Source organism: Chenopodium quinoa, unplaced genomic scaffold (genome assembly GCF_001683475.1).
Source record: "Chenopodium quinoa cultivar QQ74 unplaced genomic scaffold, ASM168347v1, whole genome shotgun sequence".
Taxonomy (NCBI): Eukaryota; Viridiplantae; Streptophyta; class Magnoliopsida; order Caryophyllales; family Amaranthaceae; genus Chenopodium; species Chenopodium quinoa.
The window spans coordinates 5,234-77,322 of NW_018744066.1; the positions used below are offsets into that span (position 1 = coordinate 5,234).

General features: G+C 35.9%; 5 protein-coding genes and 1 pseudogene across 5 annotated transcripts; 4 read left to right on the forward strand and 2 right to left on the reverse strand.

Annotated features, from left to right (window-relative positions):
- Positions 1 to 15,089: 15,089 nt before the first annotated feature.
- LOC110690831 lies at positions 15,090 to 21,179 on the reverse strand (annotated as a pseudogene).
- Positions 21,180 to 23,120: 1,941 nt separating this feature from the next.
- Positions 23,121 to 26,873, forward strand: LOC110690830 (leucine-rich repeat receptor protein kinase MSP1-like). The gene has a single exon (XM_021867712.1). It carries the CDS (start codon positions 23,121 to 23,123, stop codon positions 26,871 to 26,873), a length of 3,753 nt encoding a protein of 1,250 aa, XP_021723404.1.
- Positions 26,874 to 33,384: 6,511 nt separating this feature from the next.
- On the forward strand, positions 33,385 to 40,691 carry LOC110690832 (NADPH--cytochrome P450 reductase-like). The gene is made up of 18 exons (XM_021867713.1): positions 33,385 to 34,191; positions 34,485 to 34,544; positions 34,714 to 34,790; positions 34,877 to 34,934; positions 35,398 to 35,481; positions 35,695 to 35,731; positions 36,501 to 36,570; positions 36,646 to 36,837; positions 36,926 to 37,018; positions 37,183 to 37,408; positions 37,491 to 37,574; positions 37,661 to 37,812; positions 38,143 to 38,239; positions 38,657 to 38,806; positions 38,897 to 38,974; positions 39,063 to 39,185; positions 39,296 to 39,409; positions 40,237 to 40,691. Exons 1-18 carry the CDS (start codon positions 33,844 to 33,846, stop codon positions 40,315 to 40,317), a joined length of 2,124 nt encoding a protein of 707 aa, XP_021723405.1. The 5' UTR covers positions 33,385 to 33,843; the 3' UTR covers positions 40,318 to 40,691.
- Positions 40,692 to 45,917: 5,226 nt separating this feature from the next.
- On the forward strand, positions 45,918 to 49,739 carry LOC110690833 (auxin-responsive protein IAA33-like). Its single transcript, XM_021867714.1, has 2 exons — positions 45,918 to 47,001; positions 49,513 to 49,739. The coding sequence occupies exons 1-2, from the start codon at positions 46,466 to 46,468 to the stop codon at positions 49,592 to 49,594; spliced, it is 618 nt and encodes a 205-aa protein (XP_021723406.1). The 5' UTR covers positions 45,918 to 46,465; the 3' UTR covers positions 49,595 to 49,739.
- Positions 49,740 to 58,369: 8,630 nt separating this feature from the next.
- Positions 58,370 to 60,377, reverse strand: LOC110690834. The gene is made up of 3 exons (XM_021867715.1): positions 59,187 to 60,377; positions 58,949 to 59,035; positions 58,370 to 58,654 (listed from the first exon to the last, which is right to left on the reverse strand). Exons 1-3 carry the CDS (start codon positions 59,763 to 59,765, stop codon positions 58,652 to 58,654), a joined length of 669 nt encoding a protein of 222 aa, XP_021723407.1. The 5' UTR covers positions 59,766 to 60,377; the 3' UTR covers positions 58,370 to 58,651.
- Positions 60,378 to 70,660: 10,283 nt separating this feature from the next.
- LOC110691059 lies at positions 70,661 to 71,509 on the forward strand. The gene has a single exon (XM_021867995.1). It carries the CDS (start codon positions 70,661 to 70,663, stop codon positions 71,507 to 71,509), a length of 849 nt encoding a protein of 282 aa, XP_021723687.1.
- The last annotated feature ends 580 nt before the right edge of the window (positions 71,510 to 72,089 follow it).

Below are 72,089 nucleotides of genomic sequence, written 5' to 3' on the forward strand. Positions count from 1 at the left end.
TCCTTCTCCGCTCCATTATTGAAATGCGTGGGTCCAGCGGATGCCGACTATATTCTCCGAGAGATTCACCTCGGCATCTGCGGAAACCACATAGGAGGGAGAACCTTAGCCCACAAAGCTCTCAGGGCAGGGTATTTTTGGCCTACAATGATCTCGGATGCAAAGAACATGGTCAGAAAATGCGAGAAATGCCAAAAATTTGCACCGGTAATCCATCGGCCATGCCTAGATCTCCAGCCAATTCTTAATCCTCTTCCATTTGCACAATGGGGGTTGGATATTCTGGGACCCTTTCCCGAGGCCCCATACAAAAGAAAGTGGCTGATAGTCGGAATCGACTATTTCAGCAAATGGATTGAAGCGGAAGCTGCTTCAAGCATATCTGAGCAAACTGTCAGACAGTTCATCTGGCAGAACATAATAACTCGGTTCGGCATCCCAAAAGTTTTTGTGTTCGACCACGGCAGACAGTTTGACAACCTGCCCTTGCGCCGATACACTGATCAATTCGGGATAAAATTGGCTTACTCCGCGGTTTTCCATCCTCAGAGTAATGGCCAAGCCGAAGCCGCAAATAAACAGATCCTTAACGCTCTCAGAAAAAGAGTAGAGGATCAAAAGTCCAAGTGGGTAGAGGAACTTCCGGGAACCCTCTGGTCACTCCGGACAACCGAGAAGGAGGCAACGGGGCATTCACCTTTTCAGCTGGTGTATGGATCCGAAGCAGTGCTTCCAGTGGAAGTGGGCTCAGAAAGCCTACGAGTGAATCTCTTCTCAGCCGAGGAAAATGAGCAGCTCATGAAAGAGTCCCTCGACTTCCTTGACGAGATTAGAGATCTAGCCCGAGAAAGGATGGCTGCACACAAGCTCAGAATGAGCAAGTCCTACAACCGAAGAGTCTATCAACGACCTCTCAGAGTTGGGGATTTAGTTTTGAGGAATGCTGCAGCTGTTCAAAAAAGTCGCATTCATGGCAAACTCTCAGCATCTTGGGAGGGACCTTATGAAATTTATCAAGAGCTTCAGCCCGGTACCTTCAGACTCAAACAAATGGATGGCACCGAGCTGAAAAACCATTGGAATGCCGATGTGCTCAAAAAATACTATGTGTAAATCCTTCGGATAGTACAATCTATGTAAGTACACTGATTTTGTTTATAAAAAGGCCATCGAGCCAGTATTCATTCAGATTGCGTGTATTCTTTAAGTCTTTATGCTTTCTACGGTTTTTCAAAAATTCAAGGTTTCATTCGGCGCTGTCCGGGGTATTGCATAATGATGCCTTGTACCTCGGCAAGCCGTAAAACCTGCCAAAAAAAGATACAAGCCCGAAGTATTGCATAGTGATGCCTTGTACTTCGGAGAATCTGTTCCTTTGGGCAAAAAGGCCATAGACTTATCCGAAACATAGCCTAAAAAATAGGAACTGATAAAGCCCCGAAGTATTGCATAGTGATGCCTTGTACTTCGGATGAATCAGTTCCGGGTGGTAGTTGCAACTCTGAAGTATTGCATGATGATGCCTCGTACTTCAGATAAACTGCTGCCCCGGCATGGTGTTTCGGATAGTTGTTCCCTTGGATGAATTGAAGAAAGTGTCACAAGAGTACCATCTCTAGAGTGAAAACTCTCAGGTGGGAAATCAGTACTTTAAAAACAGATGTAGAAAATAAAGCAAAGTGTTCAAAGATCCTCGGCTTAGCCGAGAAAAATTATCAGCCATTCCAGAATTCAGAAGACCTCATCTTCAGATTTCTGGGGGGGCAGAGGGAAATAGAGAAATGGCACAACTGATCTAATACCCTTCAGCTCAGCCGAAGTTTGATACTTATGTCAGTTTTTTCACAAGTTGAAAACATCCGAGTACAAACGGCAAAAAGAAGTCTCAGCAGAAATGATTCTCGCTAGCCGAAGTTCTGCACTTAGCAAATATTTGAAAGATCATTCAAAGAAAGCAGTAAAGTGCGAAGACTGGTAAAGCGAAGAAAAAAAAAAATACACAAGAAAGCTGAGAAAGTGAACTTCTTTGAAATAAAAATGTTGAATTACAAAAATAGTCGGCAGCCGCCCACAAGCGGAAAGTAACAGCTGCCGAAATACGTACAGGCAAAATAAAAATATAATAAGCTGTTGTACGATAAGGCAAGCTGAAGCAAAAAAAAACAAAAGGCAAAAATTCAGAAAGCGGCAAGTCTAAAGTTGAGCGCATGATGAACCGCAAGATTCTGAAGACGACTGCCCGAGTTCCTATGCTTCAGCCTGAGGATCAGACTGATCAGCTTCATTGGGCCCAATGGTGGTCTCAGCTCCAGCAGCAGAAGAAGCAGGCTTTGCACTTTGCCGAGCCTCCCTTTCCCTCTGCTCAGCCTCCAACTCCATCCTCTCAGCTTCTTCCTCGGCTTCCTCAGCCTTAAGGATTTCAGCTTCGATTGGAGTGGCATACTTCATGCGAGGGTCTTCGGGATCTTGGACCCATTCAGCACATTTGGACCAGTCCAGCTTCGGCTCAGCATGAAGGCAGACCCTTCGGCACACTCTGAACCCGTTTCTAAAACCCATTTCATACTCTTCTTGGGTATAGATACGGACTTTGAGTAGAGCCTCAGCATCGGCCAACTTCTTCTTCGTCTCCTCCAAGTCTTCCTCGGATCTCTTCAGCTCATCGACGAGCTTGGAGGAGGAGCCTTTCAGCTCGGTAAACTCTTGCTGAACCTGGGAAGCCTCGGCCTGAACTTGGACCATTTCTTCCTTCTTGGCAGTGAGCTGATCCTCAGCCTCTTGTAGCTTAGCTCTTTGAGCTTCAGCAGCAGCAGCAGCCCTTGAGAGTTGGACATCCCTAGCTTGGAGCATCTCTTCAGCAGCCATTCTGCTGGCTTCAAGAGATTCTAGCTGATGCTGCACTTCAGCCTGTGCAGCAGCTCCTTCTTGGATTCGGCTCTCGATAGCAGCCTTGAACTTGGAGATGTCCATCCCCAGGTGCTCTTGGAGGAATTTTTCCCCTTCCATCAGTGGGGGAAAAACTTCCTTCTCCATAGCGTCGCAGAAGGTCTGGAGGGCTTCAGCAGCCTTTTTCTCGTACTCCTCAGCCTTCTGCTGCTTCTCTTCAGCTGCTGCCTGCTTCAGCTTAGCAAGCTTTAGCTCTTCCTCGGCTACCCTTTGATCGTGCTCGGCAGCGTCCACCCTATCTTGTAGGGAATCTATCAGCTCTACAGTGAGAGTCTGATTGTGCACGAACTGAAAACAGGGGCACAAGTTAAAAAAGTAAAAAATAATAGCTGAAAGGTTGAGTTCAGAAAGAAATCAAGGCAAGGAGAATTACCTGCATCATCAGCAGTTGGTTGGACCTGGCAGGGTCAGGAACTGATCTGCTGGATTCGCCCATCCCAGCAGTGGCCTTCAGCGACCAAATCCTTGCCCTATCTACTTCGGACAGGCCAGCAAAATCGCCGAAGTAGGCTGCAGCACCTTCTCGGTTCTGACCCCATATGAGGTCCCAGATGTGGTCTGGGACTGGAATTCGGGGGGCCGAGAAACCCATTTCTCCAGACTGCAGCGTCTGGAAGGAAGGGAAGGATGACGATGGAGCCTCTTTAGCTTTGGGTGGCTCAACGTCCTCCTCCTTCTCAGAAGAGTCAATTATTGTGACCTCTTCTTCTTCAGGTGTGAGGACGAAGGCCCCAACCTCTCTGGCAATGTCCGCCGTGAAACCCTCAGCACTGGGCATCACGGCGTCTCCATCCTTGTCCTCGGCGGCACTCTCTCGAGCTTCTTCCAGAACCTCTCCCTTAGGTTTGGGAGTTCTCTGATCCACCTCCATCTCGGGGGGTGGCGGAGAGGCCCTTGGGGGTGATTGAGGCGGTGGCCGGGGAACCCTCGGCGATCCATTGCCTTCCTCGGGTTCCCTTATTTCAACGCCGATGGTCATCGGCCTCCGCTGAAAGTCATGCGGGCCGATGATGGCCATTCTTCGGCGCCTCTTCTGAAGCGGCTGCTCGTCCATACCCGAGTCTGAAGACTCTTCTTGTACTTGGTCTTCGGGACGAACAGGGGCTTTCCCTTCCCTGTGTCTGCTGCTCTCTTCAGACTGTAAAGGGCAGGCAGGGGGAAGAATGTGAGTAAAAAAAAAAAAAAAAGAAGAAGAAAAGAAAAAAGTTGTCTGAAAGCTCACCGAGGTTTTCAGCAAAGCCTCGTCTTCTTCAGCTGCTCTAGCTGCAGCTTCGGCTTCAGCAGCTCTGGAGGACCCTTCTCCTCCTTCACAAGCCTCAAGTACTCGTGCAACCTCTTCGGCTGTGCGGGCAGCTTCAGCTTCCTCGTTCAGCAGCTGAAACCAAGGGTCTCTCTTCTTCCACCAAGGCTTCTGCCTCTGATACAGAGCAACAGCCTCAATTTGGAAGTGGGAAGAGTCCAGATGAACTTCCCTATGCCTCGGCTCAGTGATAGACGGGGCCCGTTCAGTTACAACTCGCTCTCGGTTAACACCAAGACGAGCGTAGTTAATACCAACGTTGGTCTCGTCCCGCTCTGAAAAAAGGAAAGGGAAAAAGTTTAGCTCAGATATGTTGGCACAGCATAAAAAAGCAAAGCGAGAGAAGAAAAAGAGGTAGTTAAAAGCCTCGGCCCCAGCCGAAGAAGCTTACCATCCTTAAACTTTCGGCTGAGGCCAACAGCTGCTAGCATATTCTCTTGGAAAACGTAATGCGTATCGGGGAGCCAAGTCTCCGGGATATGCTGCATTCGACCACTCCCCCCCGGGTTCGGCAGCTTGCCGAAGATATGTTGCTGATCCAGGTTCGGATCCGCCCCGCTATCTTCGGGAGGACCTAAACTTCCCATATCAGGATCCGGCTCGGCAAGATACCGGGGAGCGCTGAAAACGTAAGGGTGGCTCGGCTCCGTGGGTGCCCTAACCCAAATCCATTGACCTCTCCAGTCCTTGTCTGAAGAGTCGTTCGGCCACATGGTTAGGAACGGGGGCCGAGACTCAATCCGATACCACCCAGAGCCATGGCATCCGTGCCCACTTTGAATGTTTGGCACTAGCCGATGGAGCCTTTTGAAGCAATGCAGGTTCGGCACGTACCTGAAGAATTTGCAGACCCATAAGTACGTCATTACCCTTCGGATGCTGGTGGGGGTCAGCTGGCACAGGGAAATGTTGTAATGGATCAGCAAGTCTCGGACGAATACGTCCAAAGGGAACCTCAGCCCGTACTGGAGTTGTCTTGTGTACACCCCCACATACCCCGGGGGTGGACGGTGGATTCTATCGGAGGCCGTGGGCATTCGGCACCAATACCCATCGGCTTCAAGGATGCCGTAATGCAACTCAATTTGCTCGGCAAACCGGTACTGATCAGCATTCTCCACCCACCATGAGTAGGGGCGGTTCTTTATCATGGCCGAAGCTACTTCGGCATCCTCCCACTCTGAAAACCCTGGGAGGATATCCCAAAGGACAGCGGGAACTTCATCATCCCGTCCTGAAGCGCTCACCCCCTCAGCCCTCTGAGGAGGAGCCGAAGAAATGGGAGTCGCCCTAACCCCTTCAGCAGGGTCAGACTCTGTCCTTCGTCCATTCCAGGTCCCAATCCTGTCCCTGGGATCGGGGATTAGCCTTGCTCTTCTTGGAGCACGGGCTCCACCTCTAACTCCCCTCACCATTGACGAATTTCGAAGGAAAAAGTCGAAAAAGGGGAAAGAGTGCAAAGTCGAAGAAAAATGAAATAAAATCAAAGGAATTTACCTTGATCTGAAGCAAAAGTCGCCGATTTACGAATTGGTAGTGACAAGTCTCAGCTTCTAAGCTTAATGCTCGGGGAATTTGCGAAGTTTTGATGCGGGCTCTTGAGCGTTCTTGAGAATTCTGGGTTTGTGTTGATGAATGAGTGGGGAGAGAAGACGCGCCTCTATTTATATCTCCAGAAATGGGAATTCAAGGAGTCTGCGTTTCAATTTCTCTCAAGCACCCCACTAAGTAACCGTTAAACACACGACCTTGCAGTTAAATCGCCCACTACCCGTCCAACTTCCGCAATTATCCACATTAACTGTTGTTATCTCATTAATCATGGGTTAATTACGGTTTAAATTCACATTTTTGGATTAACAAATCATTCACTTCCCTCCTTTTCTGATTAAATCAAACCCGACCCGTCATCCTTCCAAATCGGGTCTGGGGGGCAAGTTGTTTGGGTCCAATTTAGTCCAATTGGGCCTGGTCACTGAATGATCCAATTAAAAGCCCAAGGTTAAGGTTCAACTCTCCAAATGTGCTAAAGTCAAAAATCAACATCCTCAAAGCCATGTCAAGGTCAGTCAACGGCCCAATCAGCTTGGCCCAGCCCAACTGACTTCCGGGCCCAATCCGCCTCCTTCATTAGCCAAGGTATAAAAGCCAACAATTTGGTCAATTCTTGGTAAGACAATAAAGCCTCAAGCAACTAAACTCTTGCACAGCTTTCTCTCTCTAATATACTGACTTAAGCATCGGAGGGGCCTTCCTCGGCGTCCCCCCCGAGGCTAGTTTACGTGTATTTGTTGTGCAGGAAACCCTCGGCTCCTGCGTCGTTCGGACCGAGACCAAGTTCCCTCAAGATAAAAGGATCTTCCGAGATTCGATTGTTTTCATCCGAAACAAACAATAATGTTTATTTTACTCCTGTTTAAGTGTGTCAAAATAAAAGTTACAATGTATAATGGCATCATGGTATTCAACTTATGTTATGTGCTTGTATATCATTACATGACACCAAGTCTAATGTCGTATGGACAAGCGGAGTAGACAAGTATGTAGTTGAGCCACCTAGCAAAATCTACTTTTGAAATGCGGTTTCTTTTAAATTGATAAGCAAAATTACGCGTGCAAATCAATTTACATTATAGTTGAAAAAAGAGCTAAATAAAATTCTCAACAAGCTTATGAGTGACAAGATCGAATGAAGAAAGAGAACTTGATAAGAATTGGCCCCTCGATTTCACGCTTTAATCGGTCGGCATTGTATGCTAGCTTAGACACATTGAGAGTGAAGGAAGAAAACAAAGAAAACTCCATCCCAAAGAGCAACTAGTACGATTGATTGCATTAGCTTGAAGTCATGCTTATCTACAAAATATATATATATATATATATATATATATATATATATATATATATATATATATATATATATAAGTAAATTGTATTCGTAACGTGTGTATATATATATAGTGTGTAGATGTCAACTTAACTTTTCGATAAAACCAAATAAGATAATAGAAATTGGTGACAAATGACTAATGTGCAATTCAAAAGTTAATTTTGCTAATTTAAACTTGTAAATTAAAACCAATATGATGACTTAAATATGTTATAAGGTCCCATTAAGGGGATTTGTTAAACATCGCCCACAAATTACTACATAAAGCCCACAAATTCACTTGGTTTCCCTAAATTGCCCTTGACCTTAAAAAAAACACTCACACTCTCATCACTCACACTCTCATCACTCACACTCTCATTGCTCATCTTCTTTCAACCTCTCTAAAAAAAAAAAAATTCAAAATAACGACAATGTCGAGGCGGCAAGGCAAGGAAGTGGCGGCGGCGGCGGCGGAGGGAAGGATGTCCCAAGGTGGAAAGGTATATTTTGTTTAAAAAAAAAAAAGGGGAAAACCGCCGTGAACGCGGTGGGGCGCCCTGGCTGGACGCCCAGCCGGCGGTGGTGGCGCCAGATGCAGACGCCGCCACCAGTTGGCTGGCGCCTGGGCTGGACGCCACCGCCACGGTTGTGGCGTTTAGTCTAAGCGCCGCAGCCGTGGCTGTGGCGTCCAGCCCAAACGCCAGCCAACTGGTGGCGGCGTCTGCATCTGGCGCCACCACCGCCGGCTGGGCGTCCAGCCAGGGCGCCCCCCCCCCTTTTTTTTTTAATTTTTTTAAAAAAATTGTTTTTAAATTTTTTTTTTTTTTTTTTTTTTGTAATATAATTTTGAATTGTTTTTATATTTTGTTGTTTATTTTTATAAATTTTTTCAATTTCGTTGTATTTTTTCTACGTTTATATTTTGTTTACTATTATTTGTTTGTTTTTAGTGTATTTGATTTGCGATGATGATTATTTATCGTATAAATTTTTGTATGTTTATATATTTTAAAATTTTGTGTAGGGTCGTCATGGTGGGGGGAAGAATATAGAGCTTCTTAGTAGAAGTTATTCAGTGGAGAGGTCGGGGCATAGACATGTCAGATCCCGTGGTATTTCGGCCTCAGTTCGTAGAGAACGGATCCACCGTCGGGATGAGGATGACGATGACGATGATGATGCTGAGGAGGGTGACCAGGAGGAGGAGCAGGAGGAGGGCGCAGATGAGGATGAGGATGTGGACGATGGCAGTGGACCGTATGATGATTACGGTCCATTCAGTCAGAGGGTTGATGACATGTACGAGACGCATATGGTGGAGGTGCGTAAGGGTAGGGGTGGTAGGTTTGTTAGTAGATCTGGCATATCATCTGCGTCCACTGTCTCTGGGGCAAGCAGGAAACGGTCGAGGGCGGGTAATGATTCTTGGGTTGTTAGGAGTGAGGTGCCCGGTGGGCCTGTTGACGGGAGTGTGATTCCTAGCTTTCTAGGACACATAGCTGCCCGTATTTGGGAGGACCAGGAGAGGCCTTCAGTTACGGGGTTGTTGAAATGTCATACCCGGGAAAAGACTTGTAGTTTTTTGCGTACATGGGCTGAGGCCTGGCCGGCGGAGAGCGAGATGTTCGAGCGACTGGAGGGCACTGGGGTGAAGCACGTTCCTGCCACCATGCACGATAAGATTGACAGTACGCTGATCACGGCTTTCATTGAGCGATGGCAGCCGGATACAAACTCTTTTCACCTTCTGTTCGGTGAGATGACGATCATGTTACATGACGTCGAGGCCATTCTGGGGATTCGTGTTGAGGGTAAACGACTTTGTGCTGTGGCTGATGCGGATCAGGCAGATTCGCTGGCGGAGTTGTTGGCGGTGGACAGGGCTGCACTGTACACCGAGGCGCTAGGTGTTTGGGAACACGGAGGTGTGAAGATCGCATCTGTGTTGCAGCGGTGTTTGTACCCGAGTGCACGTAGGACGCCCGACGCACAGCTGAGTGCTTATGTTTTTCTACTCCTCGGATGTACCTTGTTTCCGGATAAGAGCGGCGGAAACAAGCTCAGGCCACGCGACATCGTAGAGGCGTGTGACCCCGACAGTGTAGGCCAGTTTTCCTGGGGATCGGCTACGTTGGCGTATTTGTATCGCCAACTAGGATTTGCGAGTCGGGCTGACGCGGCAGGTATCACTGGGTGTCTGACTCTATTGCAGACTTGGATATACGAGTATTTTCCTGCATTGCGACCACATCGTGACCCAGTTCCTATTGATGAGGGGATGCCGCGTGCTTGTGCGTGGAGTCCCCGCTCAGAGAAGAAGTCCGTTGACCGCCTCCGATCGATACGGTTATTGCTGGACAGGCTGTCCCCCTTAGAGGTAACGTTTATTTATAGAGTCTACATTTTATTATTTTCACATATTATATTCATGTTATTATATTTTATATGTTGTAATTGTACAGGAGAACTGGATGCCTTTCGGCCCGAACCCTAGTGTTAGGGTACCCAGGACCCTGTACACGGGACTCATTCAGTATCGTGACATCGTCGAAGCGTACATGCCCCAGCGTTGTCTTCGCCAACTTGGATTTGTCCAAGTTGTCCCTCCTCCCCCGGCGTGCCCGATGAAGGCGGTCCGACCTGCATCGTCGAGGGAGTACGTCGTGGAATGGTCGGATATCATGACCGGGACGTGGGACCAGTTTCCGATGGTGGCTCGATTATGGACAGCGGAGTTGCAGCGGCCGCCCTCTGGGGTTACTCCCATGTGTGACCATTACTACATGGAATGGTTCAACCGGTATTCGCACCCGAGGTTGATCGCTGATCTCGACCACAGCGATGATGATTATGTGCCACCGCCTACTGCCACGGAAGCGGTATGTCTTTTATTATATTTATCGTTGTCTTTTAATTAAGTTTTATTTGTTGTTATTGTATTTCATCTTCTGTTTTTTGTTGTATGCAGTGGATGGGAAAGATAATGCAAGACGTTCAGAAACTCTCTCTTGAGAAGGACAGCATGAGTGCAACAGGGAGAGCTGTTGTTGATAGTCTGGAACAAACCCTTGCGCAGTGGGAGTCGTCGTCGAGGAGGGATTACTGATGGTTATTGTATTTTATTTATAGAACATTATGTTGGACATTATGTTGTAAAATTGTAACATTTTAGATTGTTCTTTTAGCTTCCAACTTAAACATATTATCAGTGCTGTTTTTAAATTTTGATATAACCGTTCGTGGATCCGCGCAACTTACCCATGCAACATATAGAATGCAGTAAGCAATACAATATAAAATATTAATGTTCTCATTAAAAGAGCAACGTACAAATAAGATTACAAATAAAGAATGTAAACAAGAAAAACTAAAATGCAGCTAGGGTGTTCCATTCGTGGATCCGGTCATTATATAGCGCATCCCAACCCTCTACGCTCGCTGTGCGAATGTTGTACCACCGAGGTATAATCGGTGGCACCGGAAAATCGGTTGACATGTCTAGTCGGATGAAATGTCTGTATGACGACCCAAGAAACGCAATAGCTAGCTCTCTGACCGGTGTGGTGACAGTCTCACGCGACCGCCAAGGGAGAACCGTGGTACAAGGATAATAAGCTTGACTATGCACTCCCAGGCCGAAATGCATGACTGCGCATTTGTAAATGTTTGCAACGGCAAACAGATCTAGGGGCGCGTCAAAATAATGATTTTCGCCGCAAGGTCCACCTCCCCACCGGATACGTCGGAGAGCGCCATCCAAGTCATCCTCGTACACATGACGATAAACATTTCGGTTAGAGGCAATTTCGCTGTACATCAACTCAAACGCACTCCTGTTCCGCCGCTGTCGACCTCGAGGACGGTCAACTCCTTCGGGTTCCTCATAATCTAAGTTAGACGGGTGGAACATGTCATGAAGCACATGAGTAGCGTCACGAATAATAGAAGGATGGCTGGAGGACACTCGGTCGTACATCGAACGGAACTGCTCCAACTCTTCCTGTTCACGGTCGGCCGTTTGATTGTCTGCATGCTCACCAATAACAAGCGTCCTCCAGAATGAATGGACCTGATCAACATGTAACGACGCCCTTTCTTCTGTAATAACGCGATGAATGGTGCATGCGCAAGGTAATCCATGAGTTACTAAAATAGTACACCCACACCGAGTATACACTTCGTCAGCCAAGTCCCTCACCCTGTTCAGCTCAGTGAGAATCAACCCCAAGCAGTAGTGCGACACACGACCATGGAGAATCTTAAATATAAAATGGCTATACATCGTACCATGTCGTCGTCTGGAGTCCTCTAGAGAGTTCCTGATGTCGTTCTTCTGAGTTTCAATTGACTTGTTCAGTCTAGCGAACAGTGTATCCAAAGCAGCGGTCGATGAATCAATCCAGTCCTTGGTAGCTCTATGAGCGCTCTCAACTCTACATGTTGTAGTGTTCCCAAAATGAAGTACCTGGTTTGTCCAATATTTGACAAACTTTTCCCTATGAGGGACCCATTGATGCATCACATAGTCCACCAGTGCCGGACACCACTGGTACGAATCCCTGAAGTTAGCCAATGCTCGCTCATACGCTTCCTCTGTGGTAGCCTGTAGGATCTTCCGCCACTTACCATTCACCAATCTCTCTGCCATTTCCAAATTCTTCTTGAAAAGGTTGTAGGCTTTCACTTTCACGCAGTTGTTGATGTGCCATGTGCACAATAAGTGGTTCGATTCGGGAAACAGCTCTGCTATGGGGGCAAAGAGACCTCCCTCACAGTCGCTGACGATGGCTGCTGGATGAACATTAGGCCCGATGTAGTTTCTCAGCTTCTCCAAAACCCAATAATAACTTGGAGCCGTCTCATCCCTGATGATTGCATGACCAATCAGAAAGTTCTGGTTCGTTGGAGCCATCCCAACCATCTCAACCAGAGGGAACTTGTACTTGTTTGTCTTGTACGTTGAGTCGATCAAAATCACAAATGGCCAAGACTTGATCATATCAGCACAATCAGGATGCACAAGGAAAAGATGAGTCACCTCCGCTGTATCTTCATCAGAATCAAACCAGAACAGGTAACCACGTGATTGTGCCTGGTGTAGCAGCTGCTGTATAGGGTTCCTTCCCTCTGACCGTTCAAACCTGAGTTGCTGTCTGACGTTGTAGATGTGTCTTCGGTTTGGATGGTCTTCTGGAAATTTCTCTAACACAGATGTTAATATTTTAGCAGGCTTCACTTGAGCATCACTCATTTCTTTCACAACTAGTTTCGCAGCAGGACTTAAGCCGCTCAGTTGTCGATGACCCTCTTCATATACTATCATCTCATGGTTGTGATACCCCCATTTAGAGTAACCTATCACTTCCCAACCGTCACGACTCCGTAGTTGTCGAACCTTTACTCTGAACTCACACCCACAACCTTTCCGCTTTGTGTCAAACCGAGTGGCTGTACGAAAATCTCTTTCTTCTCTTTTGCGATAACGGTCACATCTCAAAATGCGATCCATTCTACCATCCCGTTGAGATTTATGAGTTGCTACTACCAAGCAAAATCCAGCTGCAATTGCAACCTGTTTTGCCCAATCAATCGCCTGTTGAGCTTCTTCGAATGGACCATCATGTCCAAATATCTCACTGTAATCATTTCCGTCTCCACCATATTCCTGCATCAATTATATATTACAATAAATACATTTAACGGATAATACATTTAATTTCTATATTTCCACATAATTAACACAAAAAAAAAACATAATTATATATAATCAAACTTAATTTTTATAAAAACCCAATTCGAATTTTCAAACTAAATTTAAAAATATACCATTTCGAATTTTCAAATTTAATTTTAAAAAAACCTCTTTCGAATTTTCAAATTTAATTTACAAAAAACCCATTTCGAATTTTTTAAAAAAATCATTTTCGATTTTTTATTTTCACAAAAAAATTAAATAAAAAACAACAACAAAATCAAAAAGGAAAAAATAAAATTTAATTATTAAAGGTGGCGTCTGCCAGGGCTGCCACACCCACTGGACTGGCGCCTGGCAGGGCCGCCTCACCCAGTGGAGTGGCGTCTGCCCAGGACGCCAGTCTGGTGGTCTGGGCGTCTGGGCTGGACGCCACTCTGGTGGTCTGGGCGTCTAGCCTGGACGCCACTCTGGTGGTTCTGGCGTCCGGCTTGGACGTCCAGGCTACGGTTTGGGCGTCCACCCTAGACGCCGTAGCCACTACGACGGTAAACCGTGAATTTTAGCGGTCACTTACCTCGTTTTCCGTCGACGACGACGTACCTCCGGCGTCCCCCGCATCTCCGGCCTGCCATCCGGTCTCCCCCGACGAGCCAATACGGCTCCACATTTTTTACACCGAGATTATCTCAATTTTAGCAAAAGGGCATAATGGTCAAATCATAACATATTTGTGGGCTTTATGTGGTAATTTGTGGGCGATGTTTAGCGTTTCACCTCATTAAGGATACGGATATTATGAATTGAAGAAATAAAGAATAGATTTGATCCCTTTATTTGCAAAAGTTGGTCTCTTTGTCATGAATGCAAACTTTTCCCATCGAACCTTTTAACACCTACAACAATATTTTGTGGGTTGACGTGATCAGCTGCAAATTGTTCAAAGTTTCTTTATTCTTTTATATCTACAATTGACTTTTTTTTTTTTGTTTAGGGTTTTCTAACAAAATTATTTATTGTCAAATTCAAAATCTCAAAAAACGTTATAAGAAAATCAAAAAGAGTGGGTTATTTAGGAAAGTATATAGTTAGCTCCTAGTTGTAATCTTGAAATGGTTATTTTTAATTCTTTTTCTTTGGTTTTAGTTGTTACTTTTTGCGACGGAGTTCTATAAAATGAGATTGTAGGTTTATTATGGCTCGAGTGTAGGTGCAACCATTAACCAATGTCACGTCTATGTTTCATTAGAACGAGTAAGGTAATATCTAGAATATATTACACGAAGTATACTATATGTTGTACAAATTGCACTAGATAAAAAGAATGGTTACCAACAATATTTAGTACAACAGAATTTTTAGTGCAAGTAGTGTTTTTGTATGGAATAATTAGAGTACATAAAATAGAGAATCAAGCAATGAAAGTCAAAGGGCAGTATATTAAAGATGAAATAATCCACTCAATTGGTATATGCTGAGAAGAAACTAGATACAAAGTTCTTTTGATGAATGGTAAGATTTAGTAAAAAAAAAAATGGTAATTCTTCCTTTATTTTTCACTAAACGTAAAAGTGATAACAAATAAATTGATATCACGATAAAATCAATCAATATTAGTCATTTATTTTATTTATTTTACTATGTAATTTTTTTTTTGGAATTGGTTTATGCTTGAGGTTCAAATCTAAACCTGTAATTTGCATATAAATTTCGATTTTGGATTGGATGATCTCATGATCAAATAAGGGGTCAAATTAATGTATCTAATCATGTCTATTGTTGCTTATTGTGTGAATAAAGAGTAATCATGATTTTTATACTGTATTGGCCGTAATTTAATTTGCCATATCCAGGGATTATTTCAATCTTTTTCAAAGAGGGTCACTGATATTTAGAAAATGTATGGTATACCAAATAAGAAAATGTGGCACAAGTCACCACATTTTAACAATCTAATTTACAAAATACAGTCGTTCAATCAAGATGAGTTCACTGACTTTTGTAAGCAATCTAAAATATCAATCATGTTGTCCAAAAAAAAAAAACATTGAAGATAATACGAAGTATTAATCTACTTAGTATGTCAAAAAAAATAATAAAAATTAAAAAAAAATAAAAATCCCAGAAGTATATTGCAATAATTGATAAACTCTTTTCAACTTTTGTAAAAATTGGTTAATGGAAGTTGTAAATAGTACTAATCCGTAGTAGAAACTGACTTGACTCACAGTAGACATTTCAAAGTAAAATTCTTGGTATTCAAAACTAATCTGCTTTTAGTAATACACTTATACCAGATTATATTGCCTCAAATGAGAAAGGTCCAGAACAAAATTGGTGAAGGGGCTAATCTTGACCATGGGTTGCGAACTTACAATGCCTTTACCTAGGTATACTATCTTTGCTACTTATGCTAAAATTACAACAAAAACGGACATACAGGGCGAGTATATGGCTCCAAGGGAGCCAAGGGAGGCTGACATTCACAGTAATGATATACAGAAAAACAGCAGGAAGGGCACTCGTTCTAACTGAAGCTACAGCTAGCCAGCAATGTCCTCATGCATGCATCTCTTGAGTTCATGTTCCACCATCTTTCGTCCAGATTCACAGGCAGTCAGTATAGAAGACACAATGTTTTTTCTGCAAATCTTTGTACTGTATTGCTAATTGTACATCCCACTTCTCACTTGACCTTGCAAAATGCAAAACATCAGCTTTAGGTTCAACATCTTAGTGTTTAAACATGTGCATTAAATAGTTTCTTCGGAAACTAACCTGTCTTCCAGCACTGAGTCATCAAGATTTTTCATCATGCCATCAAAAATCGCATAAAGGTCATCAAGAACCTTCTTCTCAGTTTCCAAGCTTTCTTGCAACTGATACAATAATAATAAGCGAAAAGTGGGTATGAGCTTCCAAATGTGAAATCGGGTTTCAAGACAGCCTTAGGCAACACAAACAAATTTTGTCTATCACAACCTCGATGAACCCAAAGACTTCCCTCTATAGTTCCCCTATAGCATGCTCAGGATACCAGAAACACCCTCGTGATAAACAGAAAAATTCATTACAGTTAATAATAGGGTAAAGCTACTACAACCACCCAGCTTCATTGCTTGAATACTATCTGAATTCCAACAATACACCTCCTAATAAAAATGTCTGAGGTTGTGGCATCAATTCATACGAAGTATTAGCTAAGTAGATGACCTAATGATGTTCAAAGTCAGACAAAAGCAAATCATACCAGTGTCATAGTATGCAAGCCAGGATTCACAGCATTCCGTAGATGCTCCAAAAGTGGTGATGGCAGTCTATAGTAAAAGAGGCCTTGGTTGGTCAAAACTGAAAGCCAAGCACCCCGAACCATGTGTTTGGTATCATCTTGACAGCCTTCCTCAGAAGAGCAGTCTGAGCCTTCTTCAATATCTACAATGAATTCAATATCAATAAAAAAAAAATTCAAGAAAATTGAGATATCATCCCCACGGGAGATTATAATAGCTCTGAATAACCAGAAAAGAGCTCTAACTACATTTATTGTAGAACATCTGCGAAACTCACCAAGCGGGATAATATCATAAGGGTTCACTTCTTGTGGTAGAAACCCATAGAAGGTGAGCAGATGAGAACTAGATAGATTTCCATAGCTCAGATAGCATTGCTCTCCCCTATTGCATGGTCTTGAGAGAGGAAATTTGAGAGTGTTTGTCACAGAGTCTACTTTTCCATAATGCATAATATGTGGGCAAACCTGTGGACAAACAAGATCATATTTACAGACATTCAGAAAGAGATTGGCTGTGAGCCCATGACTCACATGGAAGCGATAAAGAGGCATCCAAAGATAGGTTATGCTGCTTTCTGGTTATTAACTTATTAAGGGATTTTATCCAAGAAAGATAAGGAAAACTTCTAATTGATATCAGAAGCTCAGATAGTTGATCCAACAATGATTCTTAAATGGGTTTTTTCTATATTGAAGGTCAATCTGATAATTGGAATACGTTAACAAGATGATAACTACACATCGCCTAGCTAACTGAATTGCCCAAAAGTATGCAAGGGGAGGGAGACCTTGTGGGGGGAAAAAAAAAAAAAAAAAAAAAAAGGCGAATTTCAGACAGGGTGAGTGTATGAGTGGATGGGATTTTCTTCTAGTTTGAGGATGTAACTGGGTTAAAACTAAGAGTAACTAATACTATGATTTAGCTGTGTGAAAAGCTGGAAACCAATTTTCTGAAACCCTTTCTAAATTAATACTTGTACAACAAAACAAGAGAGAGAGAAGAAAAGTGAACATACAGAGTGGTTTAGAAAACCTGCAACAGGGATCAAACATGTCTTCAGCTTTCCATCGGGAAACATAATTTTCATGGAATTGGAGTACCATAGCTCACATGCCCATAGGTACTGCTCCCATGTGTAGAACTCTGGTGAGAATAAACCAGGAAAACTCACGGAGAGAGCGGGAAACAACTGATCATATTCATAACGCAAATGCTGCAATGAACATATAGACAGATATGAAGCAACAGGTAAAATTGTAAAAGTAGAGAAAAAGCAATAATAATACTCTCGCCATCTTAAAGATAAATGTCCCTTTATTTTCCTAGTCCCAACTATGTCCCCTCATTCCTTAATAGATGCAAATTCACCCAATATTCTTTCCCTACTCCAATTATCCAACCACACAATTGGTCAAATCTTACTCAGTATATACTTTTTTAAGTAAAAAATTCTCCAACGACATTATCTTTGTGAGAAAAGAAATATTTAGTTTGGTATGGTTCAATGTCTGAACTCGGAAAAAAGCAAGTGTCAACAATGGTGAAGCATTGCTGCAGGGCATAGTAGTCATATAATACCACATTGTAATGAAAATACAAGAACCCTTCAAATTTATAGACCTGGGACATTCTAATACTGTTATTTTTCACGGACAGTAAGCAAACCAATGTCCAAATATGCAAAAATCTGAGTTGCTATAAAATATAAATCCAAAGAGATTTTATATCAGTAACAGGAATTCCTTTAACCAAAATTTATAGACCTGGGACATTCTTTGTTACAATTCTAGTATGCTTGTTTTTCACGGACAGTAAGCAAACCAATGTCCAAATATGCAAAAATCTGAATTGCTACAATTTATAAATCCAAAGAGATTTTATATCAGTAACAGGAATTCCTTTAATCAAAATGAAGCAGACTATTGACACTGACAGAATTTGACAAAATTCCATATACATTTTTTACAGGACCAGTAAACTGAATTAAGCAATTTAATGTACATATATGCACAGAAATGAGTGTTACTATACATTTTAACTCCAAAGAGAGCTTACTTATCTACTCCATTGTCCACATTAGTTCCACAACCTCCTTTAACCACAACGAAGCAGAAATACTATTAACTAGATTTTGAAAAATAGCAAAATAACATTTTAGACAACCTGCTTCGCTTGTAATATCTCTTCTAAGGCCAAGGTTCCATCCAAAACTATCGTCGCCTCCACACCAAAGCTCAATCCTGTTTGAAAGAATACACATGGATTTAATGAGATCACTATAAATAGTGTGAGAATTTTTTGTTAAGATTCGGGGGATCAGTTAGACAAGATAAAGCTGGTAGAACATAGGAGATAAATTCTTAAAAAGTAATCTCCTAGATGCTAATCATTTAGCTTCCAGGTGATTATAATGAATGGATAATGTAAAGCTTAAAACATCTAAGAAAAGAGTTAGGCAGCAGGACAAACCAGTATTAAACTGTTTGGGAAGTGCATCAAAGTAGAATTTGTACTTCGAGTCAATGTTGTGCCTCTCCCTCATACTCCACAATAACAACATAGTTTCAGCAGAAATGCCATCTATCTTTTCCAAAACATGAATCTGAATAGAAAAAGAATACAAAGTTATTATTATTTTCCCTCATATAACAATAACAACATAATGTATCCAACTGTTTAGTAAATCACGTAATTCAGAAGGTGCTGAAGGATGGAGCACTTGAGTCATAGTACATGTATTGATGTATATAGTTTATGCATATGTAATCCTTTCGCCAATTGAAGCATACCATGTCAGATTCATAGACAAGGTCTTCTGAGATAATAACAGAAATAGGTATCTCCAGAGCTATGTCTCCAACCCCAAGGTCTTCTGTTGCCAGTGCTCCTCTCCCAGCTCCTTCAACATCTAGGTTGTCACAAAATGTAAACATCAGCACAGGAAAGAATTGTAAGCAACTTTCCTAATACAATACCTCTGATTTGAATAAATTTAAATTAGAGCATTCCTGACATACAAGCTATCTGCAGCTTAGATACGAGACCATGGCTTTCAGCCCAACTCGTAAGATGCTTCTCACTGTCACATGCTTCCTTTACCATCTCTGTTTCCAATTTATTTTTGTTCCCAAAATTGAAAATTCTTGAGATAATTGCAACTCGTAGAGCTTTCAGCGAAGCATTAGTCACATCACTTTTCCCACTATGATCAACTAGAGAGAGGACACAATTCAGAGCCTCTAACTCATTTCGAGGACTGTAAAATTCTTCTGTTATACCGTCATCTGAAGCACTAGCACCAAAATAAAGCTCCATCTGCACCAGAAAAAAGTAAGCTTTTCAACATTACCGATAACATAAGTTCTAGAATATTTAAGCATTCTGATGAGCTTATCATCCTGTACTAGAGCAAACATACAAAGTATTGTATGGACAATATGAACATAACATAGAATGGATACTTTAGCTTTCATGCTGAATTGAAATGAACTATTGACAGAGCCATTTCTAGTCTACAGACGAATTTAGATGTATATACTTCATAATTTTAACCAATAAACCACTTACCTCATTCAAGTGGATTATCCGAGCTCTCTGAAGCAAGGCATCCAACTTGCCTTTCAGACTATGAGGAACTAAAGTCTTCTGCAGGTATACACGGTCACTTGGACCGAATCCCTTATCGTTAAGCAATTTCTGTAATAAAAAAGAGACCCCATAAGTTAGCACAACAATCCAGATAACCATGTTTATTCATAAATTAAGCACACAGAACTGTCTTCAGGCATCTCGCAAGCCTAAAACCAAAAAACCTTGATAAGAACATAAGGATTAGCCAACTCAAACACTATCAAGTAAAAGCGATTCAAAGTGCTCTGACTTCATTGCTTCTAAAAACAAGTCTCACTCCATCTAACACCCTTAAAACTCCCTATAACATGACTACTACACATAAATGCACCAGTCAATGACGTTCCAAGAAACAATTCAGTCAAATGATCACATCCAGAAAGTAATGCATTAAAATTAGGTCATAAACAATCATTAATTTGATCATGGATTAAACTGGTCATAACACAGTTCCTAGTCCTCCTACATCAATACATCATACCAGTACTAACTTAACAGATGAATAATCAAATCAAGTATAACAAGTCAGCAACTAATTCAAATAGCCAAAAACCGAAAAAGGCGAAAACTACAGCACACAAATAAAGAAATGAAACACAGAAATTCATCCTTGTTTTTTCAATTCAAATTCTGATAAAATATTTACTCACAAGTTTCTTTTCAAACAAAGGGTCATCTTCAGACAATTCCACAACCAAGAAACTTTCATCAGTCCCACCAACATTGCTTGAAGGAGACGGCTGCAATTCAACAAAAATCAAAGTTAGTAAAAAACACATTATAAAATGAAACAAGATTTAGAAAATGAAACAAGATCAAAGTACATACACTATTAGAACAACAAATTCAAACACCCAAGAAAACCCACATTCAAATATAACTCATATTTGCCCACCAACTGTTTGATAAAAGTACATACATTATCAGAACAACAAATTCAAAGAAAAATTTGAGAAATATTCAAAAGGGTTTTATGTATTGCTCTTAACTTACCCATTTTTTTTTTTCCGAAATAGTAATTTTAGTAATAATATGTGCCAGAAAACAGAGGATTAAAGGGTTAATTCTTTATGACCAGTTCAAAGGAATTCAAATAAAAGGACCCAAGAAAATTGAGTTCATCAGATTATGGGTTAAGAAAAATGAACCCAGTAAGTACAAGAAATTGAGAATTACAAGATATAAATGAGCTAAAATTGTAGCGATTTTTACCTGAGTATCTTGAATGGAAACCACCATTGTTGCGAAATATCTGAGTAGAGTTTAAAGGGAAGAAGAAAAGTAAAAGAATGTCAGTGAAGTTAAGCGTCTCTTAAACTAAACTTGATGAACTCCAAAAGCTGAGAAATGGTTTTCAAGATTGTTTGTTTAACAAGTTGTGATTGTGATTTTACTCGTTAAGTCTTAACTCGATTTGACCTTCTAGTTATTAGTTCGGAGTCTTTGGACTTCGGAAGTGTTACGTGAGTTGTTTCACTTTATAAATAAAAGGCAAATTATATAGTCCGAAGAAACAAATTACATTGGTTATGTGAGTTGTTCGAATTGTATTCCTCAGATTATTTTCAGTTCAGTTAGTTCTTAAGCTCAGTTCAGATGTTCAGTGAATAGATTAGGCCCTAAATTTGTTTTGATTTTATACAAAATAATGATTTTATTGCGACGTCTTTTTGTGTTTGGATTGAGTAAAATCAGTTTCAAGTGAGTATCATATTCTTTGGAGTCAATTGGGAAAACATTAAAGAAAATTAAGAAGGCAACACAACAGTATACCCACGGTTTTTTTAAAAAAAAATAAAAATTACGAGTACTCTTTAAGTCTTTAATTGGGATGTGTAGTCTAGATTTCATGTTTTTTGTTCAATTAATGTCTTGAAACTTGGAAAAAAAATGATGTCATAAATAGTTTAGACGTGAAATTCTTTAATGAGAATATGACATGTATCCATCAATAAAATCAACAATGACTTATATAAATGTAGAGGGTATATCGAAGTACATCTCATCTAAATCAAAAGTTAAATACGAAACAAACTGCTTTTGTGCACGAGTGACATATAAAACCAATACAGTAGATATTGTAATATGCGAATAAATACACGTCCAAACTAATTTTCTACCGTCGGATAAGATACTCCGAATTTAATAATCATCATTGATCCATTTTATAACAAATTATTAGACCAAAGTTAAAAAAAGGAAATCAATCATAACCTCATTAACTCCTAGTTATAATTTACATCAAAAGATAGAAAGAAAAATCATGAAATAATACAGAATAAACACTCTTCTTAATGTTGATTCTCTGACTATGAAGACTAACTGTCGAAGTGGGCCCCAACTCCAAACACCCCAACCAATGACAACAATGCTGACTGAGTGAGTTGGCAGTACTACTTCGTACGGTCGTACTCTGCTCCAACTCTGTTACCTTATATGTTGTGAGCAGATACAGATGAATATCTCCCATTTTTAGTGAGAGAAAACTTGTCAAAATTAATCTGATTTTAGAGTGAGAAACAGTCACACAAAAAACACAGCATTTTACTCGTACATTAGTACTCATTTTAACCCATAATTCAACCTCAAACAAGGTTATCTCACTTCTGTGGCTCTGTTTCTGTTGTTGTTGTTGTTGTTGTTGTTGTTGTTGTTATTGTTCTTGTTGTTGTTATGTGTTGTTGCTGTTTATCTTATTGTTGGTATGGTTCACCATGTCTCCATGTCTGATATTCCTGAAGTTTCTTGCTATTTGTTGTTGACAACAATCTAGTTTTTCATTTTTGTGTTTAATTACATATGTTGGTATTTTTGTTATTATGTTGTGTATGACATAATAAAATCAAAAAATTTTTGAAACACAATAAATGACAAAAAATATTAACCAATTGTCAAAATTTTGATTTTATTTTTTTTAAAACCCAATAAAAACACGTGCAACTGTGATTATCAAAACTTAAGAGTACTACAGATTTTTTTAAAGAACTTTTTTTTGGGTAATCGATTAATGAATTAGTTTCATAACAACTATTCCCTCTTTCCCAAAAAAATAACTCTTGAGTCTTGACAATCACCGTTGCACGTGTTTTTAAGGCCATATATCATAAGCGGGTTATTAATACTTATTTTATTAAAAAGGTAGATGCGGTATTAGTAAGTGGGAAAAAAAGATATTAATGAGAGAAGATTTTAGTACCAAACTTATTATAGTAGATTTTTAGAAGTAGAAAGAGAGGCAAAAACATGTCACAGGTTATTATGAAATTAATGAAGTAGCTATTAAAGCTCTAATTTTTATTTTATTTTTTCCCACATAAGCAGGGTTGACAATTCTGCAACCGAGACATGAGTGTGTATATCATGATGAATCCGAGTTTAGTTCTTATAATGTTGAGTATGATCTGTGTGACCACTGCTGCAAGTGATATAGAGATAGTCTCTTCTCTAAGAAAGAGCCTAATCCGAAGAAAAGATACAATTCCTAGCTGGTCTAACATGGATACACCCGTCTGCAACTTGACAGGTGTGGAATGTGGAGGATCGAAAGTTGTTCTTAGGCTTAAGCTACCTTGTAGCTCTTCGGCGCTAAAGCTTCCAATTCCTAGTAGCATAGGGGAGCTAAAACATCTGAAGTTTCTTAATCTCAGTCAGTGTGGGTTGGTGGGTGTCATTCCTGCAAATATATGGAGTCTTGAGGAGCTTCAGATTCTGGACCTGAGTCACAATAAACTGTCTGGAACTCTGCCTTCAACAGTGTCCAGCCTGAAAAGTCTCAGGTATCTTGTACTTGATGATAACAGCTTTTCTAGTCACTTGCCTTCGACTATTGGCCTTCTAAGTGATCTTGTTGAACTTTCGGTTAGTACCAATCTTTTCTCTGGGAAGCTTCCGCCAGAACTTGGAAAGCTTTCGAAGTTGGAGTCTCTTGATCTAAGTAGAAACTCTTTCTCTGGTGCCCTCCCTTCAAGTTTGGGTGACCTTGCTAGTCTACTGTTCTTTGATGCTAATTCCAACAGCTTTAGTGGTCCTATCTTTTCTGGGTTTGGAAAGTTAACGAACCTTAAGAAGATTGATCTCTCTAGTAACTCCATAAGTGGACCAATACCAAAGAATATCGGGAATCTGAAGAACCTCACTTCAATAAACTTGGTGAACAACAGCATCAGTGGAGTAATTCCATCCTCTATTGGCAAACTCAGGGCGCTTCATGAGCTAAGAGTCAGGAACTGCAAGCTTACAGGTGCCATACCCAGTAAATTAACTGAACTACCTAACTTGGCTAGCTTGGATATTGGGCAAAACTCGTTTGTGGGAGAATTGCCAGCAAACATTGGAAATATGACCCATTTAAAAAACTTGCTCGCTGCAAATGCTGGATTGAGTGGGAGCATCCCTGGACAGCTGGGTAACTGTAAGAGCCTTGAGGTTTTAGACCTTTCCCGCAACTCTTTCTCTAGTGCTTTACCAGATGGTCTTGCAGGGATGGAATCAATTAAAACTCTGAAGCTTATTTCCAACCGCTTAACAGGGATGATCCCTAGTTGGATTTCAAACTGGAAGCAAGTGGAATCTATAACGATGGCTGAGAACCTCTTCACAGGTTCTATGCCGTCACTCAATCTGCAGAATCTAAGGTTGCTCGACATGAGTTCTAACATGCTTTCTGGTGAATTATCTTCAGAAATATGCAATTTGAAGTCAATAGAAAATTTGTCATTGCCAAACAATAACTTCACTGGAAGCATTGAGAAGACCTTCAGGAATTGTAGTGGCCTGACAGAATTGATATTATTTAGAAACAATCTTTCTGGAGAATTACCTGCTTACTTAGGTAATCTCCCTCTGACCACCCTAGTATTGTCAAAGAACAGATTTCATGGGAAAATACCTGAGCAGCTATGGGAGTCGAAATCTCTTCAGGCAATAATTCTTGATGATAACTTTCTTTCTGGAAAGATTTCTCCAGCTCTAGCTAAGGTTCAGACATTGCACAGAGTGGAATTAGGTAATAATTTTTTTAAAGGGACCATCCCAGCATCCATTGGTGAATTGAGGAACCTCACCAACCTTTCTCTGCGCGGTAACCAGTTGACAGGAGAGATCCCTGAGGAACTTTTTAACTGTACAGGCCTCGTATCCTTGGATCTTAGTTCAAACAACCTTATTGGTCATATTCCAAAGTCTGTTTCAAGATTGAAATTGCTGGATAATTTGGCATTATCCAGGAATAATTTCTCAGGTCTCATACCAGAAGAGATATGCTCTGGATTCCAAGAGATGCCCTTGCCAGATTCCGAATACAATCAGCATTATGGTATGCTTGATCTCTCCCACAACAAGTTTACGGGTCCAATTCCTGCATCAATTGGTCACTGCTTTATAATCAGGGAACTGTTATTACACAACAATGAGCTAAACGGCATCATTCCTTTTGAGTTATTTGGTCTTTCCTACATGACCATGCTGAATTTGTCTTCCAATCATTTAGCTGGTCCAGCCATACCCGAAAATTTCACGATGAAGAATCTTCAGGGCCTTATTCTTTCCCACAATATGCTTTCTGGTGCTATTCCTGATAACATGGCCTCATTAATGCCTCGTTTAGCTGAGCTCGATATATCGTGGAATTTTCTCAGTGGTACATTGCCACCATCCGTGCTCAGTATTGAAAGACTGTTCTACCTGGATATCAGTGCAAATTCTCTTTCGGGAAACATCCCTTGTCATTTTGCATCTCCCAGTTCGCTTGTTCATCTAAATGCTAGCAATAACCAATTTACAGGCCCCCTTCGTGACTCTCTTTCAAACCTAACTGCCCTCTCCTATCTTGACCTGCACAGCAATGCTTTGACAGGAAACCTTCCATCCTCGATATCAAACCTTGCTTCTTTGACATATCTAGATCTTTCTAGCAACAATTTTGAAAACTACGTTCCATGCACCATCTGTGGCATTGAAGGTCTCTCCTTCATCAATCTCTCTGCCAACAAATTCCTGGGATTTGTGCCCAAGTCTTGCACTGAGCATGCTGAACCATGTTTAGCTTCTGCCCATCGACCAACTAAGACCCATGTTTGGGATGCCATGATTGGGGTTATAGTATTTGTCCTTCTTGTTCTAGTCATCTATCTGGGTAAACAATGGATATTGAAGCGAAATGCATCACTTCGTGACAGTGAAAGACTTGGACTTGTAACGACAGTTGAGCGAGGCATCAATGAGCCGTTAAGCATTAATCTTGGTACATTTGGGCTTTCGCTCACCCGCTTTGATCATGGAGAAATATTATCAGCCACTGAAAACTTCAGCAAGACACATATGATTGGTGCTGGTGGAGTTGGTACAGTGTATAAGGCATCCCTTCTAGAGGGGCGAAGCCGGCGAGCCATGGCTGTCAAGCGGCTTGATAAAGGACACTTTCAAGATGATCGACAGTTTCTAACTGAGTTGGAGACTATTGGAAAGGTTCAACACAGAAACTTGGTTCCATTAGTTGGGTACTGTGTCTTTGCTGAGGAAAGGTTTTTAGTGTATGAATACATGGAGAACGGGAGTCTTGATGAGTTGTTGTGGAACCGAGACCCAGGGGTGGAAGCCCTAGATTGGCCCACCCGCTTCAAGATCTGTTTGGGGGCTGCCCAGGGCATTGCCTTTCTGCATCATGGGTTTGTGCCTCACATCATTCACAGAGACATTAAGTCAAGCAACATACTTCTGGATCACAACTTTGAGCCCAAAGTCTCAGACTTTGGACTGGCCAGAATAATAAGTGATTATGAGAGCCATTATAGCACCATTCTCTCTGGCACATTAGGTTATATTCCTCCGGAGTATGGGCTGTCAATGGTGGCGACAACAAAAGGAGACGTATACAGCTTCGGAGTGGTGATGCTGGAGCTGGTGACTGGTAGGGCACCAACAGGACAGGCGGATAGTGAGGGTGGTAATTTGGTAGGTTGGGTTCGTTTGATGTTGGCCAATCAGATAGAAGATGGGCTGCTTGATTCGTATGTTCCACCAATGTGGAGGAATCAGATGTTGAAGATCATCAGTATAGCTCAAATGTGCACCAATGATAGACCTGCAACAAGGCCTGAGATGCATCAAGTGGTACAGCTATTGCATAAAATAGGAGGGTAAAAGAGACAATTAAGTTCCCAGTTTTTGGGAATTTGGGATTCATTTCGTAATCACAATCATGTACACTTTGTTATCACCAACCTTACTGATTTCAGCAAAGTAATATTGTAATCAATGACAGAATATACATATATCTCAACTGAAACAGTATGATCGCCATCGCATTTTGGTCATTGATTGCTGTTCCCGATCAACATTGCTGTTCATTTTGACCTCATTTCTTATATGGTTAATAGCTGGTAAACTTTGCTTCCTCCAGAAGCTTAGCTGGTGGACAGTGAGCTTAAAATAATATCATGTAATATCAGATTTGTTCTGCTATCATAATAAAAGCTGTATTAGTTGTGCCCAAAAGAAATCAATCTTAATTTATTTTTTAGGTGAAATAAATTGATCTTAATTGATAGAATTGAAATCTCAACATTCCTTACTTAATATTTCTTGTCTGCTTGATGCATCAAATCATCATTTCATCCCAAAACTCCATTCCAAGAAAAGATATGGAGGGAAATGAAAACGATAAAAACAGCAGAACACAGAACACGACATAGAAGATGAAATAGTGCAGCATATAGCAATGTAGCAGGCTAGCAGAAAGCCAGAAACACATCAGTAGGAATACAGCAGCGAAAGGACAATAATATTTCAACATCTTGTTTCTACATTTCAAACATAAACATCATACAGCAGAAAAGGGCATACTTTTCCTCGATACATTTACGTCTTTTAGTTAGATTTGCAGTTACTTAGATGATCATCAATATCTTGAAAAAAAAGGCAATGCTTATCTGCAAGTACATCACCCACAATTACAATGAATAAAATCTACGAGTGTCATCGTCGAACCATTGACAGCCTACATAGGATTCGAACCTACATCTTTCTATGCTAGCGCATAGTGCTCTACCTGTTGAGCTAATAGGCTTTACAATACCTAACAAATCAACACATCATAAGTAGGCATAATTCTGTCAACACAACAAGTCAACAACAGCAAATTCAAGATTATTGAAAATTAATATCACCAGCTCTCACCACTATAATTATTCAACCTTCAATTTCATCGATAACGTAATGAATATTGACAACAACATTAAAAAAAAAAATTAAAACTAAAATTAAAAAATTGCTAAGACAGTAGCTAAAATTTGGTCACATCATCACCAATTATTGCTGTAAAACAACCTAGTAAATTGGCAATTGATGATTGACAGTTCAATCAAAAATCGGAAAACTAACAACCTAATAGTTCAGTTAATTCAATTACACATGAATCAATCAACAAAAAACTTAAACCTAGGATTTCAGAACTCTAATTATGATTCAATTACTAGAAAAATATTCTTTAATTGTTCCTTTTTCCCCCAAAATTACGGAAAACGAAGATCATTCAAACGAGTAGAGAAGTAACAGCGGCAGAACTACTAACCTGACGGTGAGAGTTACTCCGTGAAATCGTACAGACGGCGGAAATGGTCGCCGTAAAATAGGGGAAAGGCAGCATTGGTTGCCGGAGTTATGGTGAGGAGAGAGAAAAGTGTTCGGGAATGGTGAAATGATTTCTGGGGATGGGCCGTGTGAAGAGAGTCAAAACGCGGTCTAATTTGCACGAGACCCGCGTGCACGTATCTACGACTTGAATCAATTCAAAGATTTGACTTTTTTTTTTTTTTTTGATAAATAAAATATTTAAGTTAATAAGTTTGGATTTATTATGATGTCTACGAAATCTTTTTATGGTAAGAAGATACGATCATTCGATCACCTAGATAGATATGGAGCATTTTCTAAAAAAAATTGATATGGGAGAATGGTAGAATTATATAGTTGACTTACGAAAGCTAGTAGTGTACATTTTTATATAGAGGTTATGATTCAAGTCCGTATATTGGTTAAAGAGATCATTGGATTAGAGCAAACACCGATAGCATGGATCGGATCTATCAATTTAAGTATTGTATTTAACATCTATTTGAAGTTTATATTAATACTTGTATTTTAATTTTCTTATGGAGAATAAATAAAATTGATAATTTGAATTCTATTACTATGTACTTCCAATCTTTAAAGATTTTCTTTGTTCATCTGATCAATTCCAAGTAGATTTAGATGGGTGCATTTAGACATTTTGACTAGTGACTACCATCAGGAACCATATCATCATCACATGATGCAGTATAACCATCAAGCCATGACCTAGGCTACAACCCTTACCAAAACTTGCCTGAGCTTAACAGTTAAAGCTACTAGTCCACCACCATATCCTCAAGACCTCAACACACCCATTATCATATCCTTGATGCATGCTTGCCTGCTTGGAACATGCATGCATCAATGCATGCCCATTGCCAAGTAAACACAAACACGGCATAGTCAAGCTAGGTCATGGTATTTTTATAGTCAAGCTATCTCATAACCTCAACATAATCCCATAGACTAGATATAATTTGTCAATAAGACGGTCCATTTAAAAAAGGGAGGGGGTTTGGAATTCACAATCTTGTACATTTTGATAGACTAGAAACGAAACAAAACAAATGCCAACAGGGCATGTTCTCATATATTGAAATTCAGTTCAGTTCAGCTCCTAATTTTCTTCTATTTTAAAATATTCTGACAAATTATTTATGAGAGAATAGCTTGAATTGTATGGATGATCTTGGCTATTATTTATAGCCTACAAAAGATAACATACACAATATAAACTCTATCATATAAACTTCCATAAATCTATTTTAGAATATCACTAAGATATATTATTATCCTAAATATAATATCATAAGATCTATATGGAAAAAATATCACAATAATATATTTTCCTATATTCCTAATACCCTCCCGCAATCGTAACGGCAGTAACACGAACGTTATGATTGGAAATTCGCACTTTGTTGAAGTCGATCGAGTTGCACCTCTCTGTTGATGTCACCTTCAAATTTATTGTTTCTTCTTTTTCAACGATGAGAACGTTCATCTTTTCGAACTCATCAGTCATCAATCAAACAGGAACATCATTCTTTTCGAACCTGCAAATAACAATTTTTGGTTTTTCCAGAGCAAAACCGAGCTCCAATCAAATATTGGTTTTTCAAGAGTAAACCACACTCAAATCTTTTATTGGTCTTTCATAGTAACCACACTCAAATCTCTTAATGGTCGGTTTTTCCAGAGCAAAACCGAGCTCCAATCAAATATTGGTTTTTCAAGAGTAAACCACACTCAAATCTTTTATTGGTCTTTCAGAGTAACCACACTCAAATCTCTTAATGGTCTTTCAGAGTAAATCACACTCAAATCTCTTATTGGATTTTCAGAGTAAACCACACTCATATCCAAAGGAGCAAAATCATGCTCGAATCAACTCACAAACCTTGTCTCACGGCACAAGGAGAACCAAATATATCTTGTCTCACGACACAAGAGAGCCGATTTTTTTTTTAAAATATTGCGTCAAGCATAACGCTATTTAATGTCTTCATCTCTAAAGATGTGTTATAGTGGAGGAAGTCCACTCACATACTCCCACAAAAAAAAAAAATTCTCCCAAAAAAAAATTTCACATACACATGTGATTAACGTGTACCGACCCAAAAAAAATAAAAATTTAAAGAGTATTCATATTGCATAGCGGAAGCAAAATTTTGAATCCCACCGGTGGGTTTAACTTTCTAACCCACCGGCAGGGGGGAAATTTTTGTGAGCGGTCCTAAGATTTAACCTGCTCTTGATACCATGCCAAATTATTTATGAGAGAATAGCTTGAATTGTATTGATGATCTTGGCTATTATTTATAGGGGTGTCCGTTCGGTTTTCGGTTTGGATTTAGTCCAAATCCGATCCAATCCGAAATATAATTCGGTTTTCAATTTTTCAATCCGATCCGATCCGAATTTCTCTCTTGATCCAATCCGATCCAATCCGAATTAAAATTCGGTTATTTGGATCCGATCCGAAAATCCGAATTATAATACATTATTTTTTAGCTCCTAATACAATTATAAAAATAAAGCTTTAATACAACTAAAAGTCTTTAAAATAATGAGTAAAATAAATAGCTCAACGTCAAGTCATTAATTAATTAATACAAAGTCTCCCTAATTTATTTTTTGTAGTAGTAAGTATTTGACCTAAACTTCAAAAATTAAAGAAATCCATATTTATACAAGCTTAATTTTACAATTCGGTTTTCGGTTTGGATTTGATCCAATTAGGGTAAATCCGATCCAATCCGAAAATCCGAATTTCCAAAAAATCTCAATCCGATCCAATCCGATTTAAAGTTCGGATCCAATCCGAATTGATAATTCGGTTTGGAATGGATTGGATTTCGGTTTTTATCCGAATTATGGACACCCCTAATTATTTATAGCCTACAAAAGATAACCTACACAATATAAACTCTATCATATAAACTTCCATAAATCTATTTTAGAATATCACTAATATATATTATGGAAAATATATCACAATAATATATTTCCCTATATTCCTAACATATTCATTTCATTTCAGTTCAGATCAGTTCAGCTGAGTTTAGTCGATGAGAATAGGCCCTAAGTTCTTAAAGAATTGAGCCATCAATTTGACGACGCGCCAACCTCAGCTCTTCGCCATCCTATCTACTTTGGCTCTTTCATTACTTACTCCATCATTGATAATCATCTAAGCCACCACTTATTACACCAGTTTTGGGCTCCCCATATCTCTCTTGCTTTTATGTTTGTTCATGGAATAATCATGCATGTCAACTACATTTCCAATTATTTCCAATAATAATAATTTCTTTTGACCTTGCATGCCACCAATAATCTACAGTATATCTTTGCAATCATAGTTGGGTCGGAGTATTTTCATCTTATTTTTACTTATTTAAATTATTTCAAATTATAAAAAAAAATGTTTTGATGATTTCAATAAGAGAATAATTAGCATGAATATAATGATAAATATATATAATAAAGTAAGTTTATGTAAATTAAGCTAACAAAATAAAGTGTGTGTTTATCCAAATAAAATTCTCAACAAATTTTAAATTTTAAAAATAAAATTTAAATGAATAGAATATACCCTATAACCTATACCCCTTTATAGTCCGTATTTGATAGATCTTATGTTAGTTGATGGCTTCATGCAGTACCATTATTTGTACAACTATATGGACTTATGTACTAAAGTAGTGGCCACCCACATCCATGTCCCCACTTGTTTTTATTTACCAAATTAAAGAATACTTTACTTACTCTCTCATAAATTGAAGGATTAATTTCTTTCAAAAAAAAAAAAAAATTGAAGGATTAATTAATTAATTATATTAATGCAACTTTTATATTAATAGTATGCCCATTATGTTAGTAGCTGTGAAGTATAAATTCTAAGTTGCTGTTAAACAAAATGCACCAAATTTTGTACACTATTTCAACTAACCTAATGTTTCCCCCTCATAATTATATTTTCTCAATAATATGAAATTAAATTTTAACCACTATAATTGCATTATCCAACAACACCAAAAATGATGACATGAAAATGAAATAAGCAACCCAAAAAAAATCAATATTGAAGTATCAACCCAATTGGCCACGTGGAGAAAAGATGACCATTATAACCTCTTTAACTATGGTTAGTAAAATTGGTGTTAGGTAAGTTGACTGGTTATTTCTCTTAAGACTTGTAAAGGGTGTTTGTTTGTGGTGGGGGGTTGGTGAGCGTTGGCGCTCTATTTCTTTTTTCTCTTCTCTCTTTCCACCTCCTTCTTTTTCACCTTCTTTACATCACAAATTATAATCTACCCCGCAAATTAACCCATTGCCATCAATTTTGTTTTTGGTTATATCAACGTAAACTTGTATACAACGGGTGTATGAGTTAATCATTTTATTTATCTAAAATTCAAGATTTGCAATCATATACTAATTAACATCTATGAATCCACAATCATATACTTCGTATGTGTTAATTAACAGCTATGATCGTATTGTATAGAGTTATGTATTGACTATTGACAATCATACTTTATAACAATGATCACGAAGTTTTATATGTGGTTGGTCACTTTGTTTGGTCGGGGGTACTTGATCATGGGTTACTCGGTTAATCAGGGGTCACTCGCTTAGGAGTTACTTGGTCATGTGTTACTTGAGGGGTTACTCGATTGGACAAGAATTATTCGATCGGTCGGGGGTTACCCGGTCGATGTTTTGGTGTGTGTCAGCCAACCACACAAAAATATGCAGAATAATGATATGATTAAAAATATTAGAAAAGTAAACATCTTGTTCATAAAATCACCACACAATTTCTATTTTTTCATGCCAATCATTTAAGGACATAGACTTAGAGTTTTCTTGTGTATTGACCTATAATATATACTTCGTAATCCATAGTAAGATTAGTCGCTTCAAATTACAAAAAATTGATTTCAAGTATAATCCATTCGTAGTCCACATATTAAGTAACGAGTTTAGTCACTTCAAGTTAAAAAAAAATCCAATTCCAATTACTAAATTTTATAACATTCTAGATACAAAATATCACTTCATTCAGCAATAAATCATACAGTACTCCATAATATATATACATACACTCGTTGTATACAATACCGGCTTCGATCAATTATTACCCCGTATTATAATTATAATATTAAAAAAAAAAAACCCAACCAAAAAAAAAAACTCTTACATTATTAATACCCCTTCCCAACTTCCATCTCCCTTTCTCTAACTCTCTCTTCTTCCTCAGGAGTCTCTCCTACCCCCACCTCACTTCCAACCACAAAACCAGAGGAGAGAGAAAACTCATTTTTGCGAGAAACTCCATTTTACTTTCTTCTATAATTATTTCTTCCCACCATTTTTCTTCCATTTTTAATTTCTGGGTTTTAATCAAATCATCCAATTTCTTCAAAATCCCAATTCTTTCCCCAATAAATCAACCGAATTTGATCTGGGGTTTTTCCTTTTACTCAATCAAATGGATTCCAACCCAATCAAGGTTTCACCTTTAGATCTAATGAGTGCTATTTTTAAGGGTAATTTCGAGCAGCTAAACGCGTCGTTTGAAGACTCTTCTGCTGCTGCGATCATCGTTGAAAATCGTGAAGTTGTTATGTTTGTTACAACCTCCATTGCTGTACTCATTGGTTTTGCTTTCTTGCTCATTTGGAAGAAATCCAACGGTGGTAAATCTTCCAAAGTTGTATCGGAACTTCCTAAGCCGTTGATTCTTAAGGAGGAAGATGATGTTGATGTTGATGATGGCAAGAAGAAGGTTACTGTCTTCTTTGGTACTCAAACTGGAACAGCTGAGGGATTCGCCAAGGTTTTTATTTTGATCTTGTTCGATAATTTAATTACACTGATTGATGCGTGATTAATTGTATATTAAACTAATACCAATATCAGTTTTAAAAGTATATTTAATGCTTATACTTGGCTCGTATACTAAACCGTGTTTTTTCTATTGGTACCTGAAAATTTGGATTTTATTTTATTGTACTGTATATGATTTGTTTAGAAATATGTGAATCTTATTTTACACTATTTTTGTTTCATTTTAAATTTGTTTGATTGGTTAATTATTTTGCTGTGTTTTTACTTTTTTGTGGTTGGTAGGCGTTAGTAGAGGAAGCCAAAGCAAGATATGAGAAAGCGACTTTTAAAATTGTTGATTTGGTAAGTTTGACCTTTTCCCCCTTTTCTCAATTTGTTTAATTTTGTTACTTTTATTTTAATTTCTGTAATTTTTGCATTTTGATTTTCAATTTTGAATAATATGCAATAGAGGGAAAGTGTTATAATTTGGGATTTTGGAATATGTTCTGAATCTTTGAATAATGTATAGGATGATTATGCTGCTGATGATGAAGAATATGAAAGAAAATTAAAGAAGGAATCTTTAGCTTTCTTCTTTTTGGCAACGTATGTATCTTCTTCTTTTCCTTGATTTCCCTTTTTCAATTGATGATTATATGTGAAGTAAATGATGAATGAAATGCTTGATTCAGGTACGGAGACGGTGAGCCAACAGACAATGCAGCAAGGTTTTATAAGTGGTTCTTAGAGGTATAAAATTATGAGTTCAAGTTAGTCGAATTCTATTTATGTCACTGTCCTTTAAAGATTGAGGTGCATGTATGGATTCCAGTTATCTTAGTTGGTAAAGTCTCGAGGTTGAATACTAAGACGTGGGTTGAATGTTGTCTAATTAATTGTCCTTTGTAGCTCTGTATACATTTTTAAAATGATGATGGAGTATGTTAGTATGTTGTGTGGGGCATGTTATTATGTTATGAAAATTTCGCTTTTGATTTAATCTTCATGTTTCTTTACTTATACGATTTTGAATGTTGACCTTAATTAATTAGTGTTTGATTAATAAATCGTCAGCAAATCAATAATAGGAAATTCACATGTTATAATATAAGTTATGTTGTTGTCATTAAAAGATTCTTTGGATCCTAAAAATGCGTAGAAAGTCTATATTACTTATTTATCGAAGGTGGATGTTCTGTCTTCTGTGTTATAGGGCAAGGATAGGGGTGAGTGGCTTCAAAACCTCCAGTACGGAGTGTTTGGGCTTGGAAATAGACAATATGAGCATTTCAACAAGGTATATACTTCTTTCACCTAAAGTTTCATCCTTCCCCTTGTATTGCTTCTTCGGAAAATGGCAAATTTATGTCCAGGATTAGTTGTAACATTTTCCAAACCCCTCATAGCTAATACTTTAACATTTTTTGAACATAGTGAATTTTGTCTGGAAATACTTTTATTTATTTTTATTTTTGGTGTTAATGTTATTATTATTTTTAATGATCAACAGGTTGGTAAGGAGATTGACGAGCTTCTCGCTGAGCAAGGTAGCTTTTACTTATTTTAGTTGTTCTAATAGTCTAATGTCTGTGTCAACCTGATTGTTGAGCTGTCAGTGACAGTTTGCATGTAATTGCTAATTGTTTAAATGTTTCTTGTTAGGCTTAAAAATTTGAAAGTAGTTTCTTGTTGGGAACTTGTTAGAATGTCCGAGAGAATTTCTTTTAGTTGCTCTAGTTCTTTGCTGTTAGGCAATTGACTTGCTTCTTTCTCATTTTAACGGTATTTGTGGACTTGGATCCTCCATAATTACGTAATGCAGTAAATGAACTATAAAAGTTATGCTTCTTGAAGATACTTTCTTGAGGAATTAATATAGTATTTGTGTTTTGCATAGATATCTTTTGAAACTATTGATGATCAGACATTCAAACCTATTAGATGGGAATCATGGGGCACTATTATTCAGACAGGTTGAATTGTCTGATTAATATGACATTAATTAAGTTTATGGATGATCATGTGATAAGTAATTTGATGTGAGGATTATTTGGCAAGTTTCTTTATTTTTTATGTACATGTTGAACTGAATGTGTGGGTGCTTTTTTGAATGGAAGTTGCGACTTGCAAGTATCATAGAGAAAGCCACAATAAGTGCGGTGGTTGAGAGTCGTACAAAAAATTTGGAAGTTAATAAAAGTACTGGTTTGACCTTTTTTTGGAGAGGGGGATGGGTATTGCAGTGACTGCAGTCTGTTGAGTAACATTCATAAAGGTCTTATACTTGCAAGAGATGACCTTTTATGTCAATTGCAGGTGGAAATCGCCTTGTTCCAGTTGGTCTTGGTGATGATGACCAGTGCATTGAAGATGACTTTTCAGCTTGGTATTGTCTGAAACTTTTCTTCTTAATAATGAACTTGTAATTTGGTGAAAATATACTGAAGTCTGTCAATTTCAGGAAGGAATTAGTCTGGCCAGAATTAGACCGGTTGCTTCGGGATGAGGATGATGTAGCTGTTTCTACTCCGTATACTGCTACCATTCCAGAATACCGTGTAGTTTATCATGAGGCTTCTAATGCAGCTCAGCAAGACAAGAGTTGGGCGAATGCTAATGGTCACGCTGTCTTTGACGCTCAACATCCCTGCAGGTATAGTAAAGAGATTGATTTAATGGATGAAGACCTTTAAATTTCGTATCTTGTTCTTCTATCTGATTTGGCTACTATATTGGTGAAGATCAAATGTTGCCGTGAGAAGGGAGCTACACACTCCTGCTTCAGATCGTTCTTGCACTCATTTGGAATTTGACATTGCTGGAACCGGACTAAAGTAAGTTTTGCATCCTAGATCCATGGCTCATACATCAATTATGCTTTTTCCCTGTCCTCTTTGTTCCATTGGTACATGTGCTCTTTATTTGACTGCTTGGGACCAAACTAAGGTTCTCTTCCTGATCTTCTTCTCTGATTTTAATTTGTATTTTTTTTTTCCAGATACGAGACAGGGGATCATGTTGGTGTCTATTGTGAAAATCTTGTTGAGACTGTGGAGGAAGCTGAAAGGTTACTTGGTGTGAAACCTGATACTTTCTTCTCTATCCATACCGATAATGAAGATGGCACTCCTGTTGCTGGATCCTCACTACCACCGCCTTTCCCGCCTTGTACTGTAAGAGCAGCTCTCACTAGATATGCAGATCTTTTAAGCTCCCCTAAAAAGGTTTGTCATATCTTATCAGCTTGCCTGACCTTCATCTTTTGTATGCTGTGAATTGTTCGTCATTCTGACACGTGTTTTTCAGTCTGCTTTGCTAGCGTTAGCAGCTCATGCTTCTGATGCCAATGAAGCCGAACAACTGAGATATCTTGCATCTCCTGCTGGAAAGGTGAAAAGGCTTTTTATGTCATTTGATTATTATTACGCCTATAGCCTTTTACTTGTCTGTTAAATAACTAGAGCTATATTCTCCAGGATGAATATGCCCAGTGGGTAGTTGCGAGTCAGAGGAGTCTCCTTGAGGTCATGTATGAGTTCCCTTCAGCAAAACCATCACTTGGAGTTTTCTTTGCTGCAGTGGCACCACGTTTGCAGCCAAGATTCTACTCAATCTCATCTTCCCCACGGTAATATATACTTCCACTTTCTTGTCGAACATGCTATTGACATTTAACTTTTCTATCTTTCTTGGCGACTGTTGACATTTAAAGGGTCTATATCCGTCATTATTTAACTATTTATTTAAGCTTGATTTTAGTATAATATTAGTTTGAAAGACTGCCAATATTGAGCGCTTCTATCTTCTAGTTGGCCTTCTCTCTCTCTCTCTCTCTCTGGATATGTTTGCTCCAAGTTCATTTAGAAGCAATCTAAATTGGTTTGATAGTTGAAGTAATTGGCTCTAAGATGATGGTGCGGTATACTAACCATTACACATTTGGCTGTCGTGTGTGCAGAGTGGCCCCATCAAGAATTCATGTTACGTGTGCATTAGTTCTTGATAAAATGCCAACTGGAAGGATTCATAAAGGAGTGTGCTCAACTTGGATGAAGGTTTGTTATAGTAGTAATTTCTTGATTCTATTATGAAATTTCTTGATAGTGCAGTTGTTATAATAGTCTTTTGCCTTTGATTCTGGAGCCTACTTTTTGATTTGGAGAAGGGGTAGGGGGGATACCTATCTATTGCGCGACCAGTGAGGGTTTGTTGGTTCACTTGGTTGGTTATAGACTACTAGTTAAGTTCAAAATTCAATGGCGAGATTATGACAATGTCTTCGACTTTCTTGTGGAAAAGTAAACTTATGTACATAATTTGTTGGGCAATAGTTAAATGATCCATCCATCTTATTCCTTTATTGCCTACTTGAAACATGTTCTATTTATGGGATAAAGCTGAATAAAATGTGAAGTATATTGTTTTTGCGTCCGAGTAAGCCCTTCTTTCTAACCATGTATTTGTCTTTTCAGAATTCGTTGTCTCAAGAGGAGACCCATAATTCTAGTTGGGCGCCTATTTTCGTGAGGCAGTCCAATTTCAGACTCCCAGCAGATGCATCTGTCCCAATTATAATGATTGGTCCTGGAACTGGTCTAGCACCTTTCAGGGGCTTCTTGCAGGTTCAATTGACTAATCAGTATTTCTCTTTATCAAGTGTCCTTTTCTTCTAATATTTCAATACTCATATCTTCTATGGTTCTCAACTTCAGGAAAGGTCTGCTATGAAAGAAGACGGTGTGGAGCTTGGACAAGCATTATTGTTTTTCGGCTGCAGAAACCGTAAAGTGGTGAGACATACTTGAGTTTCCTACCCCATTTTACAATGTTGCATCTTTTATTTAATGTGTATTGATGGATAAATTTTTTTTGGTGAAGGATTATATTTACGAAGATGAGCTCCAGAACTTTGTTGATTGTGGCGCACTTTCAGAGCTAATAGTTGCTTTTTCACGAGAGGGCCCCACGAAAGAATATGTACAGCACAAAATGATGGAAAGGGTATGCCTACATCTTCATCATTGTGAACATTTGGTTGGATACTTAGATAATCAATCAACAGGACGTAAAGACATAATAAATTTAATTCTTCTTTTTATTGCCAATTTTAGGCTTCAGATGTGTGGAACGTAATATCCCAAGGAGGTTATATTTATGTATGTGGTGACGCTAAAGGCATGGCACGCGATGTCCACCGCACCCTTCACACAATCTTACAGGAGCAGGTATGTCCACATGCAAAAATACTTTGAGGCTAGGATCACTTGCATATATATACGATACATAATATGTAATTAATACAATTCATTAACAACACTAGTTGCTTTCTTCAAGTCCCACCTTTCTCACGTCCTTTGCAATTTCTATGGTTTTGAATGGTTCACACTTCACCGTAACCTCCAGCCATTTTGTCAAAAACATCTTTTCACGCACTTCCTTTTTTCTCCCCCGAAAAGTACTTTTTTACAATGATTTATTGTAGCTAACCACCTTTTGCGACAGTTTTTTTCAAATTAACTCTGCTAGCCTCCTTAAATGACCATTCTGCTATTTAAGGCATTTTGAGTAAATGTCAATTTGAAACTACCAAACCAAAGAATATTGCAAAGAAACTAAAATAAAGTCTTGTAGTTGTGAAAGTGGTTGTTTTTAATAATAATGGCTTTTCAGGTAACCGTCAATGCAAGGCGGTAATGATAATGACATAGTGTTCTGTATTAAATAATAGCAGTTCAATGTCCGTGGAAATGCATCTTCACTTTCAAATACACTGTTATTCTTCATAATTTTCCGTTATCACTTGTTACTGGTCTTTGCTGTGGTATCAAGTGAATGGATATGAAGAGAAACATATCTGGAGATGAATTTACCTCGGACTTGGGCATAAAATTTGCTTGCAAACATACATACAAGCTTATTCCCATTTCCTTCATTTGTTACCGTCAATTAGCAGATTGTTTATTACACCAATATACTTGTTACATAGTACATACTTGTGAGTTGTGAAATGTTGCGAGGATACTTATTGGTTGTTTGATTAATTGGTTTGTAGGGCGGTATGGATAGTACCAAAGCAGAAGCCATGGTGAAGAATTTGCAGACTACTAATAGATACTTGCGTGATGTTTGGTAATGACGCGGCTTATTAACATTCAGAAACAGCAGTCGAAAGACACAAAAATTATCGAAGGAAAGAATGGAAGGAGTATACATTTGTTACGATTACCATCCTTGAAATTGATAAGGATGCATAATCGTAGCTTAATTAATTATTTATGTAATTCATTTTTCTGTAAGATGATCCTTTTTTTTTGTTTTCTCTTTTTTTTTTTTGGGCAGGGTATTATTATATTTTGTAACATAATAAGTTGATATTATAAGTATAGTCAGAAATTGAAGGAAATTGTAATTTAACAGTAATTTTGTGAGACAGAAAGCTGTAATATGTATGAAAATGGACCTTCTTTATTATACATTTAATGAAATTATGCATTTACATTAGTTACATAACATTGATTCAAATGGTGCAATCTGAAAGGGGTAACAAGGTATCAGAATTCTCACAATGCACTTTTGTTTGTCGAATTAAAATTTGCACCTCATTCTTCAGTCTTAACACCAAACTTTTTGCTAGAAAAAACTCACCTTCGTGAAATCAGTGATTGAGACATTGGATGAAGTACTTCCACATTCCAATTGTAGCGAAGTGTGATAGTTTTGGCTGTAAGTAGTCCTGGGCTGGTATGATCTTCGTCGATGGATGGGTCAAGGGTGGGCGACGGGCAGATCTGGTTTGGTTTGCAACTTTGCATCCATTGAATGTAAATGACTTGGAAAAATGATCCATACGACCATACCCAACTCGAAAAAACCTAACTTGAGACATCTACTTTACCTGAAATCGCCATTTCTCCTTAATCCATACTCAAAAGGCCAATAATCAATGTTTCTAATAAATCTGACCCGAGAATGACTTGAACCAAACTAACTCAACCTAAACCCGATCTAAATGACCCATTTGTCATCTCTAAATGTGGATGGTGTGAAAATGGTGTGCGTGTGTATGGATGTGTAGCGAAAGAATAGAAGAGACACACACACACACATCATATTAATTTATCAGCTTGTCTTGTGTTTGACTAGCCACACCATGTGGTCAGATGTTAACAAAACAAAGTAACTCTTATAACACTGATCAAGTAACCCATATATCACTGACGAAGTAACCTCTGTATTGTAACACTGACCGAGTAATTCCTATAACACTGACCAAGTAACCCTTATACCACTGATGAGTAACTCCCTGCAACACTGATAGAGTAACCGCTATAACAATAATAAAGTAACCTCTATTATGCCACACCGTGTGGTCAGCCACATATAAGAATTTTTATTAATTTATTAATTAAATAAAGTAGTCATATACTAAAGAGAGTACATGTCCCACTATACTATATATTGACAATTATGAATATTTATTATAATACGATCAGAGACAGTAAGATAAATCGAAAGAAGCATATTTGACCAACGATGGATGACCATATGCTTTTTTTATTTACAATTGATCTGATACTGACTATATTGAAAGAAAATACGAAGAGTTACTTGCCACTACTTGATGACCATGATCTTATATTTGACCCACATCAATTGCTATCTTTACTTATTCAAAGAGTGATTGATGAATGCTGGATTTTTGTATTGTAATAATCACACTTTCTTTGAATACTTACATTTAACTTGCACCTTGTCTTGGAATACTTGTTTATGTCTATGCTTCTAACTCCGTATCTACTAAGGCATTACTCGTCAACCTAGTAATTAATTAGTTTGATTTGTATGAGAAAACTACTAGAGATTCTACACAATTGATCATGCATGATTTTCTCGCATGCAGGGTATGCAGATGGCCTATGCTGCATCCACATTTCAAGTCTAAAGGGCTCTCATGTAAAGGGACGTGATAGTGTTAAACTTTTTGTTAAGTTGATATATTAACAATTACAATCACAAATAGTAAATGAAGTGATTGAGTGTTTTTTTTAAGAAATTTCAACTTATTAATGTTCTCAATACGAATCAGAGTAATATTTCATCTACTTCGGTTGTAGATCTTATTGAGGAGACTTTTATTTAATCAAATAGGTAAATATCCAGTACCTAGTGATTTTGATTTTATTGTAGATGTTGCATGACTTTTAACAAATGAATTGATTTTTTAACTAAAAATATTTAATTATGATATTTTAACTAGAATATGGATTCAAATAGTGCCCCAAGTTATTATATGGGAAACCGTGCCCCAAGTTATTATATGGGAAATAGTTGAGACTTGAGGTCTTAAATTAGGCTCCTTCACTTATCATGTTTTATTTTTAGGAAAGGTGTATGTATTAGGGCTGAGCAAAACTACCCGAAAAACTGAAAATCCGAACATGTTCCGAAAATTAGGGTACCCGATCCGATAACCATAACGGTTCGGGTACCCGTTCCGATAACCATAACGGTTCGGGTACCCGTTCCGATAATTTGTTATCGGGTATGGTTTTTGGGTATCATTTTAAAATTAACGGTTTCCCGTTTCGTTCCGATAAGCAATTATTTTGTTTTTTTCTTACTTAAATCTATCTTTTCAATATTTAAACTCTTACATTACTTCGTAATCACTATATAATATCAATAATTAGTAATGTTATTAATAATTTGGTCAAGATCATGTGGTATTGTTGTTAATTAGTGTTAAAAAAATATCATAATAACTAATATTTTAAGTTTTATTATCACTATTGGATACTTTATTGGGTACCCGGTAACCTTCCGAAAATCCGGGTACCCGAATTTATCAGTTCGGGTTATGGATATCACTTTTAGTGATATTGGTTATCGGGTACGGGTACCCGTCCCATGCTCACCCCTAGTATGTATGTGATAATGTAAAATGATGACATACTACCTCAATTAACTTTTAGTTACAATAAAGGGTTATTTTTTATAAAATATAAAATATTCATTTGTTGCAAATAAAAATTAACAAAAATAAGATAATATATTTTGAATAAGAGATAATGCAATGTAATAGAAACAAATTTTGAAAGTAGTAGTATATTAGAGCAAGTTTAGCCCCAAGTCTTAAAACTTGGATGTAACATCATTTTTGGTGGCCCCCATTGAAAATGATGTCATTAAATTCTTGTTAAGACTCACTTTACACATATTTATCACTTTAACCCTAAGACTTAAATATTTGACATATTATATGTAGAAAAGTGTAAGGATTAAAAAAAAGGGATAATAAAAATAAAAGTGAGGTGAGAGTAGTGGGTCCCAATCTCAAGTCTTAAGTTGAGTCTTGAAATTTCAAGACTCAATTTGAGACTTGTTTGAGATTTTTGAAGAAAAATGGGAAAAGTCTTAAGCATAAGTCTTAAGACTTAAAATAATGATGTCACTCCAAGTCTTAAGACTTGGAGCTAAACTTGCTCTTATTATGAATGTACGTATGATATAGATAGTGGGCCTGGGATGGAATATATTTGCAAACTCTACCCAAAATTGGAATAGTAACCAAGTTTGGATAAATTGACTTTGAGTTGAACTAAAATTGAATCTAGCTAGCCATGACTAAAATTGATTTCAATCTTTTTGTTTCAAAATAACTGAAATATGGCGTTATATGACTGAAATTGATTCCAATCTCTTTGTGAAATGATATTTTAGCTAATATACATTTTTGTATAATATTACTCGTAATTTTTTAAACGTTGAGTGTCATAGTCTGCACTTACTCTAATAGCTTGATAACAAAAGGCACAGTAAATTAGTTTACAATAATGACCCTATTGTGGCCTACCCATAACCAAACTCGACATTGAACCCAATTATGTTCCATAATCCGATCAAATAAAACCTTAATCAAATCCAATCATAACACCTTCAAGACTCAAGAGTCAAGACTTCAAGAGTACAATCCATATGTCACCTACCTCTTGGTCAAATATTAAAAGTACGTACATAAATAATTTACGAAAAACAGGAGAAAAAGAAAACGATCATTAATAATTTATGTAAAACATGAGAAAAAGAAAACTTACAATGTTAGGCTGGAAGTCTAGAACAGAAGTAATGCCACGTTAATACTGATCTCTTTGAAATGCACTAATACAGATCTTAAGATTAGTTTTGTGTCCTTAAATCTAATGCAACTTTCATAATATCCAAACAAAATTAAAAATAAATTTATACTTTGGGATCAACAAAAAGAAAAGCATCTTCTTTAATTCAGTGTCATGTTTAATTGTTTGTAATTAATAAAATTAAATTTGAGTCAAAATTGTAAGCGAACCATTCGCCGACGGTAACGCTCAAAGGTTTTCTCTTACGTCCATGCAATTTCAATTTACAAGAATTATTTTACCAATTTTATTTAATTTCATGTATTTTTCTCTTATATTTATATGGTCCAACCTAAATTGCTTCGCCTTCACGTTATTATAATTATAATTATAATTATAATTATGTGATCCCCATAAAAATTATATGTATAAAAATTAGATGAGATCCTATATTTCTTCATGTATTGTTATCAACATAAAATAAGAATTATATGATATTGTTCATGTTAGTGAACAAAGATCCAAATATAATGTAATAGTACCATATAATATAATAGAATTATATTTATATGATTCAACCAACTTTTGGGTTTCGCAAGCAAACATGCCTCTTCCGCATGGGGGCCTTATCTTTGCAAGTAGTTCAAACACAAACACTAGACAGCCAGACAAGGAATTTTAAGTCACTATGTCAAACACAAGCAACAACTTGTTCATTATCTATTTTTTTATTCTTTGGTTTCAAATAATTTATTATAAAAACCGAACCCTTAATTTAGTGTATGTGTGGGATGATACTTCTCACATTGTCGATGTATCTCTTAATGTTAGGATGTGTGCTCATGTATAATCGATCAACTTATTTTAACTTATTATCAAATTAATTCATATCGACTAGTTATTTTTATCATAATAAACAAGTTTCAATTCACAACCAAAAATAAATAAATAAATAATGGTTTCATATATTCCGTTGATTTAAGCATAATTAGGACCCCAAGTCAAAGTGGAAGGTAGATCACAAGTATCCATCTTGCTTGGTAGGAGCTAGGGTTTCTCCTCCTTTATGTAGATCTTGGAATGATCAATTCTTGTTAATTCATAAGGAAAATAATAACGCAAAATTTTCACTTGGTTTATCAAGTTATTAAGTTCAAGAGTACAACAGGTTAAATCTCAACTCAGTTCAATATATAATTAAAACTTTTTCTTTATTGAGAACTAAAGTTATTATTTATGATCATCAATCCCTTGTTGATTTTTTTATAAGAAATTACAGAGTATCATATATAAACCAAAGATTATGTTGAGCCACATATGTAATAGATAAAATATCAATAAACCTAAGTATTCATACTTCGTATATATGTTTTTTTTTCCGAATTGGATCACTTGGACTACATACACTTGATGTCACATGCTCGACGGATCCAATTCAATTAATTTATTGTATTGTCTTACAAAATTAACTGAATATAGACCTTTATAATTTACTTGCACATAATGATTTATGCCCATATATACCTGGCTTGATTTTAATCTAAACTAAATTGAGCTCAATTAAACTTGATTCGAATGACTTATTAACCACCTCTTAGTATATATATGATTATATTTATATCATTAAGTATTAATAGCCGGAGGGTTTAAGTTTACTATCATACTACAATTGTATAAAAAAAACATTGCTTCTTAGGTGTTGATGTTTTGAAAGTGCTACGTACAAAAGTATCCAATTCTGAACTAACGGCATCCCAAGCAAATTCAATTCAACTCACCATCTTGATCTTGAAATGAGGAAAAAAAGGAACTTCCCCAAAAACTTTTATATAATAATTTATAAAATAAAAAAAAAACCCTCTAAATCAATTAATTAAGATATATAATTTCAATTCAGACATAAATGTACTCCTATCCAACCCTTTCTATTTAAACTCTCTTTCATGTTATATAATTTCATTCATTCCAAACATACCACTAAAAGCTAGCTTGATCACTCACACTAACTACCTCCTCCACCGACTCTCTCTCCCTTTCTCTCTCTTCTTTCTCTCTCTTCAAAAACATTTTGAGAAGAAATATTTCAAGAATTATAATATATGCTTCTTATATAATTATTAGAAGCATATATTATAATTAGCATACAAACATACATACATAATTATCATGTATAACATGAACAACAACAATATTATTGAGGTTCAAAGGCAAGAATCCTTAAAAAGAAGATGGCATGATAGTTTCTACACTAGACTTCTTAGTGCACCTACCGCCCCTACTAACCCTACTACATCTGTGGCGTCGTCCTCAACGACGTCACAACAATCATTATATATAAGTAAACCACCCCATCATCACCATCGCTTCCTCCAACCAGGGAGGTTAGATGGTGGTGGTGGAGATCTAGTCCTAAACGTTGTGCCCTCGATCACAGTTGTGCTCGAGGGCAGATCGATCTGTCACCGGATTAACCTACAAAACCATGGTAACTACCAAAGTTTAGCCAAGGCTCTTAGACAAATGTTTGTGGAAATTGCAAATATTCAACAAAATGATGATGAAAATAATAATAATAATATTTGTGGTGATAATGGACAACAACAACAACAACAACTTGATTTGTCTAATGCTGTTCCTGGTTATGTTATTGCTTATGAAGATATGGAGAATGATCTTCTTCTTGCTGGTGATCTTCAGTGGAAGTACGTCTTTTTTCTCTCTACTATTTCTCTTCATCTACTTTTTTTCATTTAATTCATGATTATGTTTTTATTTATGTATTTATTTAAGGTTTTTTTAGGAATATTTATTTATTTTTTTGAAGCATATTTATTTATTTATTTTAATTTGAAACGGCTTTTTATTATTTTAAGGGGGTCTGTTTATTTATAAATGAAAATTTCGCTAAAAATAGAATAAATTATTGTTGTGTATGATATATTAAAGATCGGGAATTTTTACATGATAATTAATCGAAAAACCATCATAATATTTGGGCAAAATAATACAAGAATTTTTGGTGTCAATAAATTTTTTTATGAAGTTTATTGCCCAATTTACTTTTTTTTTTTAACTAAAATATAAAGAAACTAAAGTAATATTTTAAAAAATTTAAGACATCTAATTTATCAATTTAAAATTACATCACAATTAAATTTTATTCGAAAAAAAATATTTGCAAGCAACACTATGTTGTTCTTAGATATAACTATAATATATCATGTGGGAAATTAAATAATATGCTTATCGCTTAATTTGATGATACTTTGTTCGAGTACTAATTAATTTTTTCTGAATTTACTCCCTTTGAATTTAATTTAGTTTTCATTTTGTTAGTACGATTCATATAAATTACGTATGAATCTGACTATTTAATTAATAATAATACGGATGGAGAATTGGAGAGGAAGATATTTAATTAGTAGTCGTATAATAAGAAAGATGCAAGAATCAGAAGATTGGAGACAATACACTGTGGACAACACCTTAAAAATAATAAGTGTCCTGGGACACTGATTTTCTGGAAATTACGTATATGTAGGTACATATAAATATTGCATGAATTATAGATTATTAATGTGTTTGTTTTTGGGTGTGCATAAATATTTAAGTAGTCTGTGTAAAATGTCAATACATATTTGGTCCCAAAACTTGTCCTATTTTATCAACTTAATTGTTTTAGAGCACCAAAAGTTAGTACTACTTATTGTTGTGCACTATATGTTGTATTAATTCCCAAAATATATGTACGTGATTTCACATCCAACCTCCCCCAACCAAGCAACGAGTTATTTACTTCAGTTAGGTGTGTGTAACTGATGACACCAAAATTAATCACCTATTTAAGCCTATGGACCTCAAGGTATGTAGAGTCGACTGGTCATTTATTTTTTGCGTAATATGTATTATCTGTCTTTTAAGTAAGGGACGCAAACGTTCACCATCTGACCTATTTTGAAATGGTATATACAAGTTGCGCAAGTAAAGCAATCTATCCGACATACGACAGTTCAACTTGAATGCGTCAGACCATCTATACGGACATGGTTTTGAAAAGTTTTATCTAGTATTTTTTTTTAGAATAATATTATCACCAACATGCTACTATAAATTAAATTAGATGATATAGATTCAAACATCATCATCTTAAAACTTTTTTAGGGCATGTCCAATAACTTATTGGAGCATGCACCCTTTTCATTATAAGATAGCACTTCTAGCTGAAAAAATAAAATAATTAAAATAGAAAAGGTCAAGTAAAATAGGTACAATTATAAATTTGAGAAAATAGAGATTGTTTATTTTATTTCATTATAAGATCGAAGGATTGAATAAGATGTTATTCATCTCTTATGATAATTTCCTCCTTAATTAAGATGGCTAGCTATCTAAGCTAGCTAGTATGTGCATGTCTCTTGAGTATCAACTTGCATGCATTGTTTCTTAAGTTTGAAGAATTGAAGGAGAGTTAAATTAATTAGGATGATTATTCTTTGATTGTCCTATAATAAAGCCTTTAATTGATTAACTACCCTTCTATAAAATTTCCTTCATCTTCTAAGCTACTCTTCACACTTTCCAAATCGTTCCATGGCTTTAAGCAGCAAGGTACGTACGAGTATAATATAATATACTAGCTAGTATATATATGCAATTTTAAAAGTCTTGTAGTTCATGTTAAATTGAAACTACTATATAATTAATCTCCTCGTTTTCAAGTTTTACAAATAAGATGTCGACTCATATTACTTACATACTAGAAGAAATTAAGAATATTTGCTATAATATTCACCATATTATAAATTGATTATGTTAAACCATGTATTATGTATAGCTATTATGTATAGCTAATGGGCCGATTTTAAGTCCTAATCTCTTCTCCTAAGTTGTATAAATATATTCCATATTATCGTAATACAACACACACAAATTCATTTACTCTAATTATTTTCTCTAGTTTGACAGATTATAAAATCAAACCTTATTGTATAAGCATTGTTTGTGTGTTCGGGTATATATCTCTACGCTCATCTCATGTGCCCTAATGAGAATTTACGAGGTCATCACACTATGTAGACATATTGTATTTCTTCTTTTTCTTATATAGGAGGAATTAATTAGAGGAAATTAAACATTTATTTTTTTCAAGAAAAATATATAAATTTAAAATTTTAAACTCAGATTGTAAGTTTGTAACATATGATTGTGAGCAGGGATTTTGTACGAGTGGCAAAAAGAATTAGGATACTGCCGGTGAAGTCAAGTTCAAGGAAGCAGAAGAGCACAAAACACTAGTCAATTTATTTTCCTGTTTTTGTGGGGAATAACGTACCAATTCTTTAGTTCAGTAACCCCTCTTCCCCCAAATTAGAAAAAAAGTAAAAATCAAACTTGTAATGCTAGCTTGATTTCTAAAATTTATCAAGATGATTTTATAATATATGTGCCTTCAATTAATTTAAACTTCCATATCCATAGCAAATTTGATAATGTCTCGGTTATCCTAAGTTCTGTTCATTTACAATAAACTCGATAATCAAGGGTAACGGATCGGATCATATTCTTTTTTTGCTCATTGGGGAAGTAAAAGGTTAGTGGACCCTCATGTTGCATGGTCGAGTAAGAAATAAAGCAAAAGTAGGTACAACTAAAAAGACGGCGTATAAGAGAAAGTAATAAACACAAAACGAGTAGCATTGTTTTGAATTTTCAGACGAAAAATTGCGTATGAGGTTAGTAAATATTTAAATTAATTAAGACTAAAAAATGTAGGTCCAATTATAACGCAAATAAATTAAGAGAGAGTGTCAGGGGATGAGTGGATGACCCAAAAATCGACCCCAACTCTAACCCCATAGTCCCCATTCTCTTAAAATGTCTAAAGACTTACGTAGTATCTAACTATCTATCATTACAATTTACAAATTTCAAGTTCTCTTTGAGGAAGCAACTATAAGGAAATTAAACACTCGTATTAATATTGCGTCTCAATATAAAATTCCTCATTGATTTTGACATGAAAATTATGGACGTGTACTTGAATGATAATATTAATTGTACGTGTTCCTAAATGTTATCGTTATTGTTTTCTTGGCTTAATAACAACGAATTTCTTGAATATTTATTATTTCCCATTATTTCGTATGGTATCTCAAAGTGTAATATTTGTACTTAATTTTTAACACACCGATTAACTGTCATTATCTTCCTTTTAGATTTCCCCTTGCAACTTCTTTTAAAGTACATCTTCATTTTGGTTTTAGTTAAAACGTTTTTATTTTGACATTATTCACACCCATTCTCCTTTATTTGATCGGCCGTGCTTTGTGATTAATACATAATAAGTAATATACTTATGTGGTATATATTTTATTAAATTCATCTAAATTATTTATAAAAATATCAACTTTTATATATGTACATGTTTTTTTTAACTGATGTTCATCCGTTCATGCGTTTCCTCTCAAACTAATCTTGAAGCATTTTCAATATCTTTAGTAATATTTAAAGTGAAAGGGGATTTTTTGTGATAAATTTTACTTTTCCAAAATACCCCTCTCTTGTTTTATTTTATTTAATTTTATTTTATTTTTGTTTTAAAAAAACTAACATCCTATTTTAAAAATAAAAACTACTACCTTTAAAAATAAAAATAAAAAATAAAAACCTCCAAGACTACATCAATTTTTAAATTCAATATTTTTTTTTATTAAAATAAGGTAGATAATAGTACAGAAAAAAATGGAGAATCAATTCATATAGAATTTTATATTGCACACGCAATGGGCGTGTGTCTCCTAGCTTGTATTAATTACTAGTCATCGAAGAAAAACTATGATTCTATTAGTACAAAACCTGATATGTATGATAGGAAGCACACAAAACCGTCCTATAATTTTATTTTATTTTTCTTGTCAAAGAATTTTTATTTTTATTTTTATTTTTAATCTAGGATTTATAGTTTAAATTAAATAATTCTAAGTTTTCTAATTCAATTCAATTTAAATTAAATATATATATATATCATAATGGTTATTTTAACAGAACTTATTGACTTGGAAGGAATTAACCCCAAATTATTATTATCGCAAATGGAAATAACATAAACTATTTTGCACTCATCAGTCATGGCCTTATAAACTTAATTTGGTTCAGTTAATTCATGCACATAAACTCTAATTATCAATATCTAGTCTTTTATCCTCATTATTTCATCAATATTGATGTGGGAAAAAAAATCAAAATTTGGCGGTCTTAGAAATAAAAGTATCAAATTAAGCTTTTATTATTAATCCCAAGATTTCCAACAATAAATAATTTGTGACCTTTTCAAATGACTTCATCAAGGACTTAAGGTATTTTATACATTCATGCATGACTCATCCATGCATTTCATTCCTCCTTTTTATTTTTTTTAACTTTTAAAAGATAATTAAAATCAAATGACCCCGATCCGAGATGTATCCCTTAAAATTTCAAGACTCTTCAACACTGGGCCCCGAAACCTCCAAAATTTCTCAAAAAACGTGGATATTAGTCTTCATGGTATTTTTTGAATTTTTTTTTGCCCGAAAATAAAAATTGCCGAAATATTTACCATGGACCCTTATACCCTCCGGAAGTCAAATTGGGTTGGTGGAACCATCCAATTTGCCTTTAAACGACCAATTTAATTATCGGGTTTACAATTTGCACGGATTTCATTAAATCAAACCTACTACGAACATTTATGACAACATATAAAGATCATATATGGTTCCAAACGGTATCATATGACCCCGAGATGTATCCCCTTAAATCTCAAGGATTTTCGACACCGTGCCTTAAACCTCCAAAATTTCTCAAAAAACGTGAATATTAACCTTAAATTTTGAAATTTTGGAATTTTTTGACACCTGTAAATAAAAATTGACAAAATATTTAATAACATGGTCCCTAATACCCTCCAGGAGTCCTATTAGGTGGGTAGAACCATCCAAACTGCCTTTAAATGGTGAATTTACCGGTTTACAAATTGCACCGATTTCATTAACTCAAGCCTACCACGAACATTTATGATAACATATAATGATCATTTATGATTTAAAACACTATTATATGACCCAGAGATGTATCCCCTAAAATCTCAAAGCTTTTCGACACCGGATTCCGAAACCTAAAAAATTTCTCAAAAAGCGTGGATATTAGCCTTCAATTTTTAATTTTTTCGACTTTTTTTCACCTGTAAATAAAAATTGCCGAAAAGTTTACCATGGTCCCTAATACCATCCGGGAGTCTCATTGAGTGGGTGGAACCATCCAATTTGCCTTTAAACAACCAATTTACCGGTTTACAACTTGCACCGATTTCATTAACTCAAGGCTACCACGAACATTTATGACAGCAAATAATGATCATATATGGTTCCAAGCAGCATTATATGACCCCGAGATACATCCCCTAAAAGTTCAAGACTCTTCGACACCGGGCCCCGAAACCTCCAAAATTTCTCAAAAAGCGTGGATATAGTCTTCAATTTTGGTATTTTTTGACTTTTTTTCGCACGAAAATAAAAATTGCTAAAATATTTACCATGGACCCTAATACCCTCCGGGAGTCCAATTGGATTAGTGGAACCATCCAATTTTCCTTTGAACGGCCAATTTAGTTATCGGTTTATTACAATTTGCATGGATTTCATTAAATCAAACCTACTACGAACATTTATGACAACATATAATGATCATATATGGTTACAAACGGCATTATATGACCCCGAGATGTATCCCCTTAAATCTCAAGGATTTTCAACACCGTGCCTTAAACCTCCAAAATTTCTCAAAAAACATGAATATTAGCCTTAAATTTTGGAATTTTTTGACTTCTTTTTCACCTGTAAATAAAAATTGACAAAATATTTACCATGGTCCCTAATACCCTCCGGGAGTCCAATTAGGTGGGTGGAACCATCCAATTTTTCTTTAAATGGTGAATTTACCGGTTTACAAATTGCACCGATTTCATTAACTCAAGCCTACCACAAACATTTATGATAACATATAAGATCATTTATGATTTAAAACACTATTATATGACACCGAGATGTATCCCCTAAAATCTCAAAGCTTTTCGACACCAGGCTCCGAAACCTCAAAAATTTCTCAAAAAGCGTGGATATTAATCTTCAATTTTTAATTTTTTTGACTTTTTTTTCACTTGGAAATAAAAATTGCCGAAAATTTTACCGTGGTCCCTAATACCGTCCGGGAGTCCCATTGAGTGGGTGGAACCATCTAATTTGCCTTTAAACGACCAATTTACTGGTTTACAACTTGCACCGATTTCATTAACTCAAGCCTACCACGGACATTTATGACGGCAAATAATGATCATATATGGTTCCAAGCAGCATTATATGACCCAGAGATGCATTCCCTAAAACTTCAAGACTCTTCGACACCGGGCCCCGAAACCTCCAAAATTTCTCAAAAAACGTGGATATTAGTTTTCAATTTTGGTAATTTTTGACTTTTTTTCGCCCAAAAATAAAAATTGTTGGAATTTTTACCATGGACCCTAATACCCTCCGGGAGTCCAATTGGGTTGGTGGAACCATCCAATTTGCCTTTTTACGGCCAATTTAGTTACCGGTTTACAATTTGCACGTATTTCATTAACTCAAACCTACTTCGAACATTTATGACAACATATCATAATCATATATGGTTCCAAACGGCATTATATGACCCCGAGATGTACCCCCTTAAATTTCAAGGATTTTCGACACCGTGCCTTAAACCTCATAAATTTCTTAAAAAACGTGAATATTAGCCTTAAATTTTGGAATTTTTTGACTTTTTTTTCACTTGAAAATAAAAATTGACAAAATATTTACCATGGTCCCTAATACCCTCCGGAAATCCAATTAGGTGGGTGGAACCATCCAATTTGTCTTTAAATGGTGAATTTACGGGTTTACAAATTGCACCGATTTCATTAACTCAAGCCTACCACGAACATTTATGACAACAAATGATGATCATATATGGCTCCAAGCAGCATTATATGACCCCGAGATGCATCCCCTAAAAGTTCAAGACTCTTCGACACCGGGTCACGAAACCTCCAAAATTTCTTAAAAAGCGTGGATATTAGTCTTCAATTTTGGTATTTTTTGACCTTTTTTCGCCCGAAAATAAAAATTGTTGAAATGTTTACCATGGACCCTTATAACCCTCCGGGAGTCCTATTGGGTTGGTGGAACTATCCAATTTGTCTTTAAACGGCCAATTTAGTTACCGGTTTACAATTTGCACGGATTTCATTAATTCAAACCTACTACGAACATTTATGACAACATATAATGATCATATATGATTCCAAACGGCATTATATGACCCCGAGATGTATCCCCTAAAATATTAATACTTTTCTACACCGGGCCCCCAAAACCTCCAAAATTTCTCAAAAAGCGTGACCTGGATATTAGCCTTTAATTTTGAAAATTTTGATTTTTTTGCCGGAAACAAAAATTGCCGAAATGTTTACCATGGTTCCTAATACCCTCCAGGAATCCATTTGGGTGGGTGGAACCATCCAATTTGCCTTTAAACGACCAATTTATCGGTTTACAACTTGCACCGATTTCATTAATTCAAGCCTACCACGAACATTTATGACAACAAATAATGATCATATATGGTTCTAAACGGCATTATATGAGTATATTACCCCGAGATATATCTCATATAATTTCAAGACTTTTCGACACCGGGCCTCGAAACCTCCATAATTTCAATTTTGGAATTAATTGACTTTTTCTTCACCCGGAAATAAAAATTGCTGAAAATGTTTACCATGGTCCCTAATACCTTCCGGGAGTCCAATTGGGTGTGTGGAACCATTCAATTTGCTTTTAAACGGCCAATTTATCGGTTTACAACTTGCACCGATTTACCAGTTCACAACGGGCAATTTAATTAACTTGCACCAAACCCGACTTGAACCGAAATTGACCCAAACCCGTTTTAATCCATCAAAACCCGAATTTAACCCAACTTGCTACTTACCTGACCTGAATTCAACCCGTCCCGTTCTTAACCCGGTCTGAATTTAACCTAACCCGTTACAAACCCGACCCGAAATCAACCCGACTTGTTATTGACCTGACCCAAATTCAACCCGACTTGTTATTGACCCGACCCGAATTTTACCATACCTATTACTTACCCAACCCAAAAATTCAACCCGATCTGTTACTAACTCGACTCGAAATTAACACTACTTGTTATTGACCCGAACTAAATTCAACCCAAATTGTTCCTAACCCGATTTCAAATCACCTTAAATGCAATTTAGACCACCTTATTATTGTTGAGAGACCAAGTCGGTCTAGGACAACAAAGTAAAGGAGCAACATCATCAAATTTAAGAATTAAATATAGTATATATTTATTGTATGGTTAGAGGAGATAATTATCTTCCTAAATTATAGACTATAATTCCCTAGTATATTGCCATATACTTCGTATATTATAGTCAAAGGAAATAATCAGCTTGATAAAAATGATAATTATCTATTTATAATTAGTTGAACCCAAATATGACCCGACTTGGAAATGACCCGACCAGATTAAACCTGCAAATTATTGACTTGAACATAACCCGACTTGAATCCGAGAATGACCCGACTTGGAAATGACCCAACCTGATTATAACTCGCAAATTATTGACTTGAACCGAACCCGACTTGAACCCGAGAATGACCCGACTTGATTATAATCTGCAAATTAATAACTTGAAACGAACCCGACTCAAACCCGAGAATGACCCGACCTGATTCTAACCCGCAAATTATTGACTTGAACCGAACCCGACTCGAACCCGAGAATTAACCAAACCCGTTTTAACCCGTGAAAACCTGAATTAAACCTGGCCTATTGTTCACCCGACCCAATTGTAACCCGACACAAACCCGATAAGAAGTATGACCCGACGTGACCCGACTCAAGCATGACCCAACCCAAACCCGACCCGCATAGGTTATGCAATTAATCTTAATTGCCCCAACCCGAGTTGACCCGACCCACTTTTACTCGACCCGTTTACCCGAATTGACAGCTCTAATTAATATCATTTTTTTTTTAATTATAAAACTCAAATTAATATTTCGCAGGTTAAAATCGAAATGGATCTAACTTTGAAATGTTGGATCAATAATGGGTTGGGTCCAAAATTTCAAGTTATAAATCCGAGAACCACCGGCACTAGTAGTTATTGCATTTACTTTATCATGATGGCCTTGTTTGGCAAATGGCTATTGGCGTTGGCTGGTTCACTTGACTTGTTTGATCAGTTGGAATATTTGGCTGATTATAATGGCTTTTGAAATTGGTTGTTTACGCTGGTTGTTTATAAAAGTGTTTGGTAAATTAATTGTTGGTTATTGACTGTTTATTAGATAATTTGTAGGCCAACAAGTTAAAAGCCAACAAAAAACGGCTACTAAAAACAACTTTTTCATTTTGGCTTAAAAGCCAGTTGTTTCGCTGACAAAAAAATCAATTACTTAACACATTCTTTGGTTGTTTGTCACACAAAAAAGCCAAAAGCTAATAAAAAAAGTCACTAAAAAACCATTAACCAAACATGACCAATATTTGAGGGTGGAAACCCCCTTACTTCACTATACAACCGGTTGTACCTAGCTCAGTCAATCACACTCATATTATTATTATTTTTATTATTTTTTAAATTATTTGATTATATTTGCTCATAAAATAAGCATGGTTATACATTTCTAGATTCAACTAGTCGTATAATACGTAGTTGTAAAAATTGCACCTTCTGCCCCTACTCTTAAGCTTTAACATACGTCGTTGAAACTAATTGACGCGTAAGAGATGCCGCTCAAATATAAACGTTGTCCTACTTGTCCATATCAAAGAAGAAAAAAAATTCCTAGACAAGGTACACAACTACACAAGAATAAAAACGAGCATCAAATAATCAAATATAGCTAACTTTGGTTTTCAAGGGTCAAAGAGCAAAGACCCTTTCGACCGATGGAAGGGACTAAATAGTAAATACCCTCCAACAAACGTATTAAATGAATGTTTTCACCAACAAAATGGCAAAGTGAATGTTTTTTAATTAACTTACACGTGCTCTAAAGAATAATAAATTGGTGTAGGCTTAATGGGCCGGGCTCAGTCAGCCCAAAAGGTATAAACAGAAACTACCATATTTCCTTTTAATAATCAGATTATAGTGGGAAAATTCAAAAATTCAGAACATGCTCTCCTTCTCACACTACCAACTATAACCACTTCAATGTGACCATGGCAAGCCAGTCGATGATCGTTCAGTACATCGACTTCAATCGTAACTAGTCTGTCCAAAAGAGGGCAGCAGCATAATGCAGACTTAAGAGGCATAGGGAGGAATATGCAGGTAGGTTGCCTGAAAGGTTACAGCATATAAACCAGCATTTTCCATTCTGCTGAAGACAACAGAAGAAATGAGGCTGTTTGTTAACAAAACTTACATGACTTTCCTACTGTCACAATTTTTCTACTTCAAATCGTAATTCCTAACTGTTATGAGTTAAAAGTCCTAAGTTCAGAATGTCAAGTATAATGTGCATTTGCAGAAACCAGAACAAAACTCGAGAATAATGCAAACAAATCAGTTACAGTTGATACTTTAGTCTAATCGATAAGTTTAAGAAAAGAAGCAAAATCCAAGTCCTGTGACACAAACAATCGAGAACTTTCACCTGTCCAAGAGACGCATTTCGACCTATGTGAACTTACATAATTCGTTTATAACAGCATATATCAGATATATGTATGTGGATGAACTAGAAACAAACTTCAGAGTTCTGAGTTCTGACATTTCATACTATATGAAAGCAAAGATTGGACTTTTAAACATAAATCATTTCCCCAATTCCTCCCACAACGGCCCTAAATCTCAATTCTGCTATGCTTTCAACTCAAAATATGAACCTGTTAACCATGAGAATGGATACAAACACAGTAAAACACAACAGCAGCACATGAAAGAAAATACTCAAATGACTAGAAATGTTAGAAACGAAATCAATTATATTGATTGATTGATCGATAACAAGTACTCCGAAAGAAAAAGAAACTAACATATCAGCTCTAGTTATACTCCCAACTGGCCAACTATACAACAGAATTACCAACACTTTCTGCCTGAAACCCTTGATCCACAAACACTTCTACACTATAATTCCAATTCCAATACAATTACAGTAGAACTAATCTACCTGTATCATATACTACCACTGTCAAAGGACAGCAACCTCAAAACTCCCGCAACACCACCCATCGATTATCTCATTTTCACTGCAACACCAAACAAAATAAACCAAATTTTACAATCCCATTCAATCAAATCAATACATATCACAAGCATTGAACCAAAACATTAAAAATCCATAAAAATCACATTTTTCCAAGAACTCCATTGTCCAAATGTGGATTAGATTATAGCTTGAAACTCAAAGTTCTAAACTTTTAAACCCGAATTCAATTACAAAATGAGCGCCAACATCATCAAAAGAAAAATATCACCAAAATTCAAATCAAAATAAATTCTTCACATTCAATTAAAAAATGTAATTAGTTATCGAATTATACCTTTCCAACCTTAGGAGGCTCCGGAGTCTCATTAACTTTGTACATCTCCGGCGAAATCTCAGACAACCATAACCCCGGAAAAAGCGTCTGTAAGATCAAAACCAAGGCAAATTAAAAACAATCAAAACTCGAAAAATTGATCAAAAATTGAATTCAAATTTCCCGCAAAATTCAAAGAAAAATGATTTTTTTTTTTTTTTTTTTTTTTACAAAAACTAAAGAAATTAATCAAACTCACATCCAATTGTCTCTGAACATAACGAGATCGTTTCTTCGGTTTCCGGGGAGGTCGTCTCCCCGTCATCTCCACGAAATCATCCTCAATCTCATTCCTCGACAACGGCACCGAAAACTTCGCTCTCCCACCATCAACCCCGGAAACACAAACTTCCGCCGGCACCGTCGCCGGAGGAATTTCAACGGTCGCCGGACTCCGGCGAGTTCTAAGATTCCACGGTCGATATTCCGGCGGAGGAGGCGGCGGAATCGAAGGGGTTAATTCGGAATTTCCCATATAATCGGCGTTAATTTTATCGACTTCAGAGCGAAGATTGAGCATTAGCTTTTCTCGAATAACTTCGATTTCATTGTCGACTTCACCGCGACGAATAGACGGCGGTTGAGGAGATCGAAACGATGCGTTTCGGCGTTTCCGGTCGCCGGGAATTGAATCGGAAACGGCATCGTTTGAGGAAGAGGGGTTGTTGGTATTGGTGATTTTGGCGCAACGAAGAAGTTTTTGAGTACCCCAATTCAAGCGTGGTGGTAAGGAGAAGTTATGGAGATGTCTAGTTCTTTCTGGAGCCATCGCCGCCATATATATGATGATGAAATTCTCAATCAATTTTCTCTCTCCTCCTCTTCTTATTCTTCTTCCTGTTCTTGTTCTTGGTGGGTGTTTTCTCTGTTTTTTGGAATCTGGGTGTTACGCCATTGATGAATTGGAGTAAAGGGTATTTGATTGATTGAATTTCTGGGAATTTGCCTGAATTTTGCTAATGAAATTCTGAGTTTTTAGGGGGAATTTGGAGAAAATTACAGTTGGGTTTTTTTGCTGATGGGATTGGAATAGGGAATTTGAGATTTGAATTGTGTTTGAGAAGAAATTGCTGAGAAGAGAGAGAAAGAGAGAGAGGGAGAAATATGGAGGGGAAAGGGGGGAAGAGAAAGAGGAGAGTTGGACAGTGGAGGGAGGAAAGAAAGAGAGAGAGAGAGAGAGAGAGAGAGAGAGAACCGATTTTAACGTTCGGATTATTTTTGGGCTTTTTTTCTCTTTGTTTTTCTCATGTTTAAAAGGGTTTTTTTTTTTCTTTCAGTTATAGTTCGATATCAAATTAATTGCATCAATTTGATTGGCGCAACTTTGGTTACCCCCTCTCTTCAAAATAACTACAAGTAAATAAAACTTTGGCTATTCAATTAATTAAGTAATTATATATATATATATATATATATATATATATATATATATATATATATATATACGGGGAGGTTCCGCTAAAAACAGAGCTTATGGTGAAAACTAAAAACAAGCCATCTTAGCCATTCATTACTAGCACAAAAGATCAGACGATTCTAAAGCCCTAAGATCATTCCAACCTTACATATAATCAATTCAACCGTTTTAAAGGTCTTTTTTTTTTTTTTTTTTTTGACAAACGCAACGTTTTAAAGGTCACTACATGCTAAAATAAAGTAACTTTATCTAAATTGACGATATTTACATAGAGTCACTATATATAAAAATAACGTAACTATATACAAAAATAGGGTAGCTATTTCAATTTTTACAATATTTACATTAAGGTCACTATATACAAAAATAGGGTAACTATTTCAATTTTGACCATATTTACATAGAGGTCACTATATACAAAAATAGGGTAACTATAACAATTTTTACAACATTTACATTAAGGTCACTATATACAAAAATAAAGTAACTATATCGTCTGAGTTTTTGACACCATTTACATAAAGGTCACTATATACAAAAATAAAGGTCACTATATATAAAAATAAGGTGACTGAAACAAAATTTACAACATTTCCATAATTCTAAGGTCATTATATCGAAAATAAGGTAACTATATATTAACTTCGGGTAATTACATCAATTTGACACCATTTACCTAGAAGTCGATAAATATAAAAATAAGTATTAAAAAAGTCTATGTAGGATTCGAACCTACATCCCGTGATTACACGGTGCTCGACCAATTGAGCTAATAGGCTTTCAACATGCCAAAACAGCCAATAAAAGCATACCAACATCACAGACCAACATCATACAGACTGAAGCAAAACAAGCTTGACAAGATCAACGTTTCAAGAACAGAAGCAGAGGCAAATAAAAGCATACCAGGATATCATGATACGAGCAAGCCACCTGTATATGAGGAATCCCAACTAAATGTAGATATTGAACAGGCAGGCACCAAAAATCATACAATCAGAGATAAATCTTCACAAAGGCTGAAGAAGGTTACTATACTAACTCCAGCTGACAAGGTAAGATTAGGTATGATAGAGCTCGCAATAACGCAAACTAGCATACTCGAATTTTAGAAATAAATTTCTAAGGACACACTTCTACCATTTAACAGATATAAGCCTATGAGGCTATGATTCACAAAACAATACATATCTAGCTCCGTATCAGAGTGCACTTAGATTCTGGTACCATTACTTCAAAAGAAAGTCTATAGTAGGATAACAATACAATTGACCACTTGGTATTAACATTCAACTCTCTTACTCTTTGAGTGGAATAATAACAATAACTCAAATGTCTAGACTGTCATGGATGATCTGCACTACTGTTCGAATAAAATTTTAAATGAAAATGTACAAATCTACTGCAGAATTAAACAAAATATCGTTCACAATCACAATCACAAGCAGAACTTATTTAATCACATTCTTTCTTATACACAACATATAACAACCCATTAATAGGCAAAATCACATATCTACACATCACAGCACACAGGAGTGAAATCAACACGCTCACAATCACAAGCAGAACTTTCACCCAATCACACACCTATACACAAACGAGCAGCTTACTGTCCAATTATAGGTTGTATATATAAACAATTTCTACGGCAACACAAAAGCAAGGAAATCACATTTCTGACAATCAGACTAAATACATCAATAAAATGCAGCAACATTAGAAAAATATCATCAAAATAATCAAATAAAACACAAAGTTCAGAAAATTTGATGATGAAATTGAAAATCGAACACAAAGTGATAAACTAAGCCGAAAAAATCGAGCACAAACTGATAAACTTAAAATGAAAAAATCGAACACAATTGAGAAAAAATAAAACCGAAAAAATCGAAATCAAATTCAAAAAATTAAGCCGAAAAATCAAACACAAATTGAAAATAGAGAAATTGATCAATATACAATGAAATGATCGATTAACGTAGAAAAATTTGATGACGAAATTGATGTGCTCAGAATGCCAAACGAAGAAATTAAGCTGAATTATAACATAATTAAACTTATATGAAACTCGATTAAGAATGAACTACCTCAAATAAAGTTAAATTACTCCTACGAAACTTACAAAATTTGCCAAAAATTACAAAATTAATAAAAAACAGAAGCAAAGTACTCAAAAAAAATTACACAAATCGGAAACGAAAAACTCAAGAAATTACTCAAAAAACAACGATATGAAGAAATTATGAAAAACGCAAAATAATAACTCAAAAAACAATTAAAAAATCAGAAAATAACAAAAAACAGAAACGAAAAACTCAAAAATTACACAAATAAGAAACGAAAAACTCAAAAAAAAAAAAAAAAAAAAAACTCAAAAAACATTGATTAAAAAAGCTAAAATAAAGCAAAATTATAAACGATTTCCTTACTTGATAGATCGTAGACAATAATAGGAATCAATTTGATGAAGAATCGAATCAATCACAACTATGCTTTGGAGAAGTAGTATGAAGTTTGAGGAAGAATGTAGAAATCAGGAAAGAGAAAAGAGAGGAGAGAGAATGTTATGCATGAAAATGCAGGAGAGAGAAACCAAAAGGCTGGAAAAAACCCCTACCGTAGGATAAGATGAGTTTGAATCTACGGTCAAGATTTTGTGTTTTCAGTTTTTAACTTAAGGTTGGTTTTCACGTGATCCAACTCCTATATATATATATATATATATATATATATATTATATATATATATATATATATATAATATATATAATATATATATATATATATATATATATATATATATATAATGCGTCAATTTAACTTTTACACTCTTTATACACTGATTTTAACCATTTGCGAGCAACATAATGTCAATGTAAGTACAAAAATAATGCGAAAGTTAAAATATTGCAATTATTTTAAAACGAAAGTTGTAATTCGTATTTCTTAATTATCTTGTATTGAACACGATCCATCCATAATGATTAGTTTGGTAAGAAGCAGTTAAAAAGGATGTATTGTGATGACTAATGAGATTTGTGTATCAACAAACTTTTCATTACTACTTCAATGATGATTTTCTTCAAAGATGAAGATCGGGATGGTGATAAATTAAGATGTGCAGTTGATATTTGCATGAATACGAGCTAGATATGTAGTAGAATTCCTCATGCAATCATGCTTAAGACTTTCGTTACTCGGCTCCAAAACTCGTGGAATAAAGATTATTCCCAAATACTTTATGTTCACGCCTAAAACATCTGTTGCTCCTAAACTCATGGAACAAATATTCTTCCCAAATACTTTGCAGCCACCTTTAAAACTTCCGTTACTCCTGGACTCATGGAGTAAAGATTCCCAAACACATAACTCGTTACATAAATACAATATACGAACAAAATCACAATATTAAGACCTAATTTTTTTTCCCTACAAGTTAATGTGATTTTAATAATATTAGCATGGGAGGTTATCATTTATTGAGATTAATGAAAGATATTATAGGACATATATAGATGTAAATTCTAAAACTTACGATCTTTAATTAATATGTCAATCTCTATATTAACTTATAATTGTCATACTCTAAGGTTATTATACGCCTCAAAATGTACGTACAAATAAATTTTTATAATTCCTCACTACTAGCCTATAATTTTACTATACAATATTGTACCTAAAGCTAGGTATAACTTAGATTGGTTGTGCCTAGCTTTATGTACAACTTACAACCGGTTGTATAATAAAAATGAAACATTGAAACTAATACTCAATCGGGCAACCAACTAACTTCTAATTAATCTACTAGTTATAATGGCTCTACTAGACAATTCAATTCAAAAACCCTCGAAAAATCTACGCTAGGTGAGGGGAGGGGTTTCATGGGTGTTTCTAAGGGAGGGAAGGGTGACGAGACAGTTGGAGGCGAATGGCCGGCGGGAGGAGGGAGAAAAGGTGAGAGATGATCCGACGGGGGCGGGGACTGGGTGTGTGGTGGGGCTGGGGTGATCAGGGAGGAGGTAGGGGTAGGGGCTAGTATTCTGATTTTTTAGAAAAGAGTTTATTTTTGTTTTTCTGTTTGTTTTTTAAAAATAAAATCAAAATTTGACTAATAAAAAAAATTCACCTTTTCAACAGGTTATCAGTCATTGGGATTGAAGAAAGTAAACACCCCTAAATTAAAAATTGAGATTGTTAAATTAAAAGAAAATTAGACATGGTGAGATTATTAAAAACCATTTTTTTTTTTTTTGTGTGTGTGTTTTGTTTGGCAGAATCACCAACTATTAATGTTATATATACTTGTATAATCTAGATGCCAAATGTTTCAATTGAAACATTCTTATGCCAAATGTCTAGTTTAATTATATCGTAACGTTAGCTACTTCACCATTGGTAGATTGGTATTAGGGGCAAAAGTGTAAAAGTACCCGCCTGGTTTGTTTGGCGGGCAAAATGTGAAGGATTTTCGAGTACAATATTAATTGAAATGGCTTTCCTTTACCACATTGTTTTGGTGAAGCTCTTTTTTAGGTCTTCGATTGTTTGGCGTAATAAAATAAAATTTAAAATTACTTTTTCATATAATTAAAACTTGGATTTTGGGCCAAGAGTTCTTATTAAATTCTGTTACAATCCAAGCATCATATATATACAGAGTATACAAGTGTATTATTTTTTTAAATCTTTTGTTCTTTTCTTTATAAATAGTTATGACCTATTGTTCATAGTGGGTTATACTTTGTAATAATTTAATTCAAATTTGTTATCAATTTATTTATTAAATACCTACGTATTACAATTGATTAAATTGAAAAAAAAAATATTAGAGAAATACAACCTATGTTCAATTGAAAGTATATAATGACAATTGGAACATATATGAACATTATTCAGTACATTTTATGGGATGATTGTTTCAGGCTCACATTGTGTCTCAATCGATTGACCAATTTTTTAATTGGATAATGATTCATTTAATGTGCTTAGGAATAGCAAACTAATCCTAAAAATACAATTTTGAAATCCTGCTTTACATACACATATATAATATGTGTGGATTAGGGTTTCTAAGCCACCTCATCATTTGAATAGAACCTCATATGTGAGATTGGAGATGAGGAACAACGATTGTATATGAGAAAAAACTAGGATTGTACATAATTAATCAACTATGTACTGAATAATTTTACATTTGATTTAAAATTACATTTAATATATAGATATTTAAGAAAAAAAAATTAATTAAGATATGTATATAAACAACATGCTTGTACATCCCTGCACATGTATTACCTTATTACCATAATCTATTAATCACTTACTTCGTAAGTTCGTATTTGCCTATTGCAATATATAGCACTAATACAGAGTATGTATGCACGTAGTTATGCTCAAGTATGTAGTTAGTTCATATAGAAATTGTGCGGTATAAAAAATTGCGAATTCATGGAAATGACAATAAAAACTTAACTTCTTCTACTTCTTAATAGCTTCCAATCAAAGGTTACTCATTACTCATTAGTACTTTCTCTACTAAAACAATAAAACGTATAATTATACTACGTATTGTTTAACATACCCTTAATTGTACTCCGCATTGTTTAACATACCCTTATAGAAAGTGTCCCGTTACATACATTACAATTTAATTGAACAATGGCTAGTTTTGCTAAACTAGTGTATGCAACAAGTATAAGATACAAAGGAATTATTTCAATATGTGTAAGCATATTAATTGAGTTTTCACGTGTAATTTCATTACAAATATAATAATACTTTGTATTATGTATTGTTATAAGTTGTGTCTTTCTTCATAGTAACTCCCATTTAAGGCGTTATATATATTCACTTGTAAGTTGTGTCTTTCTTCATAGTAAGTCTCATTTAAACGTTATATTCTTATATTAGTTATATATATTCATACTTCATCCAATTTAAAAAGATTAAAATTTTCAAAACTTCTGATTGCCTAAGTGTATTAGCATGAGCAAGATAGGGTCCACTTCTTTTAGGCCTACGATTAACCTTCCTAATCTAAAATTGATTAATAATTTTATAAGAAAACCATTAAATGAATACAGTACTTAATTAATAAGAATGAAATTTTTACAATTAGATGTATGTTTCAGATTTGTGATGCACATTATATACGTAAAATATTGATAAGTGATAACATCATGTTCAAATGTTCAATTAAAAGGCATTTTCAATTAATTAAAACATAGATCTGCTGATTATTATAAACTTTTAAAGGCATATATTCATAGAGAGGTTGGTCAGAATTTTAAACTAAGAAATTGATTTAATATTGTAGGCTTGTAGCTGAGGTGAACTTATAAAATAATATTTTAATTAATTTAATAATAAGGGTGATGGACATGATTCCACCATCTCTAAAATGCTTAGTCATGCATATAATCATTGTTATTAAATATAATTAAGGTGGTTGTTTTGTTACATGTATAATATTAAACTAACTTTATTTTACTATAACTTTCCAACTTCATCATGATAACGTTATCATTAGATAAAGACTCACGTCTAAATATGGACTAGCTAGCTATAAATAAGCTCAAATTTTCATTATGGATTTCTTTAAGTTCTATTGTAAGGTTTGTTTCAAATCTTCCCAAAAGGTGTTGCTCATTAAATTTACATGTACAAGTCGAGAATTGAGTATAGGTTTGAAATCAATTCAAAAGGCTCAAAGCTCGTGTCATATCATTTGATCTACATACTCTTCATATACTTTGATCTTGAATCTTAATGGTGCTAAAGGCTATGCGCGTAATAACAACTTCTTAGTAGTAAAAAGTATAGAGCTTTCTACTCAAACACACAAAAGAAAGAGATTGAGGAAGCAATACTTCAAACAAAGTGCAATTGATATTAGTCATGTAATGTGTTAGAATGGTTGCTTAGGTTATACTTACCAAAAAATAGCTAAATGTTGAGAAGATAAACTCAAGGATGAAGTTGTTCCTACGATCGTCAAGTTTTTGCTCCATTATAATATGAGGGGTTCAATTTCGAAAATTCTTAGAGGGGTTCGTTGGGCCAGTAAAATAAAAATTCCCACCCATTTGCATATTGGGCCAACTTTTAGAGTTTGGGTTGAACTTTTGTAATTAACCCTTTAAAGCCCAAATAATCTTATAACAAATTTCATACGAGTACTAGTTGTCATACGAAGTATAATGTTACACACTAATACATTACTCTCTCGCTCTTTATAATGATGTTTTTGTTTACATAAATCAATACAAGTTTTTGTAAATCTTTGACCGCAAATATCTCTAATTTCACATTAGTAATAATTAAATTAGATTTTAATAATGTATTCACTAAGACGAATCAAATTAGACCCATATAACTATATATGTTCTTGTAGATTGAGAGAAATTTAAAAGATTCTCATATTTAAAAGTCAAAAAATTCTAAATGAGAACATTATTGAAAAATGGAGAGAGTACCATTTTAATGTATTGATTTTCCTAATGTTAAGGAGAAGTACACCCTCAATCTCATCTTACTTACCTCATACACATAGTCATTTATTCAAGATTTTACAAGAAAATAGAGATAAATAAGAAGAGTGTGAGTAGGTTGTAGGATCCAAATTAACATGAAAAGTTGAAACTGAAGGTTTTCCAAAAAAAAAAAAAAAAAAAAAAAAAAAAAAAAAAAAAAAAAAAAAAGGGGCGAATCCGCGAATAAATTCAGACATCCAAAAGTAAAGAGGAGAGAATCATTATGCATATAAAATAATGTTGCAATTTAAGTAGATGGTTATAACAAATATTTAGAATGAAGAATGAGGGTGGTTTAGTTCAGACAAAGAGGCATTTCATTCGTCAAATAATATTACTATCAAATTAATCAATCAAAGTTTTAATTATATTACTATTAAAGAGGGCGAAAAAATTATTGTTTTTTTTATCTAAACAATAAGGGCAACTAAATTAAATCGCCCTCTCTAATCACTTATCTGAACAATATGTAATCAAATCCCAACTACATCTCTAGAAAATAATAAAAGATTGTACTACATATTAGTCTTATAACTACGTAAACAACTTCCCTAAACGTGTTTAACTGGTAGTTCTAGTAACTAATAAAAAGCTTCGTGTATCATATTGGTTGTTGAAGAGGTGACCAGCGTGGTGAAAATATGGCCAAGAAAGTGACCCGGAAAATTCAAGGTAAAGCTCAAAAAGGCTGAAATTAAAACAAGTCCATTGACATAATTGGGTCATCACTTAATGCTTGTTTGACAAGTCCCTGGACGTCTTTGTTAAGGAACCTACTAATACGGTCTTATACGTGTATTACGTCCACTCATAATTTTGTTCGGCTAGTAAGATGAGCAGCTCTATCAGATCGAATACTTGTATTACATTCGCTCAATCACTCATATTTTTATTCGGCAGGTAAGATGAGCAGCTCTAATGGATCGAAATCTCTTAAAGATCAACTACACAAATCAATTTCGTGGGTTAAACACTTTAAAAATCGAAAGTAAGGGGAAAGGATAAGAGATTAGAAATCTTCACCCTCAAGGTTAGAAGTGTCAAAGTTGCCCCTGGCCTAAATAAATTAAATCTTCACCCTCAAGGTTAGAAGTGTCAATCCTTACCACTATGCCAAGCTTTGCTTGGTATTACGTCTACTTATCTGATCAATTTAACTTGTATTACGTCCACTCAGATGACCAATTTAAATTGCTTACGAATACTCTTGACTCTAACTTGTATTTGTATTTTAGTACCTTTCTAGGTCATAAATTTGGTTATACACTTATACATTATACCAGTATGTACATAGCAAGTAAATTATGACTTCCCTGTGAAATTTTGGTAGTATTTGAATTTTCATGGAAGGTTTTTTACAAACTTAAATTAGTCTCATTTATCTCCTTAAAGTTTTCTTTCTTTCTAAAAATAAAAATAAATAAATAAATCTCTTTAAAGTTTAAACTGGTGTGCTTGTTCCTGTTTTTTGTTATGGAGTTTTATTTTTTCAAGGCATTTAAATTTACGAGTTCCATTTATTTTTAAGAAATTTTTTGTCTGTATTTTGTTTTTTTTTTTAGTTGGACCTCATACTAATTAAACTTTTTTTTCTCACAACTTTTTCACTTGTAAAAATGTAATTTAGAGCAAAAATTATTCCTCCGTTCTACAATATACATTGCTTCACCAAGCAACTTTGAAGTCAAATTTCGACTCTCGCCATCTACTTGTATTTGAGAGTGGGGATTTTTGTACCTTTTCACCTATTCTCAAGTATTGACATGTGTAGAAAGATTGATAGATGTGTGAGAGATATCAATCATCAGTAAGGTTTTAGGCCTCTTTTAAGAGATACGTAAAAACTTACATTGTAAAATGCGTAGATTTTTGTAAGAATTTTTGACATGTTTTCTTTATCACGTGTGTCAACGTACAAGTTTTATCATTAATATCTCTAATTATCAACCCACATAAAAAAGTTCAAGTAACTATTATAAATAGTATGTGTGCAAACATGTATACCCTAAACTCTTGATACTAGTAAACATTATCAAAACGTGTTAACTTAATAAGAACATATATAGAAATTAAGCACTCTTTTTCATGTTAGGTTTGTTTATTTTAATTTTAATTTTTTATTTTTACAAGCTTAGTATTTTTTTAAAAAGGAAGAAAGTGAAAATTATACTCTCACATACATGTACTAATAAAAAAAACAACTAATTAGAATAAATAAAATTATACTCATAATAATTAATTAACACACTCTTTACACCATGGAACACTTTTTACAGTCAAATTTTAACATCTTTAACATGACTCTAAAACCAATAGTCCCATCTTTTACAATTGAAATAATCACCAATCATAATCAAAGAAATAATTACTAATAATGTTAATTTAATGTGCAAATAGTAATCCCAAACTATACAATAATTCCTCATACAATCAATCATACATACCTCCCACCCCTAACTTCATTCTCCTACACATCTCATTCTCCTCACCCCTTTTCTCACGCTTCTAGATTACATTCAAACTTTCAAATCATTCTCTCTTTTTACCCAAAAAATTCAATAAAAATAAAATCTTTTCTCACCTCCCTTTAAATTCACTCCATACCTTTAATTTTTTTTTTCCAAATTAAAAAGTATACATTTATATCCATTTCTCCCCACTACAAATAACATTTTCCCTCCCTTCTTTATTCCACTCTTCTAAAAAAAAAACACCCAAAAAAATGCAAAACACCATAATTCCTCCCTATTTCTCAAAACCAACAATAGAGGAAGAACAAAATGAAGAATCTCAAAAACTATTACACTACCACAACAATGAGACCGATGATCCATATCATCAAGTAGACATTCTCTCCCTCCGTGATCTCCCTATCACCGCCATCGATTCTTCATCACCACATTTACAACACAACACAACCACGGCCGCCACTATCAACCACAGTCGTCATTCCTCCACCTCCGACCCTACCTCCGACTTCTTCTTCGAGTTCCTCATCAACAATGACGATGACCTCATCACCTCCACCGGTGATGACGTCATCTTCCACGGTCGTCTCCTTCCTTACACTCCTCCTCCTAGACCTCGGCGCTCTCTTTCTCTCTCCTCTGCCGCGGCTCGCTTGACTCGTCCTCATCAGCTTAATGAGTCGTCGTCTTCATCATTATCACCCCCTAAAGCGTTACCTAGTATTCGGCCTAGCCGGTCTCTTAACTACCGGAAACTACGTCGGAATCGGTCTAACACGAAGCCGAAAAATGAAACAATGAATAGAACTTCGTGTAATGGTAACACTCGGTTTAACTCGGATAAAAGTCCGGCGAAGTTGCCGTGGTATTGGGCGTTGGTTTTCGGCTTACCGAAGATTCCGGCGGAAATGGAGCTCAAAGACATAAAAAACCGGCAGTTTCGCCGGAATTCTACTCCGCCGCCACCGCCGTCGTCGAGCTTTTTTTCCGGTGACCGGAGTTGCTCCTCTGCTTCTTGGAAACTTCTTAATGTTTTGAGTTGTAAAAGCCATGTCACGGTTGACGTGTCCAACACGGCACCTTTTCGTAATTCCTTATTTTGAAAGTTTGTCATCACCTCACTTGAGTCACCTCATATCAAATCCCGTCTATATCATTGTCATCTACGACCGAATATTAAAAAAAAAAAGCAGAGAGATGAGGTTAAATTGAGAAAGAGGCATGAAGAGAAAGAATGATGCAAGTGTTTGAGAGTTAGAAGCGTAAGGGAGAAGAGATGTAGTGTATAGTAGTGGTTATTAGTGGAAGATCATGCTAAATTTTAGGCAATTATTATGTGCCCCCTTCTATATTTGTCATCACTTGTTCAAAAGAAGTTTTTTCTTTTTTTTTTTTTTTTTTTTTTTTTGATGATGTATTTGTTGATTATGAGAGTTTAGTTACAAGTTTAATCTATTCATTATTAATTACGTAGTATAGTACTTATTAATTATAACTTGCATAACCCTTCAAAGAAAATAATTATTACTTGTATAATGTAAGGAGCTAAGACAGATGTAAGAATATGATGAGTAATTTTAGCTCAATTAAAAGAAGGTAGTATAATTCTTCTACATAATGTAGACCAAATTTCATTATTTTTTTGTTTGGTGAAAACCAAATCTCATCTATTTATAGTAGTAC

Bases quoted from the DNA above. Each gene is read 5' to 3' on its own strand.
- LOC110690834 (XM_021867715.1), bottom strand. From the start codon at position 59,765: ATGGCGGCGATGGCTCCAGAAAGAACTAGACATCTCCATAACTTCTCC. The intron at 59,036-59,186 runs GTGAGTTTGATT...TTGATCTTACAG, and splicing joins ATGTTCAGAGACAATTGGAT to ACGCTTTTTCCGGGGTTATG.
- LOC110690833 (XM_021867714.1), top strand. From the start codon at position 46,466: ATGTATAACATGAACAACAACAATATTATTGAGGTTCAAAGGCAAGAA. The intron at 47,002-49,512 runs GTACGTCTTTTT...GATTGTGAGCAG, and splicing joins GCTGGTGATCTTCAGTGGAA to GGATTTTGTACGAGTGGCAA.
- LOC110691059 (XM_021867995.1), top strand. From the start codon at position 70,661: ATGCAAAACACCATAATTCCTCCCTATTTCTCAAAACCAACAATAGAG.
- LOC110690832 (XM_021867713.1), top strand. From the start codon at position 33,844: ATGGATTCCAACCCAATCAAGGTTTCACCTTTAGATCTAATGAGTGCT. The intron at 37,019-37,182 runs GTAAGTTTTGCA...TTTTTTTTCCAG, and splicing joins ATTGCTGGAACCGGACTAAA to ATACGAGACAGGGGATCATG. The intron at 38,807-38,896 runs GTTCAATTGACT...TCTCAACTTCAG, and splicing joins CTTTCAGGGGCTTCTTGCAG to GAAAGGTCTGCTATGAAAGA.
- LOC110690830 (XM_021867712.1), top strand. From the start codon at position 23,121: ATGTTGAGTATGATCTGTGTGACCACTGCTGCAAGTGATATAGAGATA.